Consider the following 72,089-nt stretch of genomic DNA (forward strand, 5'->3'; position numbering starts at 1 on the left):
CCTTCGTGAATGAAATATGCTATATTAATAAACCTGCCTTGACTAAATCTGAAAATAATTATCCCTCAATTTCAGGCAGATGAGAGGTGTTACCTGGAGAAACCAGGTAAATACTGTTTCACTTACACTTCACAGAATTTGAAGGGAAGGGTTTGAAATAACCTGGTAACAAACTGAAATATACCTTCTAGGGCTGCAACTGACAACTGTTTTTCATTATCAATTAATCTATCAATCATTGCTTTGATTAAACAATTAATCAGTTAGTCTATAAAATGTCAAAAGCAATGAAAGATGCCCATTAAAAGTTTTCAGAGTCCAAAGTTATGTCTAACAACTGTTTTACTGATCAGCAGCCAAAAAACAAACCCCGAAGCATTCATTTTATCTTGGCATGAACTGGAGAAAAGTAAGTAAATGAGTATTTGTGAAGCTTAAACCAGCAAATGTTTGGCATTTTTACTTGATAAGTGTCAAAAACGATTGATTGATTACCAAAATCATAATCGATTTATATTGTTGACTGACTGATAGATAAATTAACATCGTTTCAGCACTTGTGCCTTTGAACTGTTCCACAGATGTTTATCAGTTATCAAGTAATTACAACATCATAATCTGAAGTTTTCTGTGGGCTGTGGCATGAAAACTTGTGACACCGAAGGATTGGAAAAACATTTACCAGGCACGATGAATCTTGTTTTGCTGTTTCACACTGATGGGAGGACAATCATACAGAGATAACTAGATGAGTCAGAGGCTCCATTCCACCACCAGCAGCATTGCAAGCTGCTGGTGGTGTCAGTGTGGGCTGTGATTTCAGTGGCAGATGCTGACTCCCTTTTGTGCCAGAGGACATTTAATGATTATTGACAGTCAAGTGCATCCTTTCACAGCAGCTGTGTAGACATCTGTGAAAAGATTCCTATCAGGTTTGTTTGTACTGATATGATGATCCTGTTACGTCTCCCAGTTCAGTGCATTCAGTAATTTTCTCCCATAGTCTCAGTCAGTCAGCTCATAACCTCAGTCATCGTCTGTTGTCTTTCTGGTTTCAGTTTGAAGTTCTCACCTGTCTTGTGTTAGTTCCCGCCCCTGGTTTTGTCATCAAGTCAACCCTGTGTATCCCACACTTATTCCCCATCCCCTGATTCACTTCAGCACATATACTCCCCTGGTTTTCCAGTTAATTTGCCATATCGTCTTGTGTGTACTGCCAAGTAATCCATCATTCATTAGTTCACGTTCTGCCTGTCTACCCGGTTTTGTGTCTCTTTTCTGGACCTTGTTTCTCCTGCCTGCCCTCGTCAGATCTGTTCGCCTGTTTGGACGGAAAACCGGGATGGGGAACATGATCCAGAAAGGGCCGGTGTGGGTGCAGGTCTTTGTTCCAACCAAACAGTTACACACCTGAGTCTACAAATCAAGGTCCTCAGCAAATACAATTGGTTGACTCTATATAAATATATATATATATATATATATATATATATATACACTCACTGGCCACTTTATTAGGTACACCTTGCTAGTACCGGGTTGGACCCCCTTTTGCCTTCAGAACTGCCTTAATCCTTGGTGGCATAGATTCAACAAGGTACTGGAAACATTCCTCAGAGAGTTTGGTCCATATTGACATGATAGCATCACGCAGTTGCTGCAGATTTGTCAGCTGCACATCCATGATGCGAATCTCCCGGTCCACCACATCCCAAAGGTGCTCTATTGGATTGAGATCTGGTGACTGTGGAGGCCATTTGAGTACTGTGAACTCATTGTCATGTTCAAGAAACCAGTCTGAGATGATTCGAGCTTTATGACATGGCGCGTTATCCTGCTGGAAGTAGCCATCAGAAGATGGGAACACTGTGGTCATAAAGGGATGGACATGGTCAGCAACAATACTCAGGTAGGCTGTGGCGTTGACACGATGCTCAATTGGTACTAAGGGGCCCAAAGTGTGCCAAGAAAATATCCCCCACACCATTACACCACCACCACCAGCCTGAACCGTTGATACAAGGCAGGATGGATCCATGCTTTCATGTGGTTGACGCCAAATTCTGACCCTACCATCCGAATGTCACAGCAGAAATCGAGACTCATCAGACCAGGCAACGTTTTTCCAATCTTCTATTGTCCAATTTTGGTGAGCCTTTGCGAATTGTAGCCTCAATTTCCTGTTCTTAGCTGACAGGAGTGGCACCCGGTGTGGTCTTCTGCTGCTGTAGCCCATCTGCCTCAAGGTTCGACGTGTTGTGCGTTCAGAGATGCTCTTCTGCATACCTCGGTTGTAATGAGTGGTTATTTGAGTTACTGTTGCCTTTCTATCAGCTCGAACCAGTCTGGCCATTCTCCTCTGACCTCTGGCATCAACAAGGCATTTTCGCCCACAGAACTGCCGCTCACTGGATATTTTCTCTTTTTCGGACCATTCTCTGTAAACCCTAGAGATGGTTGTGCGTGAAAATCCCAGTAGATCAGCAGTTTCTGAAATAATCAGACCAGCCCATCTGGCACCAACAACCATGCCACGTTCAAAGTCACTTAAATCACCTTTCTTCCCCATTCTGATGCTCGGTTTGAACTGCAGCAGATCGTCTTGACCATGTCTACATGCCTAAATGCATTGAGTTGCTGCCATGTGATTGGCTGATTAGAAATTTGCGTTAACGAGCAGTTGGACAGGTGTGCCTAATAAAGTGGCCGGTGAGTGTATATGTATGGTGGTGCAGTCGCTTCACAGCAAGAAGGTCCTGGGTTCGAGCCCCGGGTAGTCCAACCTTGGTGGATTATCCTGGGTCGTCATCTGTGTGGAGTCTGCATGTTCTCCCCATGTCTGCGTGGGTTTCCTCCGGGGTCTCCGGTTTCCTCCCACAGTCCGAAGACATGTAGGTCAAGTGAATTGGCTGCACTAAATCGTCCCTAGGTATGAATGTTTGTGTGTGTGTGTGTGTCTTGGCCCTGTGATGGCCTGGCGGCCTGTCCAAGGTGTCTCCCCACCTGCTGCCCAATGACCGCTGGAATAGGCTCCAGCATCCCCGTGACCCTGAGAACAGGATAAACAGTTCAGCTAATGGATATATATATAATAATAAATAATCATTACATTTATATAGCGCTTCTCTAGACACCCAAAGCACTTCACATTGAAGGGGGTAACTCACTTCAACTACCACCAATGTGTAGCACCCACCAGGGTGATGCGTGGCAGCCATTTTGCGCCAGAACGCTCACCACACATCAGCTTGAGGTGGAGAGGGAGGAATCATTGAGGCAATTACATGGGGGGATGATTAGGTGGCCAGATGGAGAGAGCCAGGTTGAGAATTTTGCCAGGACATCGGGGAACCCCCTACTCTTTGCAATAAGGTGAATCAGGACCTCGGTTTAACGTCCGAAGGACGGCATCTCCTACAGCACAGTGTCCCCGTCACTGCACTGGGGCATTGGGATTTGATAGTTGTTGTTTTTATTAGGACCAGAGGGAAGACTGCCCCCTACTGGCCCACCAACACCACTTCCGGCAGCAACTCGATTTTCCCGGGAGGTCTGCCATCCAAGTACTAGCCAAGCCCATACCCCCTTACCGTCAGTCATTTGGCAGAGCCAGGATACATGTTGGTATGGCTGCTGGCCAATAGAATAGAATCAAGTGTGTAATTGCTTGGTTGGAACAAAGACTTGCACTCACACCGGCCCTTTCTGGGTCATGTTGCCCATCCCTGCTGTAACTAGAACTTGTGCTTTGGACCTATTTTTGCTTGTCTGCCTGCTTCTTGTATATCTGGTTGCCTGTACTGACTTCTGTTTTTGATCATTAAACTCTGTATTACTGAAAACTCCGTCTGTGAATCATGCGTTTGGGTTCTCACCTGTCCGTTTCCCCGGGAAACATTACAGAGCCTCTCAGCTTAATGCCGTAGTCTATCTATTCACCAGGGAATACTCCGGTTGAATATCACCAAGATGAAATAGAATGAACACTTCGCATGCACTACCAGCCAAATCAACACAACTGTTGGGATGCTAATCAAATGAATCACCGGCATCATCCCTGTGGATGATTCGTTTAAATCTTGAATGAAGTTTGTAGCATAAAGTATGAAGGAGTAGGTAGAGTTCGAAAAAAAAAGAAAATAAATTTAACAAAAGTATAAACGGTATGAAAAAGTTGAAAAGTACAAAAAAATGTATGAAGGAAGCTGAACACTTTAAAGGTTGAAAAAGTGGGCATCCAGGTGGCGTGGTGGTCTATTCTGTTGCCTACCAACACGGGGCTTGCCGGTTTGAATCCCCGCGTTACCTGCAGCGTCCCTACAGAGATAACTGGCCGTGTCAGTGGGTGGGAAGCCGGATTTGGGTATGTGTCCTGGTTGCTGCACTAGCGCCTCCTCTGGTCAGTTGGGCCGCCTGTTCAGGGTGGAGGGGAAACTGGGGGGAATAGAGTGATCCTCCCACGCGCTACATCCCCCTGGTGAAACTCCTCAGTGTCAGGTGAAAAGAAGCGGCTGGCGACTCCACATGTATCGGAGGAGGCATGTGGTAGTCTGCAGCAATGGCAGCTGGTGCTAAAAAATTTTTTTTGGGGGGGGACACAATTTACCTTGGTGCAGCACACCTGACAGCTGCTTTAATGTCCACACAGTCACAAAGTTATTAAGAAGGACAATATAGCGTATAGATTTTATCAAGGTTCGTACGGTGGATGATTGACAGACGAGACGAGGTGTCGTGGTGGGTGTGAACATGATTGACAGCCACGAGAACTGTCCAATCACACGAGATAAAAAAACATTAAAACAATACCAATTCCCTGCCAATAAAAGTGGGAGTGTCTGGGGTGCCTCATGGAAAATCTGAAGAAACCAATTAGACAGCAGCGTCAGGTCACCTGCTCGCCAAGTTTGAGGGCTTATATAGGTACCGTTTGGCTGGCGCTCCACACCCAGGAAGTATATGTATTGAGACAGAAATCAACCAAATACCATTTGAAACCAATATTTAATGGCTGCTGACAAGCATGCACAGACTGAAAAGAAATTTTATTTCATAAATTTTGCATTATACAACTACATTATATTTAACATGTCAATTTTCATCTCTTGATATTTGAAGGGGGTGGCGCCCCAGCGCCCTGTACTGGCCAGCCGCCACTGGTCTGCAGCCCTCCCTGGAATGGCAGAAGAGTTTGGTAATTGGCCGATATAATTGCGGAGAAAATGGGGGACCCCCCCCCCAAAAAGTTGAAAAAGGTTTCCAGCTGAAAGTGTGAAAGAGTAGAAAAAGCTGAAAAAATGCTGAATTTCAAAGAATCTGTCCCGTTCATTCAAATGGCAATAAAGTGTAAATAAAGTTGAATAATTCGAAAAGTAAAAGATATCAAAAAGTCATATAGAAGCACGCATCGCACAAATAAGCGGACATGTTTAAAGTTTGAATGAAGTATCTAGCTGAAAGTGTGAAAGCAGATAGCGGATGAAAAACATAAGAGAATAATAAGGAGCTAACATATAGTACGCAGAACGCAAGTGTGCTAGCTTCCAGCTACATAGCCCACTAATTAAAGACAAAGCAACATGTGTGTATGTTTAGATGGCCAAATTCCCGTCTCCATCAGCAGTGTGTTTCTGACTCTCAGTAACTCGTCCTTCCAGATAAACTTTGTGAATACACTGCAGACAGCTTAAAAGAGATGGTTTTGACTAGCAGTGAGGTTGATGCTATGAAAAAACTAACGTATAAAGTAAATGGATAAAAAAGAGTAAGGGTTAGAAACTCAACCATTACCGCCAAGTGTAATGGTCAATGTGTCAATGTAGTTTGACCTTTACCTCCAAGTTTTCTTTCTAAAACTTCGAGAAATAATTCCAACCAATTCCAGCACGTCTTACCTGCTTCCTGAATGGAACCGCATGAAAAATACCAAGTGACAGAATATGAGGCTAAGACACATACAGAGGAGTGGTTTGGGGTCAGAAAATACATATTTTGGGGTTCAAAGAGGGCTGAATCAGTTCATCTGGACTCAACGTTTATTGACAGATACACTTAATCGCTCAACTAAGTGACCTTTTCAGTCTAAACTTACTGCAGGTATCCCCACCCTTATAAACAATACAGGGGAATAACACCCGAAACCAACAATCAGTTTTATATTCAAATATGGGTGTGACCATTAACTAGAGTTTCAAAGGCCATGTGTACTATTCACAGAGGATTTAAGAATGTTTGCAATCACAGCATTGTAAAATGTCGACCTTCTTTGATTTTCTTACATGGATTATTGAGCATGCATCAAGACATATTTTGGGGGTTGTATGGGTCATACAACCTACCCCCCCCCCCAAAAAAAACAGGATCAAAAAGTCTAAATTTTATTCAAAGGAAACAAGCTGCAGTTCTCTTGGAAGAAAAAAAAAAACTTAGCGCATAGTCATCACCACATGACGTTTTTAAGCCTGAAATATCCAAATTACAAGTTTTAGTGTCCTGTAAAGTAGCCTATAGTGTGCTTGTATCCATACCAAATCAAAGGCCGGCTTGCTTATGGTATCCTTTGCTTAGAATGAAAAGGTTCACTTTTTGGGGAAAAAAGACCCGCTCCTTTTTAGTAGTCTGATTACAGTCCAGTCAGAACCGAGGAGAATGGGAACATATTGGGTTTCAAGAGCACTTTGCCTTTCACAAAAAGACAGAAATCAGTGGAAAGTTGCCTTGAAAATCCACCAGCTGGAGTATGTAAAGCTAGTCTGATTGAGCCTACTGACTGTTAAGGTTGCAAAAGTGTGTGTGTGTGAGAGAGAGAGAGAGAGAGAGAGAGAGAGAGAGAGAGAGAGAGAGAGAGAGAGAGAGAGAGAGAGAGAGAGAGAGAGAGAGAGACTGGTGACAGGTCCAGGGTCTCTTCCTGCTTTCTGCCCAGTGGCTGCTGGGACAGACTCCAGCCTTTCGTGATGAATTGGATTAAGTGGATATACTGTAGATGATGGATGGATAGAGGGTTCAACAGATGGATATGGGTGAAAAGAGTTCGTGGAAGCTGCCTCGAGAAAAAGGCTGTTTATCAGATCATAACTGGTCCCAGAAGATGTCAACGTTTCCCTTTTGGTGGATCTCATTACTGAAGGAAAAAAAAGGAACATTTTCAAAAATATTCATCAGACCAAAAAATAGAAAGCAGATTTCATTGGCTTTGACATTCAAGCACAATTATTGGACATCTGCTATCACCACATTCCCTCATGAAATGACACAGAAGCCTTTGCGTTCCATGTCAAAGCTTAAGTAAACTAATTGCCCCATAATTTATTCCTAGCATAGCTCACAACTTCATTAGTGCTTTTAGCATATTATAGTAATGCTGGGAATCATGCTGCGTTGGTCAACTAAAAAACATATATTCACCCCATTTCTGCAAAAAAGTGGTCCCACAGCACCAAATCCAACCATTAGGACCTTTAAACTGAGTCAAAAAATTTGCTTATTTAGAGATTATAACATAACATTTGACTGGCAGTTAATGAGATTAATGTTTCTTTGAACCCATTACTATCGCCTCCTACTGGCTGTTTTTATTTGGTACTTCTCTCCTTAGAGAATCAGTGATAACAACAACAACAACTTGAATTTATATAGCGCTAACCTGGCAACAACCACTGAAATGTGGCACTCAGACATCCGAGGGGTTTTTCACTATTATGCATGTTGACATATCTAATGGTCACTGTATTTACAGTCTGTTGCTGTTATGCCAACATTTTGTTCTTTAGGAAAAAAAGCAATTACAGTAGATAGCTATGTACAGTCAAATGTTCTGTGTCCTTGTAAGAGCCATTCGTAAGGAGTGCAAATGTAATGCCAACACATTTCATAGGAAGCATTCATGAGATTAACAGCAGGACACCTGGTTCTCAACGGGACTTGGATGAATCAGTTGAAATCTGTGAGGCTCCTCTCTCACTACACAACCCAAAACACAGACACGGTATAACGTGTCATGAGCAAACACTTGTTTCAGACTTTTTTTTTTCTTGAGGCTCTGCAGGCCAGAAAGACAAGTATGTTTGAAACAAGTTTGCAATTTTTTTTTAATGAGAATAGGGCTGTCTCTTTTATGTCATCCCTTTTCCAATATTCAATCCGACCATTTTGTACAGATTTTACAGTGCTGATATCCATATAAGATAGTGGCGGCTGGTGCTAAAAAACATTTTTTGGGGGGGGGGCACAATTTACCTTGGCGCAGCACACCTGACAGCTGCTAAATGTCCACACAGTCACAGTTATTTATTTTTTTTATAAATGTATTTCTAGTTTTTCCCCTTATCCCACCCGATTAACCCAATGGCATATGGCCGGAACTCTTGTCGAATAACTCCCCTGGCTCACGTTTCCACAGGAAGGAGATAGGCGTAACACCAGCTTCCTTCAAACTCGTGTCGGCTGCTCTCGCTATTTTACATGCTGAAGCCTCGCATGGATTGCATCACCTTCAAGCCGCGAAGGAGACGTATGGAGAATGCTTTCAGTTGCTTGGCTGCAGGCGCCCGGGTGGGCCAGAGGGGTCGCTGGAGAACGATGAGTACCCGAACAATACACCGATCTACACCCACTATCCCTCGGGTAAGGGTGGCCTAATGAATGCCTTACCCCGTGGACGCTCTGGCCGTGACCGGTTACGGCGAGTCTGGGATATGAACCTCCCAGCCACATGATGAGCGGATTGTAAGAACGGCAGTTTATTCCACTCGGCCACCAGAGCGGCAGTCACAGAATTATTAAGAAGGAAAATGTAGCCTTTAGATTTTGTCAGGGTTCGTAGACAGTGGATGACTGACAGTGGAGACAAGGCGTTGTGGTGGGTGTGAACATAATTGACAGCCACGAGAACTGTCCAATCACATTAGATCAAAAAACATTAAAACAGGGCGTCCGGGTAGCACAGCGGCCTATTCCATTTCCTACCAACACAGGGCTTGCTGGTTCGAATCCCATGTTACCGCCGGCTTGGTCGGGTGTCCCTACACACACAATTGTCCACGTCTGCAGGTGGGAAACTGGATGTGGGTATGTGTCCTGGTCACGGCACTAGCACCTCCTCTGGTCGGTCGAGGTGCCTGTTCAGGGGGGAGGGGGAACTGGGGGAATGGCGTGATCCTCCCATGCGCTATGTCCCCCTGGCGAAACTCCTCACTGTCAGGTGAAAAGAAGCGGCTGGCGACTCCACAAGTATCGGGGGAGGCATGTAGTAGTCTGCCGCCCTCCCCAGATCGGCAGAAGGGTTGGAGCAGCGACTGGGATGGCTTGGAAGTGTGGGGTGATTGGCCAGATACAATCAGGGAGAAAAATATGAAAAAAAAAATTAAAATACCAATTTGCTGCCAATAAAGGTGGGAGTATCTGGGCCGCACAGAACTGTGCTCCATGGAAACTCTGAAGAAACCAATTAGACAGTAGCCTCAGGTCACCTGCTCACCAAAAGTTTGAGGACTTATATAAGGTATTGTTTGGCCGGCACCCCTCACCCAGGAAGTATATGTATTCAGACAGAAATCAAGCAAATACCATTTGGAACCAATATTTAATGGTTGCTGACAGCAGGCCTGGTTTCAGGGGGCGCTCTAGTGAGGCTTAGCCCCCCCCCCCAAAAGTGACCTTCAATGCCCACCCAAATTATTTCAAGATGCTTAAAACCTCTTAGTAAATCAAAATCGTTATTGCATTATTTCATGTTGGTGCACTATTTACCAAATTATAATTTTCAATTCAATTTTGGAAAGAGGCCCTGTGATGGCCTGGTGGCCTGTCCAGGGTGTCTCCCCGCCTGCCATCCAATGACTGCTGGGATAGGCTCCAGTATCCCGTGACCCTGAGAGCAGGATAAGCGGTTCAGATAATGGATGGATTGATGGAATTTAGGAAAGATTTATTTTTGTTAGGCGGCTATCCAATCCAAATCATATCTGTTTTGCACGTTTCCTTCACCTGTTGCGTCAGCAGGTGTCTCGCAAGTTTCAGTAGGGCAAGGTATGCTCAGTCGGTACACTGTTTTTGCTGCGCACGAATTGACCAAAACTCAAAATGGCTATAAGAAGATTCTTCAAAGTTCACAAAAGCAAATTACCAACTCAAAATGATCGAAGCGAAGAAGGACGAGCGGGAACTGCACCTGGAGTTACTGAGGCCCGTCCACAGAGCGAGGAGCAGCAGTGAACTGCTTCGGAAGTAGCAGAGGCATGGAGCGGAGAACAACAGCCATCATTAGCCATAGCTAACAGTGACGAAAGTGGCAACGTTCCCTCAAACAATCCTCACAGTAGCTCTTCAACTGGTAGCTTTGCACTGGATGATTTGAGAGTTGATATGCCTGCTCAGCCCACCTTAAGTAAATTCCCAGTTTGTTTGTTTGAGGGTCAGAAACGGTCTTTTGTAAGCCAGTGGTATAACCGCAGGGAGTGGTTGGAATACAGCGTCAAAACTGACATAGCATTTTGTTTCGCTTGCCGAAAGTTCGGAGTTGATTCTGTGTTCACCAAAATGGGATTCTGTCACTGGAAACATGCGATCGAGAGAGACAGAGGCCTGAACAAACATGCTGCATCAAAAGAACACATGGAGAATATGACAAGATGGAAAGAGAGGGAGAGATGAGCAAACACTGGCAAAGAGGTATTGACAATGGTCAACACAGATGAGTTAGCGAGAAATCGTTACTGTCTATCATTGATATGATAGAATTTCTAGCGTCAAACCAGTTAGCTTTTCAGGGGAGCAAAGATGCGTTTCAGTCATGAGAGGAGGACAGTTGTGGCCTGTTTCTCTCTTTATTTGAATACACTCTAAGGAAAGATCCAGAATTACAGAAAATATTGATGACGATACCTGAAAATGCGCGATATATTTTACACACCATACAAAGCGAGCTGATCTGCATAATGAGTAATATACTGACGGAGAAAATTGTTGATGAAATTGATGAGTCCTGGTATACTATTAAAGAGGATGGCACATGGGACCCAACTGGGGTTGAGAATATTTCCACTGTTCTGCGATTTGTAGCAGATAATTATGAGGTGAGGGAACAGCTGTTGACGATAGCCAGTGCAGAGGCTGGTGATGCACAGAAGCTAGCAAACACAATCCTGTCTGAGTTACAGAGTTGGACTCGATCCATCTAAGATACTTAGCCAAGTCTATGACGGTGCATCGGTGATGTCAGGAAAGCACGGTGGTGTGCAGAAGGTTCTGCAGGACAATGGGGCTTCCAAGATGGTTGCTTGAATGGATGTCCTTTTTCAAGCTCTCGCATCAAACCTTTAAAAATAATAGGAAAATAATTGTTTATAGGCTACTTAAATTTTACTTTTAATTCACACAAGATTCAGAAACCTTGGCAAAGGCAACAATGTTCTCTCATGACCGAAAAAGATCCTCTAAAGAGATGAAAGAGACCACTGCAGCGCTTGACAACCCACTAGCAGGCAACAAGTATGCTAAAATGGTTAATGCCGATGATGGGATAGCAACGCCATTTGAAGAAGATTTTCCGGCTTTGCCGCTATCTACTGAGGAGATGCCCTGTAAATTACCAGCTTCCAAAAAACCTCTATTTGAATACAATAAAAAGAACAACGATACTGATCAAACTCAAGATATTATTGGAGCTATCTCTCAACTTACCAACACATGCTTTGACGACATGGAAAAGATGACAGGAGATAACTTGCTGAAAATTGAGTGCCTAAAGAAAACCATCGATTTTGCCTTACGAGAGATACAAGACATAAAGAAGAGGGTCGACATCATTGAAAACAGAACCAACAAAGATGATTTACTTTCTTCCACGATGCAGGAAAGAATTGTGGAATTTGAACGATACTTAAGAAGATGGAACTTGAAACTTTATGGAGTACCAGAGTCTGTGTCCAAGGAAGGTGTAAAGAAAGAAACCATCAAATATGTCAAACGATTCTTCCAGATGAGAAACATTAATTTGCCAGAGAACAGTGATATTGCGCACTGTTTAGGGAAGATGCAAGAAAATGATCAGAAACCGAGAGGCATCATTCTTCATTTCATCTCAAGATCTTACAGAGATGCTGTATGGAAAGCAGTGAAGAATCACCTCTTCCTTAAAGATCATCATCTCTGCTTCGCAGAGGACCTGTATCAAACTGACAGGGAGGCCCGAGCTGCTCTCTGGCCAGTTATCCAAAAGGCGAGGAGAGAGGGAAAGATCGCTTACTACGTTGGTGCTCGAGCCTTTGTGAACGGCAAAGAGATAAACATCCCGAAAGCCTAACCCTAAGGCTGTGATCACCGCTATTTTGGTCTGTCTGGTAGGGGAGAATATTGTTTTATTGTTAAGGGACTGTTTTCTTCGTAAAATATTACGGAGAAAGTCAATTGTTATATGTAAAGGCCGACATGATATATTTTTTACTACACATGTTCCAAATAAGTAGCTTCCCCAGATAATTTACATATCTGACGATTTCTTTTCCTTCATTTAGTATTGCAAACTTGGTGAATAGCTTGGGAAAAATACAGTACACACACACACACCCACAAAATTTACCTGAAGTTAATTCATTCTATCTAAACACTTTGTCGTTATGTTCACTTAATGCCAGGTAGCTAAAAAACATTACTGAGCATAAAGTGTTATTTTTATTTTCTGAACAGTCAAATACAACAGTTTCTCCCCAAGAATCCCATTCTACTCTTAATGATAACAATTCCTGGAAATCTCAATGGGGAGATGATGTATGGTTTTCACATGGTACTCCAACACTCAGCTGGTACACTTATTCTGAAGAACAGATTTGAAGGTGACATCCTTTTAACAAAATGTGACCCAGGGGGGCATTTTACTTTCATGATTATTTCTTGTTCCAATATGATGCTTTTCATCATTAACATTTATGGTTACCACACAAAAACTGAGGACTTCCAACCGCTATCTTCTTTGGAGAATAATATCAATTGAGGGCTAACTAAGTTTCCTAATTCAGTTATTATAATTGGAGGTGATTTCAATATGGATGTAGATGGCCAAACTGATAGATGGCCACCACAAACTCTTTCACCTAAAAATGACCTAAAGCTACTCATGCAAAGATACAATTTGACTGATGTTTGGAGAGATACATTTCCTAATGATAAACTTTATACCTGGAGAAATAACGATGGTTCTAAACAGTCTCATATTGATTTTTGGCTAGTGTCTGATTGTTACAGCTCGCCCATCCCGTGCCTGCAGCCAATCAGCTCATCAGGGCTGGGCTTAGTCGTCAGGGCTGGGCTTAAGTTTGCTGGTCTCCCGGAGCCCGTTGCCAGTTCATGCCGTAACATCCTCATTGAAGCGGTTACGCTTCCCTCCCTGTGTATTCTCTCCGAGTTTATCTCAACCCATGGATTTGCTATTTTCTCTGCGGAGTTTTTTTCCTTGCGGAATCATCCTGCCGCGTCCGCAGTTTGGATTACCCGTGAGTTTTCCCGTATTTTCTCTGTTTGTTGGTGACTACCCGCAAAGCGACCCGCCGGACTCTTTTCATTGCCGTGCATGTTGTCCCGTTGGACCTTTGTATAAACTGTTAATAAAGTACACCAGTTTTGGTGAACTCTATCCCTGCTTGGTGTCGTGCGCTTGGGTCTTCCACAAACCCTAACAGTACGAACTGGCCATGACGACCCCAGCCGGCACAGAGAGCGTACCGACCAGTCCGGTTCAAGCATCTCTCATCCAACAGATCCGCCTGACCAACTCCCACACCCAGAAGTTAGAGGCGGCCTCTGTCGCTGTGAGGGATCTCCAGACTCGGGTCCAGCCCTTCCAGGCCTCTGTGGATAACCTAACGGTCCAGCAGGCGGCGTTGGCGAGCCAACAAGCAGAGATCCTGCGGCAGTTGCAGACCATCACGGCGGCTCTCACCACCCAGCCGCCGGGCCAGCCTGCTCCTGGAGTCGTGGGTAACCCGCCCTCTGGGCCCGTTGCCCCAGTCAACCCTGTGGGGCTCAACCCAGTTCCCCGGGAGCCCTGCCTCTCCAGTCCACGACCATTTGATGGCAACTTTGAGACCTGTGCCACGTTCATCATGCAGTGTGAGCTGGTCTTCATGCACCAACCTAGCCTGTTCATGTCTGATGCGGCCCGTGTCGCTTACGTGACCAACCTGCTCACAGGCTGAGCAGCTCAGTGGGCCACTGCTTCCTGGTCCATGAGGGCCAGTTTCTGCTTCACCTACAAGGACTTTGTGGCGGAACTACGGAAGGTAGTCCACCATCCAGTCTGTCGCCAGGACCCTGGTGCTCGGCTGAGCAATATCCAGCAGGGCAGTGGCAGTGTCACGGACTACTCAGTGGAGTTCAGGCTGGCCGCAGCTGAGAGCCGCTGGAACGACCAGTCACTTCGGGTCACCTTCCGGAGAGGTCTCAGTGAGGCTGTCAAGGACCATCTAGCCACCCGGGAGGAGCCCACCTCCCTCGATGACCTGATCAAGCTTGCCATCCACATCGATGGACGCCTCTGGGAGAGGAGGCGCGAGCAAGCCCTGCGTGGATCCCCGTCCATTCCCCAGTCGTCCAGCACTCCTGACAGGACCCCTACTCTTGCTCACCCCACGTCCCTGTGGCCGTTTCTCCCTCCGCACCCCAGACCACGACGGGGCAGGAATCTATGCATCTGGGGCGCACGCGCCTTAGTCCGGCAAAACGGGAGGCCCGGTTCAAGGCGGGTCAATGCCTCTACTGCGGCCAGAAGGGACATCTGATCAGCAGTTGCCCCACTCGACCAAAAGACTAGGCTCACTGGGACCCCGGAAGATCCTAATGAGCCGCCTTTCCTGTTCCCGCTGTCCTGCCCCACAGAACCATCTGGTTAGCGTTACCCTGGCCTGGGCTGACCAGCGGCTCACGGTGGGTGCACTCCTCGACTTGGGAGCTGATGAATGTTTCCTAGACTCAGAGTTTGCTGCCCAGGCCAACATCCCGCGAGAGACGCTGGAGAAGCCCATGGAGGCCTTCGCGCTGGACGAGCGCTGCCTGGCCAGCGTCACTCAACGCACCCAACCTGTCTCTCTCACCATAGCCGGGAACCATGTGGAGAGACTTCGGTTCTTCATTATCCAGTCCCCGTTAGTCCCTGTGATCATAGGGCGCCCCTGGTTCGTGCAGCATGAGCCACACATCGCCTGGGCCTCCGGTACCATCATGGAGTGGAGCTCCTCTTGTCATGCCCAATGTCTCCAGGCTGCTCCCGGCCCGTCCCCCCGACGTGCCCCTCCTCCCAACCTCTCCTCTGCCCACCCCCTCCCCCGAGTACCATGATCTAGGGGAGGTTTTCAGCAAGACCTGAGCCCAATCTCTTCCTCCTCATCGGCCGTATGACTGTGCTATCGACCTCCGCTCTGGGGCACCCCTTCCCAGCAGTGGCTGTACAGTCTGACCATCCCCGAGAAGGCTGCGATGGACGAGTACATCTCCGAGTCCTTGGCAGCGGGACTCATTCGGCCCTCGTCCTCCCAGGTGGCAGCTGGATTATTTCTCGTGAAGAAGAAGGATGGGGGCCTCCGGCCCTGCATTGACTATCGCCAACTCAATGAGATAACCATCAGGAACAGGTATCCCCTTCCCCTCATGAGTTCCACCCTTGAGCCCCTCACCCAGGCTACTGTCTTCAGTCACTAAGCTGGACCGCCGGTGTTCCTATCATCTGGTCCGGATCCGGAAGGGAGACGAGTGGAAGACAACCTTTAAGACGCCCTGGGGGCATTATGAGTACCTGGTCATGCCGTTCGGCCTCACCAACGCCCCGGCGGTATTCCAGGCTCTCATGAATGACATTCTCCGCGACATGCTCGAGGAGTTCGTTGTGGTCTACCTCGATGACATCCTCATCTTCTCCAGGACCCTTGAGGAACATGTCCAGCATGTCCGCCGGGTACTCGAACGTCTCCTCCGGAACCGGCTCTTTGTCAAGGCAGAAGTGCCAGTTCCATTCCCCTTCCGTTGACTACCTGGGCTTCGTCATTGAGAGGGGACAGACCCGGGCCAACCCCCGCACGATCCAGGCTGTGGTGTACTGGCCCGATCCCACATCCCGGAAGGAACTGCAGAGCTTGCTCGGGTTTGCGAACTTCTATAGGAGGTTCATCAGGAACTACAGCCGCCTGGCAGAACCTCTCACCAGGCTGACCTCCCCCTCCCAGCCATTCATCTGGTCCCCGGCTGCCCGCTCGGCGTTCCAGTCCCTCAAGGAAAGGTTCACCAGTGCCCCGGTCCTGCTCCACCCCGACCCCAAGAGGCAATTCATCGTGAAGGTGGAGGCTTCGGACACCGGGTTGGGGGCTGTCCTCTCCCAGCGGTCAGCGTCTGACCAGAAGGTCCATCCATGCTCCTTCTTCTCTTCCCCTGGATGTCGTCTCGGACCGAGGGCCCCAGTTCGTCTCCCAGGTATGGCGGACCTTCTGTATGGGGTTGGGTGCCTCTGTTAGTCTCTCCTCTGGATATCACCCACAGACTAACGGGCAGACGGAGAGGATGAACCAGAGCGTGGAGTCCGCCCTCCGGTGCATTGCCGCCAAGAAGCCCAGCTCCTGGAGCCGGTTCCTCCCCTGGGTCGAGTATGACATCAACTCCCTGGTCAGCTCTGCCACCGGCCTCTCACCTTTTGAGGTGTCCCTGGGCTACCAGTTGCCTCTCTTTGCTGCGTAGGAGTCAGAAATGGCAGTTCCCTCCGTGCAGGCCCACCTGAACCGGTGTCGTCACATCTGGGAGGTGACCATAGCTGCTCTGCTCCGGACAGCTGAGCGTGCCAGTCGGGGAGCCAACTAACGCCAGTCCCCAGCGCCTACGTTCCAACCAGGCCAAAGGGTGTGGCTGTCCTCGAAGGACCTCCTGCTTCAGCCCACCGCTAAGAGGCTGACCCCCCGGTTCATCGGGCCCTTTGAGATCAGGAAGGTGCTCAGTCCCGTGGCGGTGAGTCTGAAGCTTCCGGCTTCCATGAAGATCCATCCTGTTTTTCATGTGACTCGGGTTAAGCCTGTCTCTCACAGTCCTCTGATGCCTCCAGCTCCAGCTCCGCCTCCCCCTGAGATCGTGGATGGGCACCCCCAGTGGAAGGTCTGCTGGCTGATATTTATTTCAGTTCGGATGTATGTGATTTCTGTGTGCTTGATAAGGACTTTTATTGCGAAATTCTATTGTTGAGAAATGCGTGCATCCGGGGTCTCAGTTGGGGAGCTGCTGTGATTGGGTGATTTACGTTCTGGGGGTGACGTCAAAAAAGTTAATACAGCTTCAGAGCGGAGATTCTTCTGACTGGATGAGAGGACAGACTGGTGAGTGATTGCGAGAGTGAGTGAGTTATATTGTGTGTTAGCTTTGAGTTGAGGAATATTTGAATGATGTATGTTTGTATTTTGTGTGGTTTTTTTTTAAAGATTCGTAACCTGTTGGATAAAATAAAAGACATTTTCGACCATTGAGTGACGTCCTGTTCATCCTCGCCTCAGCTGCGGGGCTCGTTTGAGATTTAGCAGCACAGTACTGTTACGGCTCGCCCATCCCGCGCCTGCAGCCAATCAGCTCGTCAGGGCTGGGTTTAGTCGTCATGGCTGGGCTTAAGTTTGCTGGTCTCCCGGAGCCCGTTGCCAGTTCGTGCTGCAACATCCTCGTTGAAGTGGTTACGCTTCCCTCCCTTTGTATTCTCTCCGAGTTTATCTCAACCCGTGGATTTGCTATTTTCTCTGCGGAGTTTTTTCCCCTGCGGAATCATCCTGCCGCGTCCGCAGTTTGGATTACCCGTGAGTTTTCCCGTATTTTCTCTGTTTGTTGGTGACTACCCGCAAAGCGACTCGCAGGACTCTTTTCGTTGCCATGCATGTTGTCCCGTTGGACCTTTGTATGAACTGTTAATAAAGTACGCCAGTTTCGGCGAACTCTATCCCTGCTTGGTGTCATGCGCTTTGAGTCTTCCACAAACCCTAACACTGATAATATTTTTGTAGGTATTCTTCCCACTCCTTATATACACTCACTCGCCACTTTATTAGGTACACCTTCCTAGTACCGGGTTGGACCCCCTTTTGCCTTCAGAACTGCCTTAATCCTTCGTGGCATAGATTCAACAAGGTACTGGAACCATTCCTCAGAAAGTTTGGTCCATATTGACATGATAGCATCACACAGTTGCTGCAGATTTGTCGGCTGCACATCCATGATGCGAATCTCCCGGTCCACCACGTCCCAAAGGTGCTCTATTGGATTGAGATCTGGTGACTGTGGAGGCCATTTGAGTACAGTGAACTCATTGTCATGTTCAAGAAACCAGTCTGAGATGATTCGAGCTTTATGACATGGCGCGTTATCCTGCTGGAAGTAGCCATCAGAAGATGGGAACACTGTGGTCATAAAGGGATGGACATGGTCAGCAACAATACTCAGGTAGGCTGTGGCGTTGACACAATGCTCAATTGGTACTAAGGGGCCCAAAGTGTGCCAAGAAAATATCCCCCACACCATTACACCACCACCACCAGCCTGAACCGTTGATACAAGGCAGGATGGATCCATGCTTTCATGTTGTTGACGCCAAATTCTGACCCTACCATCCGAATGTCGCAGCAGAAATCGAGACTCATCAGACCAGGCAACGTTTTTCCAATCTTCTATTGTCCAATTTTGGTGAGCCTGTGCGAATTGTAGCCTCAGTTTCCTGTTCTTAGCTGACAGGAGTGGCACCCGGTGTGGTCTTTTGCTGCTGTAGCCCATCTGCCTCAAGGTTCGACGTGTTGTGCGTTCAGAGATGCTCTTCTGCATACCTCGGTTGTAATGAGTGGTTATTGGAGTTACTGTTGCCTTTCTATCAGCTCGAACCAGTCTGGCCATTCTCCTCTGACCTCTGGCATCAACAAGGCATTTTCGCCCACAGAACTGCCGCTCACCGGATATTTTCTCTTTTTCGGACCATTCTCTGTAAACCCTAGAGATGGTTGTGCGTGAAAATCCCAGTAGATCGGCAGTTTCTGAAATACTCAGACCAGCCCGTCTGGCACCAACAACCATGCCACGTTCAAAGTCACTTAAATCACCTTTCTTCCCCATTCTGATGCTCGGTTTGAACTGCAGCAGATCGTCTTGACCATGTCTACATGCCTAAATGCATTGAGTTGCTGCCATGTGATTGGCTGATTAGAAATTTGCGTTAACGAGCAGTTGGACAGGTGTGCCTAATAAAGTGGCCGGTGAGTGTAGACCATAAAGCTATTTACATTACAATTAAGTTGTCTGGTGAAAATAATACATCTTTCAATAGGAAAACTTGTTGGATTTTGAACAACTCCTTGCTTAGAATAGACAATGTAAAGCACAAAATTACAAAATTAATTCATTACTTTTTTAACAAAGCCAAAAAGGAAAACTGTTATGGGAGAAATTGGGAATTATTTAAATTTGAGACTGCAAGTATTTTGAGAAACTACAGCTCTAATTTGGCTAAACTTAAAAAGGCAGAAGAAAATGCAGTTATCAATATTATACTTAAAAAAAATCCAGCTAACTACACAATAGAAGACAGAGTAACTATGGCAAATCTACAAAGTAAGCGAGATGAAATTTACAAAACTAGGGCAGAGGGAGCCTTTGTGAGATCCAGACGGAAATGGCTTGAGGGTGAAAGCAATTCCTCTTTATTCTTCAAATTAGAAAAACATCATGCTAAGTTAAATACTATTCAGCAACTAAAAATAGAAGATATTGTAACGACTGAGTCAAAAACTATTTCTAACCACTGCTGTTCTTTCTATAGTAAACTCTAGACATGTAATTATTCTGCACAAATCACAGAGAAATGTTTAAGTCCAATTAACACTCAACACACATCTCTTGCTGATAGTAAAATATGTGATACTCCCCTTACTTTTAATGAGGTAACTTTTTCCACAAATCACTTGAAAAACAACAAGTCCCCAGGGACAGACAGTCTAACTGGGGAATTCTATAAACTGTTCTCCGATGAAATTGCCCCATTTTTACTTAAACTCTTCACAGAAAGTATTAATCAAGGCACTCTCCCTCCCAGTCTGAGTCGGGGCATATTTACCCTAATACTTAAACCCAAAAAGGATCTTCTACTCATTGAAAATTGGCACCCGATATGCCTCTTTAACAATGAGTATAAAGTCCTTGCCTCAGTATTTGCCAAGATAATTAAATGTGCACTGGACTCTGTAATCGGAGAGACACAATCTGGATCCATGCAAAACAGACATATCTCAAACAATATACGATTAATCTTAGATGTCCTAGATTACTCGAATTTAATATCTAATAACAGCATTATCCTTTTTTCTAGACTTGTATAAAGCCTTCAACTCCATAAATCATAATTTTATCTTCAGCTGCCTTGAGAAATTTGGTTTTGGCACTTTCCTTTGTTGTGCCATCAAAACTTTCTAATAACTCTAATCGTTCTGTTAAACTCAGAAATGGTACTTCTCCAAGATTTGACCTCAAGAGAGGTCTTAAACAAGGTTGTCCAATCTCACCTTATTTGTTCCTTTTAGCTATTCAAATCCTTGCTGATCACATCACTATGAATAATTTAAAAGGAATCTCTGCTGCAGGAAGGTAAATCGTAATTAGCCAGCTAGCAGATGACACTACTATCTTTCTGAAAGACAGCAGTCAAATATCTTATGCCCTTCACCTAATTCAATCCTTCTCCAAAGCTTCAGCACTTTACCTTAATATTGATAAATGTGAACGCCTACCTGTCAAAGATTGTTCAATCATATCTATCTGTGACATTCTGGTCAAAAACAGTGTGACATATTTAGGCATAATTATTGCAAAAGATAAAATAGCAAGATGTCCACTGAACTTTCACCCCATATTGACAAAAATAAAAAACATCTCAATCAGTGGCTCCAAAGGGACCTGAGCTTTAAGGGTAGACTTTCGCTATCAAAGGTAGAAGGAATATCTCGACTACTGCCCTATAGCTTTGTATTTAGAAAGTCAGACACTCAAATCCATTGACCAATTGTTATTTAACTTTGGAGGAATCTAACACACTACCTAAGGAAATCAGTAGTGATGAACTCTTATGAAAAGGGAGGCTTAAATTTCTTAGATTTTACAACCCTAAATCACACATTCAAAATAAATTGGATCAAGTCCTATATATAGAATCCTACCTCTACTTGGAATATCTTTCCACGTTATATATCTTAAAAACTTGGTGGTCTTAATTTTATTCTTCTTTGTAATTATAATGTTGACAAGATCCCTGTGAAACTTTCGGCATTTCATAAACAGATACTTCTCTCATGGGCATTAATCTACAAACACAATTTTTCACCCCACAAATTTTTCATTTGGAAAAACAAATATATACTGTATAAAAACAAATCTTTGTTTTTGCAGAACTGGTATGACAACAAAATAATGTTGGTGGGTCAGCTCTTCAAAAAGGAGGGTCTTTTACAGAAATATGAAGAGTTCAACTTTAAATTTAACCTTGCTGTCTCACCTAAAGAATACGCTGTCGTTCTTGATGCTGTTTCTGCTGGTTTGTATGCTCTTTAAAAATTCTTCCTCTGTGGATTTAGATGACTCTCCATTGTTGAACGCAGCTAACACTCCAGTTGGCAAAATCTGTTTTGCTACCTCATAAAAATAATAACAGAGCTATTTGTGCTTTGTTCCAACAAGATATAGTCTCTGTACCATATGTCATTTTTCATTGGAGTAAATTTATTACTAATATCTGTTGGAAAAAGATTTGGATGCTACCACATAAATGTTTAATAAATAACAAAATAAAAGAGGTTTCCTTTAAATCATTACACAGGTTTTACCCAACGAGTCAGTACCTGGGAAGATTTGTAAAAACAGTGAACCCCAGTTGTTCTTTGTGCAAAACTCAAATTGAGACAATCACACATTTATTTTGGGACTGCACCTTTTCCAGAAAACGTTGGAAGGAACTAAATGCTTTTATTACGTCTAAAGTCTGTATTAATTTTTCCCTTGAATGGGAATATGTACTGTTTGGGTTCCATGGCACAAATAGTGAAAGTAACAATACTTTTACTTAATAAATCTTGTTTGTTTTTTTTTTTTTTGCAAAATTTCACATCCATAAAAGTAAAATTTAAAACAATAAACCATTCTTTCCTGCTTTAATTATAGAAATTGAGAAATATATCTCTACCATTTCCAAAAGCACAAACAGAAAAGCAGTCAAAACATATAATGCTTGCTTACATTATACAATTTTCACTTAATGTACACTGTAAATTTACCCTCTGGCAAAAGTGCTTTGTTTTTGTTCAACATTATCATCATTATTATTGTTAATACTACAGTTTATTCATTTTCTGTATTTGCTTTTGTTATGATCATCGTATGTAAAGGTCCATCTCCCGGATTCTCCGCACCTACCACACTGCTTTGGAGGCAATGCCAAGTGTTGTTATGGCATTCAAACATGCACTCACTTTTGGTGCATCAATCGCCATGTGTGAAAACTCATTCTCAGTGTTGAAAAACGTCTTTACAGACAAAAGGCTAACCATGTTGCATGAACGGAAGGCACACTTGGTACTGTTGTCTTTTGAAACGGACTTGACAGAAAGATTTGGCAATGAGTGGAAATATGATGTCATGCGGAGATTCAACTCTAAGCGGAATCGCCGCCTTCAACTCTGCTAATCGGTGAGTTCAATATTTTATTCTATTTAGCAAAATTATTGTGGAAGGTATCTGCTGTGCCATTTAAAGTTGTGTGGCTGGCTGCCATGCCACCCTATTTGTGAGTAAGTTAAGTGAGAATGCGTGTGAGAGATATTATTGCCATTCGCCGTAGTGGATGTGGACTCAAGGCTATAGGGCAGCGGTCGGGAACCTATGGCTCGCGAGCCATATATGGCTCTTCTGGTGACGGCATATGGCTCCCAGACAATTTTGAGTTGAAAAAAATTAAAATAAAAAAAAAATCAGTTTGGAACTGATTTTAAAATACTTGTGATATTTCTTAATAATACTGTGTCATTTTAAAGTAAACAGAAATTAGTTTTGAAGATAAATTTCACGGGTCACCCGTGGGTCGGGTCGGGAACCAATGGCTCGCGAGCATGTCCGGGTCATTGTAAAGGTGAAGAAATTAATTTTATCAGATAGCCAACTGGTTTATCCGCTTCAACCCTTGTAACGGAAAAGATAGCGAAAAGAAAAAAAGACGATGATTACCGTGCATTCCAGGCTGCGTGGACAGAGGAATTTGCATTTGTGGAGAGAGCAGGATCTGCGGTATGTCTAATATGCAATGATAAAATTGCATCGATGAAACGGTCAAATATAAAGCTGCACTTCGATACGCACCATGCTTCATTTGCATGGAAATCTGCAGCGGGAGACGGCAGGAAAAGGGCATGCGAGGAGCTACAGCGGAGAGTGCAGACGAGTCAGCAGCAACTGCGTGTGTGGCCCAAGCAAGGTGACGGGAATTCCGCTAGCTTTGCGGCTACTTTGGCAATAGTAAGGAATGGAAAGTCATTCACAGATGGTGAGTATGCCAAAACATTCATACTTGATGTGGCCAATGAACTGTTTGATGACTTCCCAAATAAAGACAAGATAATCAAACGAATAAAAGACATGCCCCTGTCAGCAAGAACTGTGCACGATCGTAGCATCATGATGGCAAATCAAGTCGAGGAAACACAAATTAAGGAAATAAACGCCCGGACATACTTTTCTCTCGCGTTAGATGAGTCAACAGACGTTAGCCATCTATCTCAGTGCAGTATAATTGCCAGGTATGCTGCAGGTGACACACTGCGTGAGGAAAGCTTGGCTGTTTTGCCAATGACAGGGACAACAAGAGGAGAGGATTTATTCACGTCTTTCATGGAGTTTGCTAAAGAAAAAAAACTACCGATGGATAAACTTATTTCTGTCTGTACTGACGGTGCACCCTGTATGTTGGGGAAGAACAAAGGATTTGTAGCGCTTCTCCGTGAACATGAAAAGAGAGCCATCCTAAGTTTTCATGGCATCCTGCACCAGGAGGCGCTTTGCGCTCAGACGTGCGGCCAGGAGCTTGGTGAGGTGATGTCGCTGGTCATTCGAGTGGTCAACTTTATTGTTGCCCGAGCTTTAAATGATCGCCAGTTTAAAGCTCTGTTAAAAGAAGTTGGGAATCATTATCCCAGTCTGCTTTTACACAGCAACGTGCGTTGGTTGTCAAGGGGGAAGGTGCTCAGCCGTTTTGCAGCTTGCCTGAGTGAAATCCGGACTTTTCTTGAAATGAAAGGCGTCAGGCATCCTGAGCTAGACAACACTGACTGGCTCCTGCAGTTTCACTATCTCGTGGACATAACTGGCCATCTGAACCAGCTCAATGTCAAAATGCAAGGTATTGGAAATACAATCTCATCCCTTCAACAAGCAGTGTTTGCATTTGAAAGTAAGCTGGAAGTCTTTCTCAGGGACATTGAAACAGGTCGTCTTCTGCACTTTGAAAGACTGCAACAATTTAGAGATGCATGCTTAGCAAGTGACTCCACTCAACATCTGGATCTCCAGCAGCTAGCTGGCTTTACGTCCAATCTCCTGCAGTCATTCAAAGCACGTTTTGGAGAATTTCGTGCGCGCACTGGTCTTTTCAAGTTCATCACGCATCCACATGAGTGTGCAGTGGACAAAATCGACCTGACATGCATCCCCGGGGTCTCTATCGGAGACTTTGAGCTGGAAGCTGCTGACCTGAAGGCATCAGACATGTGGATGAGTAAGTTCAAGTCACTTAATGGAGAGTTGGAAAGTCTTGTGCGACAGCGAGCAGAGCTGGCGAGGGAACACAAATGGACAGAAATGAAAAATCTTCAACCTGAAGACCAGCTGATTCTTAAAACTTGGAACGAGCTTCCTGTGACATACCACACAATGCAGCGTGTGAGTATTGCCGTATTGACCATGTTTGGCTCTACATATGCATGTGAGCAGTCATTCTCACATATGAGGAACATTAAGACCAACCTACGCTCACGTTTAACTGATGGAAGCCTCAACGCCTGCATGAAGCTCAACCTCACCACGTATGAACCAGACTACAAGGCCATCAGCAAAACCATGCAGCACCAGAAGTTGCATTAAAAGTAAGACATATTTAATTTATTATACGTTAAAAATACTATATGGCTCTCAATGAAATATATTTAGAAATATTTGGCTTTTATGGCTCTCCCAGTCAAAAAGGTTCCTGACCCCTGCTATAGGGCCTACCTTTTCTGTATGGGAAGTGGTTGTAGTAAGATGCATGAGCTTGGAACGAGTTGCTATGTTTTTTGCCAATTAGATTGCAAGTCTTTATATGTATATACTATATTTCTATATATATATATATTTATTGCTTGGGTGCCTTTGATGGTGGTCCGATTGGTAATTTTCCATGTTAATATCTCCCCCCCCATTATTCACAATGCCCCTCTAAAAATGTTGCACTGGAGTCGGGGCTGGCTGACAGGCGCTCACAGACTGAAACATACTTTTATTTCATAATTATTTGCATTATACAACTAAATTATATTTAACATGTTTAAGTAGATTTTCATCTGTTGATATTTGAGGGGGGCGGCGACCCGGCGCCCTGTACTGGCCAGCCGCGAATGGGACACGGGACACCTTAATGTCAATACCTGCCAATGTGGTCATCGGCATGCAAACTGTATAGCAGCAGATGTACCAAAGAACATGCCTTCAACAGTGACACAAACTGGAGAAATTTCGATGCTGCGTTTCTGTTCTAATATCTGTTGCTCAGATCGGTAGTTCGAAAAGAAGCTGTCCTGTGATCTCAGCTGTCAGTTTCTGGACGTTTAACTTGCTTGAAGACAGCTAGATTAATCATCATCGCATCGAGGAGTCCACGTGAACAAAGTCCATTTTGGAGCCTCGTAAAATGCCATTGGCTACTGTTATATATTTTACTAAAAGCAAAAAAATCTACATTAAATTTCCTAATTCACTGAGACCAAAGGGATATTTAAATTGAAGACGGTACCTTTCAAATTGCGCCCTTCTCTGAATGACAACGGCTCCCACGACTTCCGGGTAGCGTCAGGCTGGTCTTGCATTTTTCCACTGCCTTGTCCAAGCATTCCTTAAAACGCGAAACCATACTCTGTAATGAAATGAAATGCATTAACTGTGTGGCATATTTCAGTTTCATCCACACATGTTAAACTTGTAACAATGAGCAAACATTGGAGAAATACAAAAGTTTGCAAGAATTCTGATGGGCATATAAAAAAGCAGTTGAGGTAATCTTAACCATACGTGTTATTTTTCTACCATATTAAAAGGTAAATATGATTTCTTTATACATTGCTTTTTGCTAAAAAGCTTTTTGCTTCGTGATGTTATGTTCTCAGTGTGTCTGCATGTTGCGTGACACTAAAACCAGGTAATATAGGACTGGTCCAAGGAAACACGGTGGCGCTCCTCCATGCATATAAACTCATTAGCATTTGCTACACTACATTAACGTAGCTGTTGTCACTCACAGCACTGAGAAAATTAAACAAAGTATGGGAAATATACTCGTTGTGTAAATTGAACATCAGTCGAATTTGTTATGTAGCAATTAGGAAAAACACGATTGACAAACGTGTCATGTTTTTACAACCAAAATCCTCGAAACAGATATGGGCACAAACTTGGTGATAGTGGGCGTCCAGGTAGTGTAGCGGTGTAGCCCGTTGCCTACCAAAACGGGGATCGCTGGTTCGAATCCCCGCGTTACCTCCGGCTAGGTCGGGCGTCCCTGGGAAACCGGATGTGGGTGTGTCCTGGTCGCTGCACTAGCGACTCCTCAGCTCGGTCGGGGCGCCTGTATGGGGAGGGAGAACTGGGGGGAATAGCGTGATCCTCCCACGCGCTACGTCCCCCTGGCGAAACTCCTTACTGTCAGGTGAAAAGAAGGCTGGCGGCACGTGGTAGTCTGCAGCCCGCCCCTGATCGGCAGAGGGGGTGGAGCAGCGACCGGGACGGCTCGGAAAATAGGCTAAATGGCAATTTGGGTTGAGGCTAGATCCAAAGGGGTGTAGGCACGGAAGTAGACGTGATTGGCTGTTGGTTAGGGTTTAAACTGTTTTAGAATTTCCATTGTTAGCAAGCGTTAACGTTAGCTATCGTTACAGTACGATCGGGCAATGTTAAGCTAGCTAAATGTTTCAGTGCGCATCGGGTTTCAAGTCAGTGCGCTTCGAGGTTCCGCGCTGTCTATTGGCCGACGCAACAGCCAATCACGACTACTTCCGTGCCTACACCCCGTTGGATCTAGCATCAACCATTGGCCAATTACAATTGGGGAGAAAAAGGGTGTTAAATCCAAAAAAAACAAAAAACAAAAAAAAACTTGGTGATAGTGTGGTTGGATTAGCATCTGGCTGGCTTAATGGTAACAGTTTCATTATTTATGACCTTGCTTTGCAGCGACTGTAAAACACATATATACATCAAACACACATATGTCAACTTTGAAATGTAAACTTGCTTTCATTCTGTGATTTTTTTTGAATGATTCCTCAGCTGCTTTACCTCTGTGTCACTCAACAGACTAGAGGTAATAAGATCCACATGCTCCTTAATAATAAAGGTCAAGGCCAGTCAAGCTAGAATTCCAATTAAACTAGAATTCCAAATCAATATCTCCTTTACATTACAGATATGCTGTATCTGAGTTAACATCATTAACACACAATTCCTGTCGCTAATATATCGCTAAACAACCATCTTTAATTGAGACCCACATATATTCAGATCAGTATGTAAAAAGAAAAGCAGTGTTTGATGTCTCAGTGCTGCTGGACGTCTGTGTCAAGAAATCAATGGATGAGGAAAAGCACTGCTTATGGCGGGAGTGCGAGCCAATCAGAACCATCAAGGTCACGTCACGTCACGGAGATTCGTGGAGAAAGACAGGTGAATGGACGCCATCTTCAAGTGAAGGTAAGCCTTTGATTTTGCGCTTTTATGCTCGTGGCATAAAAATCGTCGGCCTTGTGATGGCCTGAGGGCCTGTCCAGGGTGTCTCTCCGCCTGCCGCCCAATGATTGCTGGGATAGGCTCCAGCATCCCCGCGACCCTGAGAGCAGGATAAGCAGTTTGGATAATTAATGAATGAATTAATGCTCGTGACAGTGTTAAATTGAAGTAATCTGTAAACGTACTTTTCATGTAGTGTGGAAGTGTTGGACAAGTTAACACGATTTTTTATTTGATTTTATTCTCTAAATGTTGACTTTTGTATAGAATGCTGTCCTGCATCAGATAACCATCGCTGAAACTCCTTCCCTATCAGCTGCACACACTTATTTCACATCCTTATTATTAATAGCTCTTTATACAATTATTTTGTAGATGTTTTAATTCAAGTTCATTGTTCATTTTTACAAATCTATACAAAATTTGCATTGATATCTACTGATCATTTTTACAAATGTATACAAATGTAGAGTTCACAAAGGTATGCAACTGTTTGTGTAGCTGGAATGAAATGTTTAGTAATTGATTTTATAAAGCTATACATTTAAATTGATATGTATTCTTCATTTTTAGACCTCTAGCTTGCATTGATATTTATTGTTCAGAATCCACTAAGGTATGCCACTGTTCTTACATTCATGCGCTTTTGCTACCGTGTAGCTGAACTGAAGTGTTTAGCTGTAGTGGATGCTTGCATGCATGCTTTGCAGCCAGTATCATTTATTATGCTTTTGTCACTTTGTGTTTTCTAAGATACTGGCTAAATGTGAAATTGAGTACCATGAATGATATGTGTATGGTACAGGTACCGGCTGATACCAGTGGGGAGAGAATATAATCTCTGTTTTAAACAGATAAAAGTAGAGAGACAGGAGACGTTAGTGTTTGCATCAATCAGGCTTTTCTCTTGTCTTTATTAAACATTTTTGTTTACCATCTGATCATTTGGTTTCTTTCTTTCTTTTTCTCTTTTTTATCAAAACAATCTCACAAAAATACAAGTCTCATAACATCTCATGAATTCCATATTCACATACAAAATTATGAATTCTCCAGTATCAGACATCTGAATTAGAAATCCTTTGTAATCTATCAAAATGAATCGCCAGTATAAGTGTAACTAATTGTTACGGCCACGGGTGTGTCCGTATAGTTGTTTTTTGTTGCATCCTGTATCTAACCCTCACTCTGACTCTACATTCAGGTATCCGCCAGGTGTTCATCACCTAATCGACCGGTCAACGAATCATCCAATTTTAATCAGCTGTGCAGTCTCCCATTTAAACCCCCACATGTCTTCAGTTCACCGGGCCAGCTAGTTTAGTTTGTGTGTTGTAGCTACTTTGTGTTGATGTCTTTATCTCTGTAGCTACTTTCTGTTTGTAATGTCTGGCCCGTTTTTGGTTAAGTCTGGCATTGTTTAAATCCTGATTATTTTCAGTTATGTTTAGCCCTTTAATTTGTTTAGTTCTTTTGGGCAAGGGGATCAAGGTAAGATGCCCATGGGCAAACACCCCATCACATAGCTTACCTCTGTTAGACACATTAGGATAGGAGCGGTTGCCACCTTCCGTCTTCAGGTTTGGTGCTTTTCAGCACTGTCAGGGGTGGGTTACTTTTGTTAGTAGTTTATTGTTTTGGCAACCGTTCGGTTCCCTCGTCCTGTCATGGTGTCAATAGATATTTATATTGTATTATATTTAAACGTTTATGTCTCACTGTGTTGCACCCTCACCTCACTGTTACCCAGTACACTAACTAATGACTAATACACTAACATTTGTTACGACCCTCTCCAGACCGAGGGTCGTAACAAATTGGGGGCTCGTCCGGGATATCAGCATCTTTGGTCTGGCTAGTTGCCATTTTCTGTAGTGTGCTGTGTTAACGTTTGGTGTTGAGTGGTGTTAAGCACAGTGTTCATTGTGTTTAGTGTTAACAGGTGTTCTTGGTTTGGTGGTGGGTACAGCTGTGGCTACTGGTCCACTTCCTTTCGTCCTCTGCACGGTGTTGGTCCTGGTGGCGGAGCTTCGTGCCGAAGCGGACGAGGTCCGATGCTAGGGCGGAGCTGCCGGCCAGGCTATTGTGGTTCGATCCCTAGTCCCCTGTGTTGCACTCGTCATGGGTGCTGACATACGCCTTAGAGGCAGGCTGAGTCAAGTCTCCGGTGGGAGATTTGCGGGGTGGGATTTGTGGCAGAGAGAGAAACGGGAGGGGAGTTGCGAACGGTAGACCTTTAGAGCTGTGAGTGCGGGGCGCGCTGCGCTCTCAAACTCCACCATGCCTCCGACACCAACTGGTCCATGCTAGCACACCTTGTGTTGTGACTGTGTGTGGTCACGAGTTGTAGCTGGTTCACCTGCGGGTCGAACGCAGCTACGTCATTTGGCATGGGTCGCCACCGTGACTGTGGTGTGTGTGTGTGTGCGCTACTTTGTGTTGTCTGTCAGTAACTTGCTGTTGTTGAGGGCCACTTTGTAGGTGACCATGTGTTGGTGGGAAGGTGCTGGCCATTTTTGGGTCACATTTTGGATGTAGCGGAGCTACTTGTGGTGACCCTTTGTGTTGTGGCTGAGGTGCTCCACCTTTTTGTTTGGTCACATGTTACTGTTATGTAGCACATTGTCATTTTTTTTTGTTCTTGTGAGGTTTTTTGTTAACAAGCCCCTAGGGGCTTGTTTTTATGGGTGGGGGTGTTACGGCCACGGGTGTGTCTGTATAGTTGTTTTTTTTTTGTTGCCTCCTGTATCTAACCCTCACTCTGACTCTACATTCAGGTATCCGCCAGGTGCTCATTACCTAATCAACTGGTCAACGAATCATCCAATTTTCATCAGCTGTGCAGTCTCCCATTTAAATCCCCACGTCTTCAGTTCACCGGACCAGCTAGTTTAGTTTGTGTTGATGTCTTTGTCTCTGTAGCTACGTTGTGTTTGTAATGTCTGGCCCGTTTTTGGTTAAGTTTGGCATTGTTTAAATCCTAAGTATTTTATGTTATGTTTAGCCCTTTAATTTGTTGTATTAAATAAACCACCTTCAGTCACTACTTGTGTAGTCTTTGAAATTATCAAGCTTAAATAAATATAAACAACCATTTATAATTATAATGGAACCAGCCTACTGATTTAAAACAAAATCAAAACACAATACTAGAAGAATTGCAGGTACGTAATCAGCTCAAACATAGTACCGCCACAAATCACCCTTCTGAACGTGGCTCTTTTGAATCAATCAAGTGTAAATAAGGTTATTAAACTGAATCTGATGACACGTAAGCTAATAAACATTCAAACAACTTCGTTTTTTTTAACATTTATACATTACGTTTTCCAGGTGTATGTAACATAACTAATTTTCCACTGTTTCTCAAAATAAAAGATGTCAAGGATCCATAAAAATAAAAAAAAAGGAAATACAGACGGCGCGAACGCCATTTTCTCGCTAGCCTACCGTCTTTCAGGCTAGCTTACATCCGTATTGGACGGAGGGAAACATCGGTATGTTTGCTACATCAGTAAACACTTTTTCAACTCAGTACGACATCAAATTCGAGATTAATACAGTTAAACATGTTAAATCTACATTTAGTGCACTGGATGAGAGTAATATACACTACTAACCTGTTTTAAACAAAAGTAGAGAGACAGAGACGTTGACGTTAGCATCAGTCAGGCTGTTCGCTGTCCGAAGAACGGAAGCCTGGCTGGCCCAATTTTACGACTAGCGCGCCGAGTAAACGGGAGCGCTAGTCGTAAAATCCAATTTTACGACTAGCGCTCCCGTTTACTCGGCGCGCTCCCGTTTACTCGGCGCTCTCCCTTGTGGCGGACGTAGGAAGAATAGTTTCACAGTTATACAGTGAATCCGGTGCACACAAACAAAAATACATCACTAATTTTAAACACAAAGTGTGACCATACATTTGTGTGTCACAAGTACATGGGGTCACATATGGTTTCCCAAGTCACACTTTTTTTTAACTTGTAGTTTTGCCATGTTTTATTTTTCAGGCTGGCTCAAAGCATCATGCCAAATTTTCTTTTCATTGATACATTTCATCTCCCATTAAACCATCAAAAATAATCCTGAAAGTTGTCAACCATTTTGAAGTTTACAGATCTGTGCAAGTCATCTCAGTTCGTCTTCCATTTCTACAAATCAGTGCAATTACTCATAATATTTACTCTTCACTTTCACTATACAATTTTTGTGATTATATTGATTAATTTTTTAAAATGTTTACAAGTTGTTCCATCATGTAGTTGAACTGGACTGGGATCAAACGGCACAGGAGTAGCATTAATGATGTGATCCATACTACTATATGTATACCTTCTCACCATTTGTCACCTAATACGCTGATTTGTTCACTTTGTATCTTATAAGTCTGCTTCTAAATCGTTTTGGGTAAAAGCATGCTCGACATGACTAAATGTTATTTTCACATGTATTCCCCAAAAATTAGTGTTTTTAATTGATCTATAGGTGACCTCAATACATATGATCTCAATGTTCTGTCACCTCAGCACCCAGTTTATTTGGATGAATTCACTCTCAGTTCCACTATCAGTCATTTTATTATACATACATCCTTACATTACATTACATTACATTACAGTCATTTAGTCGACGCTTTTATCCAAAGCGACTTACAATAAGTGCATTTAACGTAGGAAATCAGGAGAACTACTAGTCATCAGAGGTCATAAATGCATCTAAACAAGCATCTAAGAGCAAAACCAGTGCTAAAGTAAAAGTTCAAGAAAGAGATTTTTTTTAAATGAGTGAATACAATAAATGCTAAGAACAAGTAACAGGTTAGTAGTTCTTGAAGAGATGAGTTTTCAACCTGCGCCAAAAGATGGGCAGCGACTCCGCTGTCCTGACATCAGTGGGGAGTTCATTCCGCCACTGTGCGGTCAGGACAGAAAAGAGCCGTGACCGGGTCGATCGGCAGCAAGGGCCTCTGAGCGACGGGGCAACCAGGCGTCCCGAGGCAGCAGAGCGAAGTGGTCGGGTGGGAGTGTAGGGCTTGACCATGGCCTGGAGATAGGAAGGAGCTGTTCCTTTCACTGCCCTGTAGGCTAGCACCAGAGTCTTAAACTGGATGCGAGCAGCTACTGGGAGCCAGTGTAGGGACATGAGAAGGGGAGTTGTGTGGGAGAACTTAGGGCGGTTGAACACCACATGAGCTGCAGCTTTCTGAACAAGCTTCAGAGGTCTGATGGCTGAAGCCGGGGCGCCAGCAAGGAGGGAGTTGCCGTAGTCCAGCCGGGAGATGACCAGAGCCTGGATGAGCACCTGTGCCATCTCGTCGGTGAGGAATGGGCGAATCCTCCTGATGTTATAAAGGAGAAATCTGCAGGAGCGAGCAACCAATGCAATGTTTTCAGCAAAAGACAGTTGGTCATCCAGGACCACACCCAGATTCCTCACAGTCCGAGTTGGCGTCACCACAGTGTTGTCAATGGTGATGGCCAGGTCTCGGTACAGGCAACCTTTCCCCGGGAGGAACATCAGCTCTGTCTTGTCCAGATTGAGCTTCAGGTGGTGTGTTGCCATTCACTCCGAGATGTCAGTCAAGCACGCAACAATGCGTGTCTCTACTTGTGTGTCAGAGGGAGGAAAGGACAAGATCAGCTGGGTGACATCGGCATAGCAATGGTAAGAGAAGCCATGTGAGCGAATAACAGAACCCAGGGATGTCGTGTGCAGGGATAATATGAGAGGACCCAGAACCGAACCCTGTTGAACGCCTGTAGTCAGTCTGCAAGGCTCCGACACAGATCCCCTCCATGTCACCTGGTAGGAGTGACCCGTCAGGTAGGTTGCAAACATTGAGAGTGCAGAGCCTGTGACACCCAGCCCCTTGAGGGTAGAGAGGAGGATCTGGTGGTTCACTGTGTCGAACGCAGCTGACAGGTCCAGGAGTATCAGGACAGAGGAGAGAGAGTTTGCTCTCGCAAAGTGCAGTGATTCTGTCACTGCAAGTAGGGCCGTCTCTGTCGATTGACCCACCCTGAACTCAGACTGGTTGGGGTCCAGGAGATTGTTCTGGTGCAGTTAAAAAGAAAGTTGGTTAAAGACAGCACATTCGAAAGTTTTGGAGAGAAAGGGTAGAAGGGAAACTGGTCTGTAGTTTTTGACATCAGAGGGGTAAAGTGATGGTTTCTTGTAGATTGGCCGTGTGTGCAGGTAAGAAGCTGAATGTGGGTATGTTTCCTGGTCGCTACACTAGCATCTTCTCTGGTCAGTTGGGGTGCCTGTTCGGGGGGGGTAGTGTGATCCTCCCACGCGCTATGTCCCCCTGGCAAAACTCCTCCGTGTCAGGTAAAAAGAAGCGGCTGGCAACTCCACATGTAATGGAGGAGGCATGTGGTAGTCTGTAGCCCTCCCCGGATCGGCAGAGGGGTGGAGCAGCAACTGGGATAGCTTGAAAGACTGGATTAATTGGCCGGATACATTTGGGAAGAAAAAAGCCCCCCCCCCCGAACCAAAAATAAAAGTAACCACATTGTCAATATAGTGAAGCTATGTATGTTTGATTGTTTTAGAACAGAAGCTGTGCCTCTAAATTCTGCAGCCATTGAACTGGCAGATCCATTACGTCCATCCACTATCCAAACTGCTTATCCTGCTCTCAGGGGTGCAGGGATGTTGGAGCCCATTTCAACAGTCATTGGGTGGCAGGCAGGGAGACACCCTGGGCAGGCTGCCAGGCCATCACAGCGCTGACACACACACAAACACACACACACACACACTTGCTTGCTTGCTTGCTGGTTGTCCATCGTGCCCGATGATGACCATCTTCTTCTATTTGTGGGTCCTTTGGTGGCTGAATAGTCCGATCCTGGATGCACAGTTGGGGTTGCAGACCGGGCATGTAAAAGTGGTGCTGGGGGGGGGGGCAGGGGTAGCTTTGCGAGCATGCCTCTTTGCACGCTTTGCTACACGGTGTTGTGTGCGCTGATTTTCCATGTACTTCACTCCCTCTGAGATGTGAGAGCGCTAGGTTGTGCGGCAGAAAGCAAGTTCCTCCAAAGAAGAGGGGTTGATCGGACATCTTTTTAGTGTGGTCTTCATTTGGTCTTTGAACCGCTTCTTCTGCCCACCAGCAGTGCGTTGACCAAGGCGTAGTTGGCCGTAGAGGACTTTTCGTGGGAGTCGTTCGCTGGGCATGCGAATAACATGCCCAAGCCACTTGAGTTGATGGTGTTTTAGGGTAGACTCCACGCTGCAGCTGCCTGCCCGCTCCAACACCTCTGTGTGTGGCACTCTGTCCTCCCAAGTAATGCCAAGGATCCTCTGGGGACATTTTACATGGAAGGCCTCCAGGCTTCTGAGATGGTGGCTGTAGATGGTCCATGCCTCACATCCATAAAGTAGTGTGGTGATGCACACTGCTCTGTAAACAAGCACTTTAGTGTGGAGATTGATGTTGCTGTTTTGGAAAACCTTTCTCCTTAGACGGCCAAATGATGTTGAGGCTTGTTTGTGGTGGTGCTGAATCTCATCGTCTATTTTGCAGGTGTTGGATAGCATACTTCCCAGATATTTGAAGGCAGGAACAGTGGCCAGTTGTTGCCCTTCTGCTGTGAAGGTTGTTGGGTGGTTTGGGAGGCCGGCAGTCAACTGACAGATTACCTCTGTCTTTTGGGTGTTAATAATCAGTCCCATTCTCCTGTATGCAGTTACAACTGCCGACAAAGTGTTTTGTAGAGCTTCTGGTGTGTGAGCTACCAGGGCACAATCGTCGGCATACTGTAGCTCAATAATGGTCTCAGAGGTCAACTTGGTGGTTGCCTGAAACCTCCTGATGTTGAATAGGTTACCATCAAGCCTGAAGTCAATGGTAACTCCAGCCTGCTTCTCCAGCCTCCTTCGTAACAGTGTTGTAACAGAGACTAAGAAGATATTGAACAGGACTGGGGCTAGCACACAGCCTTGTCTGACTCCAGTCTGCACACCAAAGGGCTCAGAACTGCGGTTCCCCACTACCGTTCGGGCCATCATTCCTGAGTGAAACTGTCCAAGAATGGTAAGAAACTTGGGTGGACATCCAAATTTCTTCAGGACTTGCCACAGCAGGGCCCGGTTAACTGTATCAAATGCCTTTGAGAGGTCTATGAATGCTATGCATTTCTCCTGGAGCTGGCGTGTCACAAAGATCATGTCAATGGTCCCTCTATCCTTTCGGAAGCCGCATTGTGACTCTGGTATGACCTGTTCGGCTATTGCGAGTGTTAGTCTGCGGAGCATGATCTTGGCTAGAACCTTTCCTGCAATGGCCAGCAGTGAAATACCCCTACTGTTGGAGCAGATGGATTTGTCTCCTTTGTTTTTATAAATGGCCACAATGTTGGCATATTTCCACTGTTGGGGGACACACTCGCGACTCCACACCTCAAGGATATAGAGATACAGTGTCCTCGTACAGAGGTAGCCTCCTTCCTTGAGGATTTCAGCTGGAATATTGTCAGGTCCAGGGGTTTTGTTGTTTTTCAGGGTCTTGACTGCATGTAGGATTTCTTTAAAAGATGGTGGGAGGTCTAGGTCTTGCAAGGTAGGCTGTTGAGGGAGTTGAGTCCACTGGGGTGGGCTGGTTGAGCAGGGTGTTAAAATGCTCGGCCCACCGCTCCACTAACAGGGCCTGATCCTTGATGAGAGTTGTTCCATCAGCAGACCTAACGGGTGTCAGGGAGCAGTTTCTGGGGCCATAGATGGCCTTAACTGCATCATAGAAACCATGCATGTCGTTCCTGTCCGCATGAGCCTGGATTTTGTTGGCTTTCAAAATCCACCACTCATTTTGCAGTTTCCGCAGAGTTGCTTGGACCTCAGAGCGGAGGTCTTGCCATTTTTTCTTGAGAGGTTGGGATAGTGGGTTGCTGAGGGCAGCTCTGTGTGCCTTATGCATGTTGTCCAGGAGGGTGGAGGGTGGAGACCTGATGTTTCTTGGTTTTGAAGCCAATGGATTGGGCTACATTGTCAAAGAGGGTGGTGCTCAGAGAGGTCCACTTTTCATCCATCCCAGACTCTGAGTTGATCAGCTGTTCAATGTCAACTAAGTTGTCGGCTAGAGAACGACGGAAGGTGTTTCGGGTGTCGCTGTTGGATAGTCTGGCGCAGTGGAGTGGTTTATTTTTTGGCCCAGATTGGCGTCTCAAGGGTCGGACATGTACTCTGACTTTTGTCAGGATCATACGGTGGTCTGTCCAGCAGTCTGCTCCTCGCATAGCTCTTGTAAGGAGCACGTCTTTAAGATCAACCCGCCTCACGATAGCATAATCAAGCAGGTGCCAGTGTTTGAATCTGGGATGCATCTAGGATGCCTTGTATTTATTCTTTTGTTGGAAAATGGTGTTTGTGATGGTGAGGTCATGTTCCAAGCACAGACTAAGAAGTCTTATGCCATTGGGGTTGACTTTTCCAATGCCGTGGGCGCCAATCACTCCATTCCAATTTTGCATATTCTTCCCAACTCGGGCATTAAAATCACCAAGCAAAATGACTTTGTCGCTCCTTGGGATGTTGATGAGTACATCATCAAGTGCCTGGTAGAAGCGATCTTTCTCTTCATCATGAGATGGTAAAGTTGGAGCATAGGCACTTATCAAGGTGATGTATCGACATTTTGCAAGGGGTATACGGAGAGTCATAAGCCGCTCATTAATGTCCACTGGTGTTTCTTCGAGTTTGGGTAAGAGACTGTTCTTAATTGCAAAACCAACTCCATGGATGTGTTGACCTCCTAGGGGGTATCCTTTCCAAAAGAAGGTATAGCCCTCTCCTACTTCATTGAGCGAGCCCTCTTCAAGGAGCCTGGTCTCACTGAGTGCCGCCACATCCACACAATAGTGCCTCAGCTCGCTAGCAATAAGTGCTGTTCTGCGTTGAGGTCTGTCCGTACCATGGCTGACGTCCAGGAGTGTTCTTATGTTCCATGCTGCAAATCTTAGTGGTATAATGTTTGTTTTTCGACCGCATAGTGGAATGGCCCGGCAGGTGCGGTTTCCTGCCCAGGCGCAGTGTTGAGTGGGCAATTTTTGGGCCACCTTTTCTAGGCCGTTCCCTGAAAGGGGTGAGCAGTGCGGTCCCTAAATAGGGCTGCTCAGACGCACAGGGGTCTGCCGGAAACAGCTGCCACTCAATCCCAGCTGCTAACGACCGTTGCCCTGTGCCGCTGCCGTGCAGAGTTCCAACTAAGAGCTCCCAGCTCATTCAGACCTGCTCCCGTCATTGAATACTCCATCGCCGCCAGACTTTGTGAGGTCAGGGACTCAGATAGCAGAAGATACCTGCGCAGAGATGGTTTTTAAAGTGGCATGGGAGGTGCGCTTCTCCCAACGCCACATGACTTGATTGTAGAGGAGATGGTTCCGATGGCAAGGGGGATCCCTAGACGACCGGCACCTCCACACAACTGCAGGGGGCTGCCGGAAATCCAGTTTTTCGGAAACTGCCTCGAAGCGTGCCGCCACAGCTTGCTTTTCTGTTGGGGTAAGCTCCCTTAGCCTTATGTCTTCCAGACTCACCCACAAGGCAGCGGGGCAGTGGTTGATAGGTGCCAGGGCATGTCCACCAGGGTGGGCCTGCACACCATATCTCTGGGGCCCACTGCTGCTCCGAGATCCCCTGCCAAGTTAGCCTGGGGCCGCAAGACCCCAGTTACCATGTGTGGCCACGGGGGAGGCCTGGCAGGAGTCTTGGTGAAGGAGAGGCTATGTACTGGCAAGGGAAGGCTTACGCGCTAGGATGCTTCCCTATTCGCCACAAAGGCTAGCCAGCGGCAGCAAGCTAAGGGCAGGAGGGACACAAGCGGGTTGGAAGAACACATGCACCTTCCCTCCAACTACACACTGCTGCACTAGACGCATCACAACACCCTGTGTGTACCTACTCACACACACACAAACACACACACACACACACACACACACACACACATTCACACCTAGGAAAAATTTAGTACGTTTCAGAATATGGTGGTAAACATGTGGCCACCAAATGAGACTAATACTAATAACTTACAAATAACTGACTTGATTTGTGCTTATTTTTTACCTTTTAACCTTGGGTTAGGTGGCCCCGGTAGTCCCATTTTCCCCCGTCTTAAAATCTTCGTGGCTTTTGTTGTAAAAGTCAAGCTGCCTCATTTGTAGATTCCCCAGTGGACGCGCGCACACACACACACACACACACACACACACACACACACACACACACACACACAGTTGGAGACAGAAATAGAAAGACAGTTAAAACATAAATAGTATGGTCTGACCTGACAAATATTCAAATGTACTAGCAGATCAGCTAAATTAAAGGTAAAACTTGCCAATCTTAAACACCAATACTTATAGCCGGCAATTAGTTTGTATAATTTTTACCTTCAGTTTTTCTGTACGTACTGTACATAGAGGCAAAACAACAAAAAGCACAGCATGTACTTGATGGCTGATTTCTATCAGAGGAGGACATTTAGGCCATTGAAATAAATTGGCATGAAAATATGAGGAATCTGGGGATCATTTCCCCTGGGCCTTGTGTCATTTGGCATGAACGGCCAGCAGCAAGTGGAATCTAATTACCGAGTGAAACCCCCATTTACAATCATCCCACGTCTAAAACAAGATAATGAATGTGATATCAACTGCCAGTGAATTCTGTTTAAACGTTTTGCTTTTTCTTTGGCTCGCCTACGCAAGAAATTTGTTAAGCTAACTAGTTTTTTTTTCAGCTTAAACTAGGGGTTGTTTTTGTGCAAAACTGAAATTACAGTTTTCCCGAGATTTGAAAGCATGCAAGATCAAAAGTCATTGAGGACAAACACTTTGAGAACAAAGCGAACACTGTCATTTACACTGCTCAAAAAATAAAGAGAACACATAAGCAATGCAATGTAGCTCCAAGTCAATCACACTTTTGAGATATCAACCTGTCCAGTTAGGAAGCAACACTGATTTGTGAATCAATTTCACCTGTTGGTAAATTGTCTAATTTCCACCAGGTGGAAATTAGACAATTTGCAAGACAACCCCTATAAAAGGAATGGATTTGCAGGTGGTGGCCACAGACCATTTGCCTGTCCTCATCTTTTCTGGCCGATCTTTGGTTAGTTTTTCATTTTGCTAGTGCCCTCACCACTAGAGGTGGCATGAGGTGGTATCTGCAACCTACAGAAGTTGCTCAGGTAGTGCAGCTCATCCAGGATGGCACATCAATGCGTGCTGTGGCAAGAAGATTTGATGTGTCTCCCAGCACAGTGTCCAGAGCATGGAGGAGGTACCAGGAGACAGGCCAGTACACCAGGAGACGTGGAGGGGGCCGCAGGAGGACAACAACCCCGCAGCAGGACCGCTATCTGGTCCTTTGTGCAAGGAGGAACAGGAGGAGCACTGCCGGAGCCCTACAAAACGACCTTCAACAGGCCACAAATGTGCAGGTTTCTGCTCAAACAGTGAGAAACAGAATGCATGAGGATGGTATGAGGGCCCGACGTCCACAATTGGGGCCTGTGCTCACAGCCCAACACCGTGCAGCCCGATTGACCTTTGCCAGAGAACATCTTGGTTGGCAGATTCGCCATTGGCGCCCTGTGCTCTTCACAGATGAGAGCAGGTTCACACTGAACACATGTGACAGACGTGAGAGAGTCTGGAGACGCTGTGGAGAACGTTCTGCTGCCTGCAACATCCTCCAGCATGACCGGGTTGGCGGTGGGTCAGTGATGGTCTGGGGAGGCATATCCTTGGAGGGCCGCACAGACCTCTACGTGCTAGCCAGAGGTACCATGACTGCCATTAGGTACCGGGATGAGATCCTCAGACCCATTGTCAGACCATATGCTGGTGCAGTGGGCCCTGGGTTCCTGCTCATGCATGACAATGCTCGTCCTCATGTGGCCAGAGTGTGTCAGCAGTTCCTGTATGTCGAGGGCATTGATGCTATGGACTGGCCCGCACGTTCCTCAGACCTGAATCCAATCGAGCACCTCTGGGACATCATGTCTCGTACCATCCGCCAACGCGATGTCGCACCACAGACTGTCCAGGAGTTGACCGATGCCCTGATCCAGGTCTGGGAGGAGATCCCTCAGGAGACCATCCGTCGTCTCATCAGGAGCATGCCCAGACGTTGTAGGGAGTGCATACAGGCACATGGAGGCCACACACACTACTGAGCCTCATTTTGAATCGTCTTGAAGAATTTCCACAGAAGTTGGATCAGCCTATGTTCTCATTTTCCACTTTGATTTTGAGTATGATTCTGAATCCAGACCTTAATGGGCTAATGATTTTGATTTCCATTGATCATTCTTAGGTTATTTTGCTCTAAACACATTCCTCTGTCTAATAAATAAAGATTTTCAGCTGAAATATTTCATTCATCAAGGTCTATATTGTGTTTTTAGGTGTTCCCTTTATTTTTTTGAGCAGTGTACAAAAAGAAATTGTCAGCTTCCTATCAAAGTCTTTCCTTTTCATATCCTAACTCCTACGTCCTCCTGTTTTATCTTTATTCAAAAGATCAGCGACTTTGAACATCCCTCCTCCTTCCCCCAATGGGGCTAAAGACATGCAAGCAAAAGAAAGAGGAAAAAACAAACAAAATATACAAACAAAAAAAAAAAAATCAATTTTATAACATCTACAAGACGAGATCAAAAGGGAGTGGAAGACAGACACTCAATTGTAAATGATACTTTACCTTTTAGTTTTTAGCTCACACTGCAGTAGTGGTATTTAATTCATAATCTATTTTGTTACATGATAAAGGAGCATTTTGGTCAAGGGGGGGGGCATAACTCTCACTCAGCAACTTCAAAAAGTTGCTGAATGAGAGTCAGTATGGCTTTCAGACAAATCGATCAACATCTTTAGCACTAATGAAAATACTGGAAGAGATAACAACAGCAATAGAATGTAAGAAATACACAATAGGTGTATTTATTGATTTAAAAAGCATTCGACACAATAGATCATAACATAATTGTTAAATTACATACAAATGGTGTGAGAGGAGTAATTCTAAATTGGTTAAGCAGTTATTTAGATAACAGAAAACAATTTGTACAGTTTGCTAGCAATACATTGGAGTGCATGAAGATTGAATGTGGAGTCCCACAAGGCTCAGCGTTGGGGCTTTAACTTTTAATTTTATATATCAATGACATATGTGAAGTGTCAAAGATACTGCAGTTTGTTTTGTTTGCAGATGACTCTAAAAAAATTCTTAGTTCAGGAGATGACTTAAAAAGTTTAGCAGAAATCATTGTAAATGAAATGGTCAAACTGAAAAGATGGTTTGATAAAAATAAGTTATCATTAAATTTGAGCAAAACTAAGTTTATGGTTTTTGCTAAACAGAAAAAGGATGAAAATGGTTTACTGTCTGTAGACGGAGTCGATATTGAAAGTGTATCTGAGTTTAGATTCTTGGGTGTAATAATGGATGACAAACTGACATGGAAATCTCATATAGCATATGTTAAAACAAAGGTGTCTAAGAATATTTCTGTTTTGAACAAAGCAAGGTATGTGTTAAATCACAAGGTAATGCGAATTCTGTACTGTTCAGTTATTTTGCCATATTTTAGTTACTGTGTGGAAGTGTGGGGCAACACGTACGTATATGAGCAACATAAAGCCATTGTTTATATTACGGAAAAGAGCAGTAAGAATTATCCATAAAGTGGATCCAAGAGAACACACCAAAGGACTGTTTATTAAGTCAGGATTAATTAAACTTAAAGATTTAGTTGAGTTACAGACATTGTTAGTTATGTTCAGGGCAAAAAGCAGAGTATTACCTGAAGATTTACAAAAAAATATTTGTTTTTAGTTCAAAGCACGAGGACCATAGAGGGAAATGTAATTTTAAACATCAGTATACACATACTACTTTAAACAGATGTGTATTTCGGTATGTGGCGTCAAACTGTGGAATTCTTTAGAGAACGATCTAAAGGGTTGTATAAATGTCTTTCACTTCAAGAAAATTTATAAGGAAAGAATGATTAGACAATATGGAGCTGTCAGGTAATGAGTTTTCAGTTGATGGTGAATTATTGAGAAAGGCTTTTTGGTTCTTTTTCATTTCCGATGTTGCTGTAAGTATTAGTTGTTGAGTAACTGACTGACAGACCATCTATTCTGTTGTTTATTTATGTTTGAGTAAGGGGCAGGTAAAATAAGATTTGTCTTCCCCCTGCTCCTTTGCAATCATGGAATACATAAATTGATTTGTGTTTGATTATGAATTGCTTGTTTCTGTCTAGAGCTGTGCATTACCATGAGTGGAATAAATAACAATGAAATGAAAAAATGAAAATTCTTCAATAACAAAATTATTGCCATTAGACAAAGCATTAGTGCCTCAAGATCCAGTAATGAGCCTACCCTACAGTTCTCCAGAAATATCACTGCCGCCACATCTCAGTTTGACCCTCTAGAGTCTAGACCTTAAAAGTCTAAACAATATTGTTAGGCAGCTCAGGTCCTACACCTGCTGCTTGGATCCTCTCCCTACCACATTAAAAAAAAATGTTTTTATGATTGATGAAGTCACTTGATAAGAGATATGGGGATTAGCAAAGGACATTTCTTTTTGTAATACAACTAAAGAATCTCAATTTAGATTGCTACACCTACGTATGTATGTATGTATATATATATATATATATACACACACATAAATCCAGTGAGTCAATTAAATTCTTTGTGAGACAGTACAAGCCTGTTGCCATAAGCAATTATGGTATTATGTAAGGGCAAATGTGGGTATGTCATTTCATGTGATTAGAGTGACAAGCAATTGTGGGAAGTAGCACAAGGCCATATAACTAAGAGAGAATGATAGTAGAAGATAAACTTGTTTATGCCCAAAAGTAGGACAAGTGACATTCCATCATGTAAGTGGAACCATTATTATGTAGAAAACAGTACTAGCAGTAGTAGTAGCATATCAAGACAACCACTAGACTGTCAAAGGGGGATGACTGAAGACATCCTAACGTCATCCTAACATCGATAGAGAGGCTCCTGCTCCACCAACATGTCCTGATCAACAAGGTCCCTGATTCAATGCAGGACATTGACTGATGCAAGTAGATTGTTCACTAGATTTGTAAACGGTATAAAGAAAGGGAGGCTTTTGTCTGATTTTCAGTCACTCTGCAGACCTGACTCAGACTTTGTTGATACGTCAATAAAAGTCTTATTTTGAAGGATCTTAGTCTCATTGACTTTTTTTTGCAATGTCCCTGTATCACTGGCCACCACAGAGAAAAATTGGCGTCACGAACAGGATTGGATCAAGCAAGCTGCTTCGACGCAGGGTAAGCCCGGCTCTGGACTCCTCACAGAAAATATTTCTGTGAGGTGATAGTTGCTGAGACGCCCATTATCTGTGCCAGTAAGAGCTGCTTCTAAAAGCTTACCGAATTTAACAAACAATTTAAAGATACAAGGGTCCATTTGCATGGGGGGTTAACATGGGGCGTCTATCTTAGAAAAGATAAGGACGAGGCACGGTACAGTATTTTGTTTAACAGTATATAGGGATATACGGTATTGTTTGCAAAATACAGTGTCTCAGGGCACGGTACAGTATCAAGAAACAGTAAGAAACGTTTGATACAATGTCCACCAAGACCTAGCTCAGGGGAGTTAGGCACCTGTGTAGGGAAACAGGGACAGGTACAGTATAGTATCAGGGTGTAATAATACATCCGGATACAGTATCTAAATCCTCCAGCCTGAAGGACAATAAGCTTGTAGATAAAAGCCTGGGCCTGGTTGAGCCCTAAACCGGTCCGCGGTCTTGTGAAATCAATGGAAGAGCCGAGCCACACTCCAGGTTGACTCTCGCTGAGGGACGTGTGACTCACGACACCCAACAGGGGAGAGCGCCAGTGGTCACCCCTTCTGAAGGCTGGGGAGAAACGGAGGAAAGGTGACAAGGTTATCTGAGCCAGCCCGATAAGCCTGTGTAACCCACAGAAACTCCGGGATGGAGCTGGCGTCTGACCTCTAAAAAAACCCCCCAAAAAACAAAAACTTCCCTCCCCAAGACTGTAGGACCTATGAGTCAGGCCCCTTATAGATAACACACTAGTATAAATGGTAATAGGAGAGAAGGAACCAGAAATAAATGAACGGACAAGATTAGGAGTAGAAACTCTGGAGTCTTTGTGATTTTGTTCTGTGTTATGATATGAAGAAGAGTGCAAGTTAAGATGGAAGAGTAAAACAGACAAAAGGCATTGCAGGAGAATAGCTGAGAGATTAATTCAAGGAAATAATAGAAAAAAATTGTTGATAAAATGAATAGTTGATAAAATGAAGTGCATACTCATCACAGATTGGCAAATTTGATTGAGACAGGCAAATTTGTACTTACTACCCAAAGATTGAACACCTATTACAATCTGCTCCAGTACCCAGATGTGAAAATTAAACATTGTCAGACAGTCAACCCGGCTTATTCAATCCCGCTACCAACAGATGGGATACCGCACAATTGTGATGCAGAAGTGAACACGTTTTTAAAGCTATGTGCAGATTTGCAAGCCGAACCTATAGAGGATGCTGATTTGTGCTACTTTGTAGATGGCTCCTGTTATAGGGACAATGATGGGTTAAAAGTAGGATATGCGGTAATCCAGATGGTTGAAACGTGAGTGTCCAGTCACAGTCAAAGCAAAACAATGCATGCAACCTTGCTCTGCCCAATTGGCGGAGCTAATTTTCTTAACTGAAGTGTGTCTGTTGGCAGAAAATAAGTCAGTTATGATTTATACAGACTCTGCTTATGCACACGGCATGTGTCATCTGTTCAGATCAATATGGAAATCAAGAGGGTTCAAGAATGATGGTTCACCCATACAGCATCAAGAGCAAGTCATAGCACTGATAGTGGCGATGATGCGGCCAAAACAAATAGCAATTACAAAATGCAAAGCGCACAAAAAAGACAAATCTAAAGAAACAATTGGAAACAATGCTGCAGACGAGGCCACCAAAAGGGCTGCAACCTCATTAGTCACAGCACAATTGGCATTAACAGCAGAAATTACAACAGAAATCACAAAAAAGGATATTGCTGATATCCAAGCAGCGGCATCAGATGCGGAGCAGTTGCTATGGCAACAAAGGGAGGATTCCCAAGACTCACAGGGCATATGGAGAAATCATGAAGGTCTCCTGGTTGCAGCAGTTGACCTACTTTCCCTAGTGATTTTGGATGCACATGGTATTGACCATTGCGCAAGGGGGGAGTTACTAAGAAAAATAGCACAAATGGGATTCTGGTCACCAAAATTACAAACACAGGTAGATGCAGTACTAGGACGATGCGAAATATGCATAAAAAACAATGTTAGAAAAGGCATAACTACCCCAATTGGACACATCCCTATTCCGGAGGAACCATTGAAACACATCACAATGGATTTCGTAGACATGATAAAGCCGATTCAGGGAAAAAGGTACATGCTGGTAGCAGAGAATTGATTCAGTAGATGGGTAGAAGCCACTCCAGCCAAATATCAGAGTGCTGACACGGTCATAAAATTTTTATGTAGAGAAGTAATCCCTAGATTTGGGATACCATCTATGATAAGCTCAAAGAACAGTAAGGCCTTTGTAGAGAAAACTATTGAAGGAATGTAATCAGAAGTTAGGGATAAAGCAAAGGCTAGGATGTATTTACCACCCTCAATCACAAGGGATGGTAGAAAGGGTGAATGGAACAATAAAAGCCAAGCTAAATAAGATATGTGCTGATACTAAACTGAACTGGGTAGCTGTATTACTGCTTGCTTTAATGGCATATAGGTCCCAGACTAACCGCAAAATGCGACTAACCCCGCATGAAATGCTAACGGGCTGGCCCATACCTACACCGCTGTATAGATGCATGCAAAAGGGACCTAACTTGGGGGTATTGGAAAATTAAATAAAATTATATGTGAAGCAACTGTCTAATGTCCATCGAGCTATCTATCAACAGGAAAAGAGTAAGGAGAAGGAGTGGTTTACAGACCAGGTCCCAAACCAGATCCAGCCAGGTGACTACATCTACATGAGGGTCCTCAGGAGGAAGTAGAACACCCCGAGACGAGAAGGACGATATTGAGTGGACAACTGTACAATAGGACAACTGTAGAATAGGACTCAGTTTCTCAAAACACATGTCAGTGACAGGGTGAAAGACCCGGCTGACCAACATTATGGAAATTATACCACTCAACACTGGGATTGGACCTGTTAAACGGCAACTCCCACAAACTAGCTATTGTGAAGATGAAATGTTATGTTATTGTACAGACCTCTCCCCTGTGTTTTCTGATATCCACAAGCAGCCTTTCCCCAGCCAGCATCCAGACCACTACATGACTTGAGGCCAGGGGACTGGATAGTGGTGAAGGACATAAGAAGGAAGGATTGGAAGCAACAGAGGTGGACCGGGCCATTCCAGATCCCATTGGCAACAGAAACAGCAGAGATAGATGACAGCACAACAACGCCCGACACACAGAAAGGGAACTGATCTGTCCCCCGTTTTGTAACTGGTGCATAGGGAAGGGTGAGAAACTGCACTGGGTGCTCTCGTTTCCCTAAGCTCAAGAAAGCGGACAAAAATTAGGGTGACAGTGACGTTACCCTACTGTAAGTGAGAATGGCGCTCCCAGTAGACTGGATTCTGCTCTGTCATAATGAGGATGAGTGTTTAAGAAAAACAAAATGAGAAAAAAAAAACAAGTTACTGTATGATATACTGTATGAAAGAAAGATTTTCATGGCTGATCATAGGTAGAGATTCTAACAGTGTTTAAAGCGCTTTAGAAGAAAAAAAATAGTAAGGAATAATAAGAACAAAGGTGAGAGAGTTAAGAGTCAAGTTGGAAGAGAAGGAAAATGTAAGTGAAGGAAGGACAAAGAGAGGTTTTAAAGCAAGGTTGAGGCCTTGTAGGCCTCAAAGGAGGGAATATATGGTATTACGTAAGGGCAAATGTGGGTATGTCATTTCATGTGATTAGAGTGACAAGCAATTGTGGCAAGTAGCACAAGGCCATATAGCTAGGACAGAATGATAGGAGAAGATAAACTTGTTTGTGCCCAAAAGTAGGACTAGTGACATTCCATTATGTAAGTGTAACCATTATTATGCAGAAAACAGTAGTAGTAGTGGTAGTAGCATATCAAGACAACCACTAGACTGTCAAAGGGGGATAACTGAAGACATCCTAACGTCATCCTTGCGTCGATAGAGGCTCCTGCTCCACCAATATGTCCTGATCAACAAGGTCCCTGGTTAAAAGCAGGACATTGACTGATGCAAGTAGATTGTTCACTAGATTTGTAAATGGTATAAAGACAGGGAGGCTTTTGTCTGATTTTCAGTCACCCTGCAGACCTGACTAAGACTTTGTTGATACGTCAATAAAAGTCTTATTTTGAAGGGTCCTCGTCTCATTGATTTTTTTTCAATTTCTCTGTATCACTGGCCACCACACAATCATCAACTGTCAATAAAGCTTCTATTGACAGCTGATGATTGCTTATGGCATGAAACAGGCTTGTACTATCTCATAATTCTCTTACTCTGTTCCTTAAGGTTGTCTGTCGTGTCCAACGATGACAATCTTGCCTCTGCTACTTGTGAGTCTTGTGGCCGTAAAGCCAAATCCGCGATCCACACTGTTTGCCACAGAGAGAACAGGTGAGAGCACTGACTGGGGGTGTAGGTGTGGTACTGGCTTCATGTCTCTTTAGACATCTCCTGATCCGTCGATCACCTCGGTCCTCCTCAAGCTTTTGCACCCGTTGTTGTTGGTCTTCTGTGAGCTCCAGCTCTATGATGCAGCCTCCCATTCCATCGGCTACAAGAGCAGAAAGCACCAGGATTGGTTCAATGACAACACAGGCACAATAACTACCATACTCAAAGGCATGCACAAAGCACACAGTGTTGTCCTCAACAGTCCTATATCAGCTGCACTCCGGCAACAATGGCAAACATCCAGGAGAGAGATGCAGTCAAAAGTGCATGCCCTGCAGAATAGTGGTGGATATCGAAGGCAAATGAAATACAATCCCATGCCGATAAAAATGATATGGAAAACTTTTGTGATGCAGTGAAAACCATCTACCACCCAAGAAACTGATGTGTCTCCCCCTTGAAGTCTGATGATGGTACTACCCTCATAAAGGACCAGAAGCTCATCACAAAAAGATGGGCAGAACATTTTGAAACCCTTTTGAACCAGCCCTCCCCAACAGATCCCTCAGTCTGGGATGAACGACCTGTCCGCCCCACCATCCAAGACCTTGACCTTTCACCAACTTTTGAATATGTTCATTGTCAGTTAGGTCACTGAAAAACAAGACCCATGGCCCTGACAGTATCCCTGAAGAGATTTTTAAACAGGGAGGCTACCTCTGCACCCGTGCACTTTTCCTGTTCATCTCACATGTATGGAAGAACGAAACCGTCCCTCTGCAGTGGAGGGATGCTAACTTCATCTCCATATATAAAGGCAAAGGAGACAAGTCCCTCTGTGGCAACAGCCATGGCATTTCACTACTGGCTGTTGCTGGAAAAGTCCTGGCTAAATTTATGTTACACAGGCTGGTAAAAAACATCTCAGAGGAGCTGTTGCCCGAGTCACAGTGTGGATTCAGGAGGAATAGGAGTACTGTGGTCATGGTGTTCACAGCACGGCAACTCCAGGAGAAGTGTAGGGAGCAACACCAGGACCTGTTCATAGCCTTCATCGACCTGTCAAAGGCTTTCGACACAGTCAACAGGGACATCCTATGGAACATCCTTCTGAAGTTTGGCTGCCCACCAAGGTTTGTCAACCTCCTTGAACAATTTCATGTGGGGACGATGGCACGTGTGACCATTGGAGGCCAGGAATCCAAGCCCTTCAGGGTGTGCACCAGGGCACGTCGGGGTGCATCCTGCTCCAGTTCTTTTTAACATCTTCCTCCTGTGTGTGACACTGCTGCTGCACGAGGAAATCAACAAGGACAGTGGGGTTACTGTGGACTTCAGACTTGATGGAAATCTGTTTAACATCTGTAGGCTCCAAGCGGTCACAAAAATAACATCTGAGCACATCATCGAGTTACAGTATGCAGATGACTGTGCTGTTGTGGCCCACACGTCTGCAAGCTACCCTTGCAGTTGCTGCAAGGGCGTGTGGTAGGCTGGGTTTCTCTATAAACGTGGCAAAGACTGAAGTAGTATGCCAGTGGGCATCTACTCCTCCATCTCATTCACCAACCTTCACCATCTCTGACAAACCACTCGCAACAGTGGAATCCTTCAAATACCTGGGCAGCTTCCCCTCTGACGACTGCAGCATCGACAGGGAGATACAAAACCGGTTTAAACAAGTGTCATCCTCTTTTGGCAGACTTAAGAGAAGGGTCTTTCAAAACAAAGACCTCAACCTCCACACCAAAATATCTGCCTACTTGGCAGTTGTCATCATGACTCTCCTCTACAGCTGTGAGGCGTGGACCCTGCACAGCCGCCACCTCAGGGTGCTTGGGGCCTTCCACATCAGATGCCTACAGTGCATCCTGAGGATAACCTGGCGTGACCAAGTGCCCCATACTGAAATACTCCACAAGACCAACTGCATCAGTAGGGAGGCTACTGTCACCCAGCACCAACTTCGCTTGCTTGGTCATGTCATCAGGATGCTGAAGGAGCGCTTATCACCTAAAATGCTGTATTGGCCAGCTACATCTTGGCCACTGCTTGGCAGGGGGCCAGAAAAAAGGTACAAATACCAACTGAAGAAAATCATGAAAAAGTGTGGCCTGAACCCGAGCCAGCTGGAGGACGCTGCCGCCCAACGCTCCATCTGGTGGCAGCTCTGTCAACAAGGGGTGCAAAAACTGTCTCATAAAGAACTTACTTGGCTCACTGGATTATTTTGCTCCTCATTTGTTGAGTACTTTCCCTACCATTGAGTGTTTCTTTTAACAAAGTTTTACATATATATATATATATATATATATATATATACACTACCGTTCAAAAGTTTGGGATCACCCAAACAATTTTGTGTTTTCCATGAAAAGTCACACTTATTCACCACCATATGTTGTGAAATGAATAGAAAATAGAGTCAAGACATTGACAAGGTTAGAAATAATGATTTGTATTTGAAATAAGATTTTTTTTACATCAAACTTTGCTTTCGTCAAAGAATCCTCCATTTGCAGCAATTACAGCATTGCAGACCTTTGGCATTCTAGCTGTTAATTTGTTGAGGTAATCTGGAGAAATTGCACCCCACGCTTCCAGAAGCAGCTCCCACAAGTTGGATTGGTTGGATGGGCACTTCTTTGAGCAGATTGAGTTTCTGGAGCATCACATTTGTGGGGTCAATTAAACGCTCAAAATGGCCAGAAAAAGAGAACGTTAATCTGAAACTCGACAGTCTATTCTTGTTCTTAGAAATGAAGGCTATTCCATGCGAGAAATTGCTAAGAAATTGAAGATTTCCTACACCGGTGTGTACTACTCCCTTCAGAGGACAGCACAAACAGGCTCTAACCAGAGTAGAAAAAGAAGTGGGAGGCCGCGTTGCACAACTGAGCAAGAAGATAAGTACATTAGAGTCTCTAGTTTGAGAAACAGACGCCTCACAGGTCCCCAACTGGCATCTTCATTAAATAGTACCTGTTAGAGCCTGTTTGTGCTGTCCTCTGAAGGGAGTAGTACACACCGGTGTAGGAAATCTTCAATTTCTTAGCAATTTCTCGCATGGAATAGCCTTCATTTCTAAGAACAAGAATAGACTGTCGAGTTTCAGATGAAAGTTCTCTTTTTCTGGCCATTTTGAGCGTTTAATTGACCCCACAAATGTGATGCTCCAGAAACTCAATCTGCTCAAAGAAGTGCCCATCCAACCAATCCAACTTGTGGGAGCTGCTTCTGGAAGCGTGGGGTGCAATTTCTCCAGATTACCTCAACAAATTAACAGCTAGAATGCCAAAGGTCTGCAATGCTGTAATTGCTGCAAATGGAGGATTCTTTGACGAAAGCAAAGTTTGATGTAAAAAAAATCTTATTTCAAATACAAATCATTATTTCTAACCTTGTCAATGTCTTGACTCTATTTTCTATTCATTTCACAACATATGGTGGTGAATAAGTGTGACTTTTCATGGAAAACACGAAATTGTTTGGGTGATCCCAAACTTTTGAACGGTAGTGTATATATATACATATATACACATATACATATACATATATATATACATATATATATATATGTGTATATATATATATATATATATTACATATATATTATCCAAACTGTATCGTCACCTTACAGCTACCCAGAAATATTTTCTATATAGCACCCAACTTATACTTGCCAAATAGTCAAGTCCATTTTATTTGTATAGCCCATTATCACAAATTACAAATTTACCTCAGTGGGCTTTTAGAGCAATATAATATCCTTTCCTTAGACCCTCGCATCAGATAAGGAAAAACTCCCTAAAAAAGCCCTTTAACAGAGATAAAACAGGAAGAAACCTCAGGAAGAGCAACAGAGGAAGGATCTCTCTCCCAAGACGGACAGGCGTGCAATGGATAATAATAATAAAAAAAACTAATCTTATATAGCGCTTTTCTAACACTCAAAGTCACTTTACAATAAATGGGGTGAAACAAGACAACAGATAAACATAGCACAGACATACAGGGGTGGATGGGAAGGGGGGCTACGAGAGGGAGAAGCGGCAGCCACACACAATGCCCGCAGTACTCTCCCACTTAGACAGATACAAAAGGGCAAGAAAAGCAAAAAACAGCACATTGGATGTTGATTTTCTGTAAAGGTTTACCCCCGTGGCCTATTCCTCTCCCGAGGTAACCACTAGGCAGTGGCACTATTTAACCCATAGTTGGGGGCTGGTTCTTGGGCATCAGGGGATATCCACACACTGTTGGGCCTGTGTACCGCACGTCTAGGGGCCAGAACTCCTCCGAGTCCCTTGTAGTTCAGCCAGGGTCCAAGGTGTACCCAGTTACCATGTGTTGCCATGAGGAGGCACTACATAGGGCTTGCTGTTGGAGAGGCTATGTACTGGCAGGAAGAGACTTACGTGCTTGGCTCTCCAGTTCGCATTTCTGCTAGCCAGCGGTGAAGGTTGAGAGTGAGACGTGACAGACACAGAACACTGCACCAACACACTAGATGCTTCACAACAGCCCGACTTCTTACAGAAGAATGTCCGACACATGGATGTTGTGTTTACACAATTTACAGAATACAACATTGAAAGAGGATAACAGAATTAAAATGGAATTGTAAGTTATATGGAGAATGTGATGAGAAGGATGCCGAGCAGTGTCCAGATGCCATCGGAACAGCCCAGGACCTGAGCCATGCAACCACCATCACCATGGAGACCTGACAGGAGGACAGACTACACATGCACACAGGGAAGATTCACATCAAACCATTCACATACATGGGAGAAGAAACAAGAAAAAAACATTAGTCACACATTAGAGTGACAGAAGGATATAACACTGAAACAGGATAACAAAATTATATGGATTTATAAGATATATATAAAAAAAGTGATGAGGGGGATTCCAAGCAGTGTCCAGTTGGTGACCACCATCACCATGGAGACCTGGGAGGAGAACCGACTACACATTCACACGGGGGAGACTCACATCACACCATTCACATACACAGAAGAGAAAGGAGAAGACGACATTCAGAAAGAGAGAAAACACTTTTTGGTGTTTTAGATTGGTGTTTGGCTTTTTCAAGAGAGGTGAACACAGGGACTATTTCTGCACACAATTTTCCTTCTATCTTGTTCTTTCTGGTGATATATATTAACAGTTTAGCTTCGCCAGCAAGGAAGTTTAAAAATTGCCGCTTTGTTGCATTAATGTTCTTGTATCCTGCTCTGAAAATAAAAGCAGTTTTGGACTACACTTCATTAAAGGAAGCAAACAATCTAAAACACCAGAGTTTTGATTGATTTTAAATTTCATAAATTAATGAATAGCATGGTTGTGTTTGTACATCAGTGGTGTTATAATGATGCCATTTTTTTCAGTGATGGATGATGAATTGGTGTTCAGTAATGTTTTTAGATAATGTTTTTTTCTATGTATTTCTAACAGTCTGGTTCTATTGTTTCAAAGTTTCTGTGACTTGGTGACATTTTATCAAAGTTGTTTTTAAAAGTAAAAAAAGTCACCATGAAACTAAAGCAAAGTGTTGGCAAAAGTTATTACTGTAACTCAATTCTGTTCACGTTTGTCTTAATTGTAAAACTCAACATAATTGGAATAAAACTATTTGTGATTTGAGCTACAATTATCAACAATCTGAAAACTTGTTGGATTGACTGAAACTAGATCTATGAGTAATTTCATTTATAATCTACGTCAGTAAATTCAGAGTCTGGCTGATTTGGGACATGTTTGATGAAGTCAGGCTTTCTGTAACAAAATGCTCCAGAAAACCAAGAGCATCTATGAATTTCCATTTCTTGTGACTTCCTCCCTCAGAGCCACTTCTCTTCTCCCTGTCCGCTTTCCTCTCTTCATGTATATTTGTCTCTCACTGGCTTCCATTTCTTTTGGACCTCGTCCTCTGTGTAAATACAATGCAGTGACGGGATTAATGGTAGTTATGCATGTAGCTATATGTACATATTTATACAGTTAATGGCTGAAAGGATGTTACTGTTGATCATTTTAATATTTATTGTTGTTACTATTAATGAGGGAAAAGAGCATAACGTCAATATTTGTGGGACACAATGTTTGCGCTAACATTTTCTTGCTAGGCTAAACATTTCAAAACTAAATTAGCTAGCTAGCACAACCATTTCCCATTGCAACTAGTAACAGTGTGTCATCGTGCTCACCAGTTATCCCAAGTTCTGAGCTGATATGTCTCCAGGAATTGTTCCTTCTGCTGGTGTTAAAATAATAAGAAATTGGCAGGTCGTACAGCTCAGCTTATTATACTTGTTTGGGTATTCCTGAACAAATCAGCCGCTCTTCCATCTTCAGTTTGGCTGACCTTTCAACCTGATGTTGTGACGTCCTTGGACGGAATGGGTGAAGCAAGTCCTGTGGAGCTGATTGATCAATTATTTTCTTCTTTTTTTTTGGATCCCCCCCCCTTTTCCCCCCAGTTGTATCCGGCCAATTACCTCACTCTTCCGAACTGTCCGGTCATTGCTCCACCCCCCTCTGCCAATCCGGGGAGGGCTGCAGACTACCACATGTCTCCTCCGATACATGTGGAGTCGCCAGTCGCTTCTTTTCACCCGACAGTGAGGAGTTTCGCCAGGGGGACATAGCGCGTGGGTGGATCACGCCATTCCCCCCAGTTCCCCCTTCCCACCGAACAGGCGCACTGACTGACCGGAGGGGGCGCTAGTGCAGTGACCAAGACACATACCCACATCTGTCTTCCCACCCGCAGACGCGGCCAATTGCGTCTGTAGGGACGCCCGACCAAGCCGGAGGTAACAGGGGTATTCGAACCGGTGTGTATGTGTATGTGTATGTGTATGTGTGTGTGTGTGTGAGAGAGAGAGAGGGAGAGAGAGGGAGAGAAAATCACTGTAATTCAGTGAAAGCCGTTCGCTATTCTAAAATGCCCATGTATAGATCGACAGTTTCATGGAAAATGGCCTGAGATAATACTGGCCATCATGCTAACTTCGGAGACTTGCCGACCCATGTCTATTCTTTTTGAATTTCTGAAGGTAAAACATTGTCATCATTTATGCAACTGCATGTTTTTTGTTTTTCTTCCAAGACAGTTGTGAATGTCCTCAGACTGGATCACCTTTTTACACCGCGTAGGGTTGGCTTGCCATCATCATCCAAACAGGTTGTAGCCTCACCGTTTGTATGATGTGGTAGTGTCTGACGTCAACTCACACAGTCTGACAAGGAGGTCATATCAAAATTTAGCTTTTTTTCCCCCATCATACAATATGACATACAATAGACCTACAATCCATGCTGCTCACTGTTTGAAACATAACAGGCGCAGCAGCACAGCAGGGGTGTCGATTGAATATAGAGGAAAATGAGAGGACTAAAAAAAATTTAAGTCTATTTCTCATAAGAGTGCCCCAGTGCCCCAGCCCACTCTTACATAGGAAAGTGTTTTTAACCCCTCCTGAGCACAATCCTATATTTTTTTCTAGGAGAAATCCATTATTACATTTTTCCAAGTGTAGAAAAAACCATCAGATCGTAGCAGATTCAGCATGATTCTTTTTCACACCAAACAATGATCGAAAAACAGCTTGGTGAGAAATTGAACAGTTTGGATGACTTCACCTTTAAATCCATTCCACTTATGAGTAGATATAGACAGATATGAAGGCTTCTTCAAAAAAGTGAACCAATGAAACTTACAGTGGCTTTCACCAAGTATTTCAGAGGAAGAAAGAGAAAAAGCGCCATCAGATCCAGCGCAGGCGAGGGCTGTGCGTATCTTATCTACACCAGCCGACCCAACACAGGGGATCACTCACCCTCGCAGACACGCCACTCCCTTCTCCATCATGTGGACCATCCCCATGAGACAGTCAGTGATCTATCGAGAGCAGGTCGTGGTGAGATTTTAAATGTCAAGGGTCCCTCGTGCTCTCTTAATAGTGGGTCATGTTGGAGGGCAGCTACGATTTTAAGTGAAATAGACGCTTCAAATTTCAAAGAGAAAGAAAAGCGTCAAAGCCACACATTAATGGAAATGTAAGGAGGGGTTTGTGGGATTTTATAGGGTGCTCAAACTAAGTAAATTGGGGCCCCATTCAACGTTGTTTCGTGGAGAGAGAGAGAGGGGGAGAGAGACAGACAGACAGACAGACAGACAGACAGACAGACAGACAGACAGACAGACAGACAGACAGAGAGTGAAAGACTGACTGAGACACAGACAGACAGACAGAGTCAGAGAGAAAGAGTGAGAAAGAGACAGAGAGAGAGAGAAAGAGACTGACAGAGGGACAGACAGACAGAGAAAGAGAGACAGACAGACAGACAGAAAGAGAGACAGAGACAGACGGACAGACAGACAGACAGACAGACAGACATAGACAGAGAGAGAGAGAGAGAGACAGAGTGAGAAAGAGTGAGAAACAACGAGACAGACAGACAGATCGACAAAGAGAGACAGAGAGAGACAGACAGACAGAGTGAGAATACAACAACTTGATCTAATTAATAAATTTATCCCCAAAACCAAAACCTTCAAGTGTTTTGAACAGATAATAATAATAATAATAATAATGCATTTTATTTGTGGGCGCCTTTCAAAACACTCAAGGACACCTTACAGAACATAGTAAAAAAAAGAAAAAAAAGAAAAAAAACAGCAATGTATCAGACAGCGTAAAATCAAAACAAAGCAGGATAGACAATAAAAAGTTAACACAACAGGTAAGTATAAAATCAACATCTGCACAAAACTCAGTGAAGCATGGATCAGACTGAATATGCCAGTTTGAAAAGGTAAGTTTTGAGATGGGATTTGAAGGTTGAAAGAGAGTCAATGTTGCAAATTTCTTGTGGGAGAGAGTTCCATAGGCAGGGGTCAGAACGACTGAAGGCTCTAGTCCCCATGGTAGTCAAGCGGGCCGATGGTGTAGTGAGTTGGAGAGCAGAAGAGGATCTGAGATAGCAATGATCAATCCTGTCAAAAGCCTTCTCTTGATCTAAGGAAAGCAGGCCAACATCCAGCTCCTGGAGCTTAGATATGGCAATAATGTCCAGTATCAAAAAAAGATGATCCTTAATTGTACGGTCAGGAACACAGTACGTCTGGCTGTAATGTACAACCGTATCCATACACTGTTTGAGTCTATCTGAAAGACATTTTGCAATTATCTTATAATCAGTACATAACAATGCAACTGGTCTCCAGTTCTTCAGTAGGCCAAGATCTCCCTTTTTTGGTAGCAGTGTCAGGACAGCCCTTCTACAACTCAAAGGTAGAGTTCCAGAGTTCAAACATTCTTTAAATACATCGTGTAAGTCTTGTCCAATTAGAGTCCAGAATGTCTTGTAGAACTCTGAAGGAAGTCCATCAACTCCGGAGGCTTTGCCACAGCTAAGCTGCTGAACCTCCGCAGTCATCTCGTCAAAGGAGATGGGGGCCTCCAGCGAAGTCACCTGCGTTTCACCCAGCTGAGGCAGTCCCTCCAGGATCTCCCCCACACAGTCAGAGTCACAGGTCTCCGCACTGAACAGACTGCTCTAAAAGTCTATGGCCAACTTCCTCATCTCTGATGGATCAGTTGTTATTGCCCCACTGGGAAGTTTGAGATGCATCATCACATTGTGCTTTCTAATTTTTCTCTCGAGTTTAAAGAAAAAAGGAGTTGGAGCATCTATGTCTTTGATGGTGGCAATTCGGGTTCTGATTAAAGCGCCCTTTGCTTTCTCATGTAGGAACCTACCTAAAGCCTTCCTCCTACTTTCCCAAGTGCTGCTGTTGCCATCATGTCCAATAATTACTTCGTCTTCTAATATCCTAATTTCTCTCTCTAATTCGTCAAGACAGATTTTCTCCATACCGAGTGTGTTGTTTGTATTGCTGACATAATTCCTAATTTGTGTTTTTCCTACCTCCCACCATCGAGCTAAGCTCTCAAAATCTTTCTTCCTCCGCCTCCAATGACTCCAGAAGTCAGAGAAGAACTGGCGGAAGGCTTTATCATGCGTTAGCTGCACATCGAAGTGCCAGTGGGAACAGTGTCGAAATTGAACTTGTAAGGAAAGATATGCCACTACTAAATGGATCTGAAATTCCCACAGGTGATATCGTGGACTTAATCAACCTGTTGCTGTATGTTTGATTGAGGTAAATCCTGTCCAACCCGGCTGCCCTCACACTACCCTTGGCAGCTTTTACCCATGTGTACTGCCTAGCTGTTGGATTAAGTGTCCTCCAAACATCCATAAGGTCGTTTTCTGCGACCACAGTGGACAGAAAAGAAGCTGACGGTGGATGGGGCTCTTCTGAGTTTCTGTCAACAGTAGGGTGTGTAGTGCAATTCCAGTCTCCTCCCACCACTATGATTGAGCCACTATTAAATTGTTTAAGTTTATCCCTCAGTTTGCTAAACAATCTCAAGCCATCAGTGCCTGTATTATAAGCATCTACTCATATATTTTCGTAATGTGTGTGTGTGTGGTGTTAGTGTGTGTGTGTTAGTTAGTGTAGATAGCGGGACCGAAAACTAAAGCATTTATGATCCTAATTCTTTTTGGAGGTGGTAGGTATTGTCTCAGAGAATAAGGGAAAAATCCCAGAAAATTAAAATTATGCATAATTATGCATAATTATGCAAAATATGCATTTTTCTAAAAATGGCTAAAAACCACTTTTCTCAGCATTTCAGATGATTCTGAGCATTTTTGTTTTTTTCACCTAAATTTTTTTTCTGGGAACCCCCCCCCTAACCTGGAAAATGTGACCCTCTTCCCCCTTTAATGTTATTGTGTATGCAATGTCATGTATGTGAAATATGCTTGGTTGGAACAACTATTAGCCTCAAAGGGGCAGTTAGGGCACAGTTAGTGACAGGTAGCAGACAATTAAAATGCTCTGCTGTGATTGGCTCTGGACATGTCAGGTGATGTGTTATGTGGCCTGCTATTGGTTGCTGTGAACGTCATGTGATGTTTACACTGCACAGTGTAGGGTGTTTTGGGCTCTACTCATATTTTCGAAAAATGTGTGTATGTAGTGTTAGTGTGTGTGTGTGTTAGTTAGTGTAGATAGCGGGACCGAAAACTAAAGCATTTATGATCCTAATTCTTTTTGGAGGTGGTAGGTATTGTCTCAGAGAGTAAGGGAAAAATCCCAGAAAATTAAAATTATGCATAATTATGCATAAATATGCATTTTTCTAAAATGGCTAAAAACCACGTTTCTCGGCATTTCAGATTTTTGTGAGCGTCTTTGATTTTTTTCACCTATATAAAACATTTTTTCTGGGACAGAAATGTTTTGGCATTATGCAAAATAAATGCATTTTTGCAAAAATGCACTTATGATCCTAATTTTTTTGGAGGTGGTAGGTATTGTTCCAGAGAGGACCAGAAAAATAGCAGAAAATTAAAATAATTATAATAATTATGCATAATTATGCAAAATATGCATTTTCTAAAAATGGCTAAAAACCACTTTTCTCGGCATTTCAGATGATTTCGAGCATTTGGGGGGAAGGAGTTGGAGTGGTGGTGGGGGTTTAGGGGCAGGGGGAAGGTGGTTAGCTGGCAGGATGAAGAGGAGGGAGATTTAGACGGGTGGATAACCAAACCGCTACATTGTAGCGGGGTTCTTCTAGTACACATTTATAAACACAAAAGGCATTTCTCGGATTGCTGCCTGAACGACTTGGACCCTGCCCTGCTCCACTTCACATGTCAAAACAGTTGTTAAAAGGAGGCGCTGCGAGAAAAGAACAGCTACACCTGCACTAAAGTTGGTACCATGGCTAAAAAAAACCTGGCCTGCCCAACTCATTCCCCACTCTATCTCGTTGTCTACAGAGCTGTGTGTTTCCTGTAGGAAGAGCACATCTATGTTCTTAGCTCTACTCAGCTCAGCTATCACACCTCGCTTAACTCTATCCCGTCCTCCATTCATATTTAGACTCCCTACTCGCAAACTGTCCATTAAAAGAAGAGAGAAAATGAAGGATGAGACAGTGAAATCTTTCCAAGAGAAAAAAAAAACACTTTTGTGTATCACCTATTTTTCAGTTTTGAACATTTAAAGGAACCTTTCCTCACCTTTCTTTTCTAAGTTTCGTCAGAATCTTCTTTAGAAGAAACCTCTTCTGTTTCCAGCCGTTTTTCTAAATTTCATAACAGAGTTAACCAACCTGTCCAAATCTGAGAAGAAATGTGATACTTCCACAGACTGTCTGCCATAGGTTTCGTCAAGGAAATCATTAATCTCTTTCAATGAGTATGACTGCTGATCACCTTGTGACACAATATCAGTAAACTGAGATAGGCTATCATCCTCTAACATTTCCTCATCTTCATTTCCAGCGTTTTCACAGTGTGACTCACCTGTTGCAGGGACCTGACTCTCAGCCTCAGCTGGGTGACAGTCTCTCACTGGTTCTGTCTGTCTCCAGTCTCTACAAACATCCATATCCTGTGCTTCAGCACCACTCAGATTACCGTCATCTACAGTATTGCTGTCCTGCTCAGTTGTACTATGGAGTAAGTTTCACTTGAACATTGGGGGGGGGGACATTTAGCGGGGGGTCAGGGGGTCCTCCCCCTGGAAATTTTAAGCATCACACATTTAATTTCCTGCATTCTGGTGAATTTGTATGCACCAATTTGCTCTTTTTCTACATCAATTTACTGTGGAAATGTAGATGCATTTGAATTAATACAATACCCTTGGCACAAATTGGTTTGTAGATGTACCTATTATGTTATCTCATGTGCCCGAAATGATCAGTTCAAGTTCATTTAAGCTAACATGAACGTCTAGGGGTTACTGTTAGCAAGCGCTAGCCAGCTAGCTAGTTAGTGAGGGGGTCTGAACTGATAACCCCAAACACAAGTTATAAACTAGATAAGGCAATAATTCATCCGGAAATACGTAAGAAAATCTAACTCAGAAACCCCAAAGGTAAGAAAGGGTGGTACACTGGGCTAGACAAGCAAGCTGACTGCTACGTTACTTACACTTGCTTACACGATCATTCATGCTCCGGTCTCCTGGTTGTCAGGAGCAACTGCAAGACAGCAACGAGGTCGGCAATCCCAATGGCAAGGTTAAAATGGTATGGTCCAAGCACAGGGGTGTATGAAATCGTTGGAAAACAAGTATGAATGACATTTTAAGTAGTTCGACTGTCTGGGAGGGAGTTAACATTATCATTCATGATATATTTTTGGGGGGGACAAATTCACCTCTTCTAAATATTGAGGGGGACATGTCCCCCCTGACCCTCCCATAAGTTACGCCCATGCTCCATACCAGGTTGCGGATCACCGGTTGCGGTTTCTCCCGCCGCCTGCAGCGCTGTTTGCGGGCTACCGCCCTCAGCGGCGCCCCCAGGCTGTGGCTCGCCTGAACTGCTGCCCGCTGTGGGCTCCCTATGCGGGCAAGATGAACGTTTGTGGCCGACATCGCCGCACCCAAAGCATTTCATGCTGCCAGAACTTGCGTACAAAGTGTAGAAGCCGTGTTCGTGCTTGAATTTAAATGACACTTGCAGATGTTCTGAGGGGTCGTTTAAATACATGAACACCTGTCTCCGCAGGGAGTTAACATGCTGCAGTCTGTCGTCGTCACAACCCAGACGGACTGTTCTGAACCCGCTAGCCAACTTTCCGAAACGACTCAGTTCCTTTTTCAATGAGCCCGTTCGGGGTAAACGGAGGTACGCCTGACACAGTAACACGTGTCGACGGCACAAACAATGGCGAGACGGCTACAAACAGATCGTGCAGCACCAGGCCTCTCTCTCCTGCAGCCAGGAGAACCTGTTCCACAGTGTACCGCGAGTCAGCCACGACTCTTAACCCCGTGTCTGATAGACAGGGGAGGCGAGCCTGTTATGTATGCACACATCGACAGTGCTGCATTTGATTTGGTGCTGTTCTATTGTGCTGGGATCGATTGGTGATGCCTGCGGGCTCTGGGTTGTTTGATCGGGTCTGCCTTTGATGCTGTGTCAGTCTAAATAAAGAATGCCACGGAGAGGTTGTGTCGAGCGACAGCGCTGTGTCCTGACGTGATTTAAAAATACAATATTGGCGACGAGGATGGCTGATATCTCCCTCCCACCACCTGCCCCCTTCCTGGCATTACCTGGCGAGCCTCCGGTACCATGGACTCGCTGGCTACATAGTTTTGAAAATTACATCATCGCCTCAGGGCTCGACGACGTGAGCCAGGCTAGGAAGACGGCTCTGTTGCTACACTGCTTGGGAGCAGAGGGTCATCGTGTGCTCGGGTCTCTGGGGAACGTCACAAGCTTTGCCGAAGCTGTGGGACTTATGAGCACCCATTTCGCTGCTCCACAGAGTGCCCTCCTTCGGCGATTTATATTCCGTCAGCGACACCAACTGCCTGGTGAGTCTGTGCGGCAGTACGTAGCTAATTTGCGAGGGCTAGCTAGCTCATGCAAGTTTGGCGCGCTTCAGGACGAGATGGTTCGCGACCAGCTAATCGAACACACCAACAACGCAAAGGTGCGTGAGACTCTCCTGCTGGAAAAAGACGATCTGCTGCTGTCCAGAGCAATTACCATCGCACTACAGGTTGAGGGAGCAGCTGAGTGTGCTGCTATGCTAAATACACAGCAAGTGGCCACCTCCAGTCAAGCTGCCAACGACTCCTCCCTCTACTCACGGCTGCCCCTCGGGACGCAACCCAACCAGAGCGAGGCGGGTGCCGACTCCACTGGGGACGTCTTGCAACTGCAACGACGGCGTTCTCGGCCCCGCCCTCAACAGTCCTGTGGTAACTGTGGGTCTCGGTCTCATGTTTCAAGGGCTCAGAACTGCCCTGCCCGTGGCCAGACATGCCGTAGCTGCGGTAAGCACAATCACTTTGCCAACGTCTGTCGATCTTCCCCGGCTGGGTCAGAGGGCCACACCCCCCAGTCTTCAACCGCCGTCATTCACAAGGTGAGCTCTGGGCCAGTGTCATTCAAATCATGCACAGTCAACATTAATGATGTGTGCATCCCCCTGCTGTTGGACACCGGTGCAAGTGTGTCTCTCCTGAATGTTGATACCTACAGTCAATTTTTCGGTTCACTGCCACTGTCCGCACCCTCAGCTGTCCTCTGTGGGTATGGTGACTCCAAAATCGATCTGGTTGGCTCTCTCCAAGTGACTGTCCGCTATGGAACCAAGCTGGTGCCCAATGCAGTTTTTCATGTGGCACGCCGTGGGGCCAACCTGATGGGCCTGGACCTGTTCTCCGCTCTGGGGTTCTCCCTCTTAGACACAAGGGGGGCAGCAATCCTGACTGTCGCCACACCTTGGCAGCAGAAGTGGCCATCGCTGTTTATGGGGCTGGGCTGCCTCTCCGCCTTCACCCATCAACCTCTCCTCAACCCTGCTGTGAAATCTGTCATCCAACCACTGCGCCGCATCCCGTTAGCTCTCCGTGATGGGGTCTCCGCCGAGCTGCAACAACTGCTGGAAGCTGGCATCATTGAACCGGTGGATGCGTCACCTTGGGTCTCAAACCTCGTGGTGGCTAAGAAGAAGTCGGGGGGCCTGCGTGTCTGCGTCGATCTACGTGCAGTAAATAAGGCAGTGGTCCCTGATAAGTATCCACTGCCCACCTCAGAAGAACTCACTGCTCAGTTCTATGGCTCTGAGGTGTTCTCCAAGCTCGACCTCAGACAGGGGTACTTACAGGTGCCCCTCCACCCCAGCAGCCGAAACCTCACAGCCTTTGTGACACATGCAGGAGTGTTTCGCTACACCAGGATGCCTTTCGGTCTCAGCTCCGCCCCTAGCTGCTTCCAGAAAATCATGGTCTCCGTGCTGGCTGGCATACTGGGCGTGGCCATTTATCTGGACGATATAGTGGTACACGGGCCCACCAGTGAAATCCACGACAAGCGCCTTAACATGGTCTTCGCAGCCCTGTCCAAGCACAAGCTAACTCTCAATGCTGAGAAATGTGTCCTCTCTGTGCCAGCCATCGACTTCGTGGGGTTCCGGCTGTCAGCGAGCGGTGTAACTCCACTACAATCCAACGTGGACGCCATTCAGGCCATCCCTGAGCCCAGCTCGGCCGCCCAGGTCGCCTCCTTCCTGGGTATGACAAGTTACTACCTGAGGTTTCTTCCCCAGTACTCTGCGACCACAGCCCCCCTGCGCCAGCTGCTGCGTAAGGACGAGCCATGGGTGTGGTCAAAGGCATGCAGTGATGCTGTGCGTGATCTCAAGACTCAACTGACTTCACCACCAGTGTTGGCTCACTTCGACATCTCCAGCTCCACCTTTGTGACCTGTGACGCATCAGCCACAGCGATAGGGGCCGTGCTGTCTCAAACCCAGAACGGTGTGGAGAAGCCCATTGCGTTCGCCTCCCGTGCCCTCAACCTGAGCGAGCAGCGGTACTCCGTGGGTGAGTGTGAGGCATTAGCCTGTATCTGGGCTTGTGAAAGGTGGCACCTCTACCTCTATGGCCGCTCCTTCACCCTCAGGACAGATCACCAGGCCCTGACAGCGCTGCTGTCCACATCTGGGACAGGCCACAAACCCCTGAGGCTGCACCGCTGGTCTGACCGCCTCCGCCAGTACAACTTCAGCCTGCAGTTCACCCCAGGCAGAGACAATGTTGTCGCCGACCTGCTCTCTCGCTCTGTCTCCACCCCAGCTCCACAGACGGACACTGACTGTGTGGAAAAGGACATTGTCCAAATGCTACACACACCCCTCCAGGCCACTGTCTCTCTGCAGGAGCTGAGGGCAGCCTCCGAACAGGACCCTGTCCTCTCCCAGCTCCGCACCTACATCCAGAACGGCTGGCCTCACAAGGTCCCAGAGGAGCTGGCTGCGTTCGCCCGAGTCAGACAGGAGCTCTCCTGCTGGAACGACACCTGCGTGGCACGTGGGTTTTGCACAGTGGTCCCAGCTGCTCTCCGTGCACGTGTTTTGAATACGGCGCATGAAGGCCACCTGGGCATTGTGAAACTGAAACAGCGCTGCCGAGACCTGGTGTGGTGGCCGGGGATAGACAGAGATATTGAGGCTCTGGTGAAGGACTGTTCTGCCTGCCTTGTGAGTGGCAAGACTGGCCACCAGGCTCCCCCACCCCTGCAACCTCTCGCCTGGCCCTCTCAGCCCTGGGAACACCTGCAGTTGGACATTTGTGGTGAGATCCATGGAGTTCCCCACCACCAACGCTTCATGGTGGTCGCCTACGATCTACACTCAAAATGGCCTGAACTCACCACTTCCGACACTGTGACCTTACAGATCATCAACTTCCTGGACTCTCTTTTCTCTCGCTGGGGCCTCCCAAAGGCCATCACCACTGACAACGGCCCTCAGCTGGTCTCTGCTGAGTTCACTGCTTATCTCGAAAGCAAGGGCATCCGTCATATACGCACTGCGTACTACCACCCCCAGGCCAATGGCGGCGTTGAACGTTTTCACCAGTCACTGAAGAACGGCCTCAGAGCACACATGGCCCAAGGGTGCTCTTTCACGCAGGCCATCCGTCACACTCTGCTGCACTATCGGGCCACACAGCACTCGACCACAGGCGTCTCCCCAGCCTCTCTCATGCTAGGCCGGGAACTGTGCATGCCCCTTGACAGGCTCCGCCCCTCCACACCTCAGGCACCTCCCTCTGGGGTCAGAGCCTCAGTCACTCGTCAGCAGATGCGGATGAAGCAACGGTTTGACCAGTCAAAACGAACCAGGGTGCCAGACATCAATGTGTCAGACTGGGTCAGGGTCCGCAGGCCCCACAGGGACAATAAAATGGCTTCATACTGGTCCTCTCCTCTCCAAGTCACCCGTCAGCTGGGCCCAGCCACTTACCTCCTCAGCGATGGCACTCGGTGGCACTCCAGTCGTCTACGGAAGGTGTCAGCTCCGCCACACACAGCTGGTGACACAACCATAGCCATTCCCTCAGCATGGCGAGACGCCCCAGGGCTTCATGCAGCTCCTACACGGGCCCCAGACATTTCTGGGCCTCAGCTTCCCCTGCCATCTCCCTCCCCACCTCGGCCTGCCCAGCCTCAGGCCGCCCCGCGACCTGTTCGCACACGTTTACACCCTGGCCACCTAGAGGACTTTGTGTCAACCTTTCATGTTTGAAATCCTGCCGGGGGGGGGGGGAAATGTTATGTATGCACACATCGACAGTGCTGCATTTGATTTGGTGCTGTTCTATTGTGCTGGGATCGATTGGTGATGCCTGCGGGCTCTGGGTTGTTTGATCGGGTCTGCCTTTGATGCTGTGTCAGTCTAAATAAAGAATGCCACGGAGAGGTTGTGTCGAGCGACAGCGCTGTGTCCTGACGTGATTTCTAAATACAATAGAGCCCTCACCGGGGAGGGACGCCATACTGCACACCACCAAACTCCCACCAGCTACTCCAGTCACTTTCCAACAACCAGCGACGAAGTAAAATTAAACTTCTTTCACCTTACCATGTAGAGAAGAAAGAAAAGAAAAGAAAAGAAAAGAAAAGAAAAGTGAAAGCGGTAGAAAACCAGCGAATTAAGCCAAAAAACACAATGAAGCTCATTCAAAGCCCTCGCTCACGCTGACGCACCCAACCTTCCAGCATGCATTGCAGAGAGAGAGAGAGAGAGAGATCCTAGTTGTCAATTCATAATCTTTTATGACATACATATCTAATGTCTTTCTGAGAAAACTCTCTCTTCTGTTTGTGTGTTCTTTCGCTCCTGGGACACGCACCCTGAACAAATACAGTTTGGACAAAAACCCCATCAAGAGGATAAACCTAATCATCAAACTGTCATCTACAATTACCACAGTCGGGTATTCTTTGCTCCAGGAGATGTAGAAATAGTTATTTTACCCTCACATTACATGTGTAAAAACTGCCCTCCCCCACACACACTATTATTTGAACAATGCACTTGTCGTTATGCATGCTTAAAATGAAAGCTAAAAACTTCAAAAACAATCAAGAGGGGACCCATTTTTCCCACAATGCAAAACAGAAAGGTTCAAAAGGAGAAGCACAATGTTCTAAGAAGTTATAGATTATGACATCTCCTCTTATGATTTAAAAACGAAGATGCCAAAAGCATCGCCGTGCAGACTAATGAAAACATGACATTTTGGGTATTGAATGATTCTGCCTGTAGATAGATTTGGGATGGTGAGCTGTACAAGGCCCCCTCCTGGACGAGAAGTTGAAACTCAGAGGCATTTCCCAGCACCATGGACAGCGCTTCATGTGTCCATTCTGTCACAGTCAAGTCAATTTTATTTGTATAGAAAGGTGACTACTATTGAAAGGCTGAAGACAATGAAATTCATCCATCCATCATCCAAACCGCTTATCCTGCACTCGGTCGTGGGGGTGCTGGAGCCTAATTAATTTAATTCAAAATTCTGGTCACATCACGAAATAAGGGGCAATGAGGAGAAATGTAATTTTTACTCTTTCAACCAGCATGTGCTTTGTATCCCTTATAACTAAAGACTCCATCAGTAAACACATGGGGGGGGGGTAAAGAGATTTTCCTCACCAGATCTCCACTTTCTTAATGAGCAAAGGTCAGAAATCAATCAATCAATCAATCAATCAATCAATCAATCAATCAACAAAGCCATGTCATGGTGCTGATCCACTGATGGAAGATTTTGTGGGAAAGAGGGACTTGTGAAAGCAGGCAAGGGGGAATGAAATGTCCCAAGACGCTCTGATACAGTGCTGCAGTACACCTTCCCTAACGTGTAACGGTAATGCGTGTCATCACTAAATGTGCAATGATAATAATAATAAAAAAACAATATATATATATTTTTTTTCTTTCCCCTAAGCTGGTAGAAAGTGTGCGGGGGCTGTGTCCGCCGTCTCTCCCATTGGCAGGCCGAGGGTTTGCCCCTGCACACGTCACCAGTTCCCCGCACCCCTCCGCAACATAACCGGCAGCGCTCATGTGCGCGCTCCTCTCAACTGTGGACGCTCTAAACGGATACGCTTCAGTGTTACCCCCACCCCCCCACCACCACCACCACCCACTCAAACTTTGGACTTCCAACTTTCGGATAATTTGTTTGAAAGCACCAAAAAAAAAAAGATATTTGACGCAACCTGTCGTGGGTACTCCTGGACTGTGACTGAGGTTTAAAATGAAGTACAGCGAGGGATTCACTTCCGTAGGAGCCGCCGTCTGAAGAGATGAGGGGACGCGCGCGCGGAGGAGTGGGCGACTCGTTCACGTGGAACTTCGCCAAGTTCATGTTTTTCTGGTCTCTGGTTGAAGCACAGGTAAGAAACGTTGCCACCTTGTTGACTCTGTATGCCAAGGATAGAAATACATATAATAAAATAGGTAACCTGGCTACATGTCCAACATCAGCGTTTGACACCCTGTGACGGTCGGTGTTTGGTGTCAAAGTTGCTTGGACTCGCCGCTCATCAGCAGGTCACCGGCGACGTGTCCCCTGGTCTCCAGATAAATCGTGTTTTGCATAAATAAACTCAAGCCTGCGGTTTGGCGTAATGACAGCTTTACCGGCGCTTCTGTCAGCGAGCCATTGTGGCTCGATCTGTGCAAAGGAACCCGTTTGCAACCGGCTCTGGGAACACGTCACAATGCTGCAAACAAACCCCCGAGTAGCTGCCAGGGAAGCAGCCCACCAGCAGCGACTTGTCAGTTAACAAACACTTAACGGGTCGCCCCTGGATAACTCATGCACAAACTCTCAGATGCCACGTTAATGAACCAGCATCTGATCATCAGCTACTTTTGTGAATCTGCATAACGACCAGCTAATGAATCGTTCCTGATTAAATCCAGCTCAGCTGCCTAATTGGCCACATAACCAAAAAGAAACCATCCCCTCCTTGTTGTTATTTTTGTGTCCCCTCAAGTAAAGTAGTGAATTACATTGGTTGGTTAAAAGGGCCACAGAAATGGTAACGGTAGTCATGAGGTAATTGGTATATTCCGTGTGACCACTCTGTAAATATGGAAAAAAAATTCAAAATTAGGCCTTGTAGAGCTATAATAAGTAAAGATTCAGCAACAACATTGCAGCATGTTGAAGTTTTCTCAGTGGTTGGAATGCAGTAGCAGAGCTTCGTTCAAGTTAAGCTTTTAAGGATCCCAGTGGCAAAACCACAAATTCCATCACTTAAAATGACAATATTATTAGTCCCTATGGCTAGCACTGGTATGATCAAACACTGCATAGAAACCCCTTCTGATGAGCAATTACACTTTGTATTAACTTTAGTGTGCAGATATTTACATAAAAAAAACAGAAGAGGGCACCAGGTTAACACTAATGGCTCGTGTTTCATTGAGTACATTCAATGCCGAGATGCATCGCTTGGTTTTTGGGATAACTTTTTTAAAAATGGCAGCCTGTACTCAACAGCCTCATCACACCAGTGAGACCACATATAGAGAATGAATGGGGAGGCACCATCTACATCATTCCAGTTTTTCTTACAGCTTGCTTGATTTCTACACTCGGTTTTTTTTTTTTTTTGTCCAGTAACAGATTTTGGTGAACTATTCAGGCAAAATGACAGAACTAAAAATGTAAAGTTGTTCTGATTCCAGTTCATTCCTGTTGCAAATCACTCCAACGCAGCCCCCATATCTGGATAAAGTTCACGGCCTGGTACTTTAATATTCGTGCCTCTTGATGTTCTTGGGCAGTAAAATACTTTGTCAGATGAGTTCATGAGAATGAAAGATTGCACATGAATAAAGTTTGATAAACGGTCCTTGATTAGATGGCTGAAATAAATATCTGCGACAACAGATATGCATTATCTACCTGGCAGAATAGAAAATCATCAGCCATAAGGAGCCATAGAGGATATTGGAGAGCCACTTAAATAGCAGAGTATGGTTGGTTGGTATTTTGTGTCTCAAATTGGGGTTGCTGTCTTGAATTGATTGAATAGAACTTGGCAATTCTGCCCCCCCCCCATTTTCTAGGTTCTTTGAGGTTGAAACAGGATTTGCAGGTTCAAGAAGTGGACCAGCATCTCCTCATGTTGACTGGCAACTTCAGTTTAACTACGAAACAGCCTACCTGCTTTCTGTCCCTTTTACATTTGGGGAAAAACAAAAACAAAAAACAAAACCCAATGTTACTGGCTGATTGAGGTCCTGTCTTAGCTCTCATCTGAGATGCATTCGATTGGATCCCATTCAGTCATTTGTGACTGAAGTACAGCGCAGGGAGATTATAAATGTTCACCCAACCACTGCAACTTGTTAAAAGCTGAAGTTGTAAAGTTCTGTATAATTTAAAACACTATCTAACCAGCAACTTTTTTGTGTGGTAAGAGTAAACCCTAGCCAGCCATTAGTGTTTTCTTTCTGTCTGTTAATAAATTTGACTTTACTTGATTTGACAGCCTTTTGTCTTGTGTTGTACAGGCCTGCTTGGTGCTGCTGAATACAGTCAGCATTAACTTGGGCCAGTGCGAGAGCCTTCTCAAGGCCATTGGTCATTCTCTCTACATACACATCATAATTTCTCTAGCCTACGCCATGAAACATTATATCCACTGGCACTCTGCAAAGCCTTCTTTCATCAAATAGAAGGGATTCTAGCCAACGCAATTATAAACAATGCTTACAGCATTTGATGCCATTTTTGAGTTCGGGCTTTGTGAGGATGAAGGTCAGTCCATACAGTCGACATGCATCACTCGTGCCAGCGGTTGAATTTGTCACACTTAAGCCACCTCTCATAATAAACCCCACTGTGGCAATACGCAGCCACTACCTGGGTTCCCCTGCACAGAGAAACGGACACAGAGTGTTAATATGGGCACAACAGCCTATTGATTAAAAACACCAGAGTCGTGGCATCCGGGTGGTGTGGCGGTCTATTCCGTTGCCTACCAACACGGGGATTGCCAGTTCGAATCCTCATGTTACCTCCTGGTTGGTAGGGCATCCCAACAGACACAATTGGCCGTGTCTGCGGGTGGGAAGCTGGATGTGGGTATGTCAGGAATCAGGAACACTTTGTCATTCCACTTCATGCACTTGTGTACATGAAATTAAACACAATGCTGTTTCCCCAGCCCACAGCAGTACAACGCCAAGACAAAAACACATCCAAAAACTACAATAACACTCATACCCAAACTAACACATATATAAAAAAAAAAAACACTGTCCAGCCAGGATGACTGTAGGTACCGCCGGCCTGCACGGGTTAGCAGTTGGCTTAGCCCGCCCCACTTCCGCGTCCTGTCAGACCGCCCTCAGCGTTTCCTCCTCCGGCG

The 72,089-nt window shown here is 44.9% G+C and overlaps 1 pseudogene; it reads right to left on the reverse strand.

The window, feature by feature from the left end:
* Positions 1–31,823: 31,823 nt before the first annotated feature.
* Positions 31,824–38,009, reverse strand: LOC130120357 (craniofacial development protein 2-like; annotated as a pseudogene).
* Between the last annotated feature and the right edge of the window lie 34,080 nt (positions 38,010–72,089).

The sequence above is a fragment of the Lampris incognitus genome, chromosome 11 (assembly GCF_029633865.1).
Source record: "Lampris incognitus isolate fLamInc1 chromosome 11, fLamInc1.hap2, whole genome shotgun sequence".
Taxonomy (NCBI): Eukaryota; Metazoa; Chordata; class Actinopteri; order Lampriformes; family Lampridae; genus Lampris; species Lampris incognitus.